The sequence below is a fragment of the Schistocerca cancellata genome, chromosome 4 (genome assembly GCF_023864275.1).
Source record: "Schistocerca cancellata isolate TAMUIC-IGC-003103 chromosome 4, iqSchCanc2.1, whole genome shotgun sequence".
NCBI classification, from domain to species: Eukaryota; Metazoa; Arthropoda; class Insecta; order Orthoptera; family Acrididae; genus Schistocerca; species Schistocerca cancellata.
In genome coordinates, this window is record NC_064629.1 from 153,978,653 (window position 1) to 154,050,741 (window position 72,089).

Sequence of the window (72,089 nt, forward strand, 5' to 3'; positions counted from 1 at the left end):
CGACCTTTGGTTAAACTTTAGATTCTTCTGTAATTCTGTCAGTTTCGTGTTCAGGAACTATGCTTTGATTTCTATTCTATTTAAAGTTTGCGAGTGGGATAATCTTGATTTGTCCGCGGTAAACGAGTCCTCTGGAGTGGTCACTGCCAACTACTGAAAAGGAGCGTCACAGTGATAATTAAAGCGATGTCAGGAATCGAGAAACACCTCATAAATACGTTCTCCGCAACCACAGAAGACGTGAATTCCAGAAACGAAACAGTGGCAGACTTTTCGCTGTCGTTCGGTCGAAATTTCACACCACGAACCACTGTCAGCTGAAATAGAATAACACAATTGGAGGAGACCTCATCCATTTTTTAATCGATAAATGGTTAATGTATGTGGGGAATCCTGTATTCCCGGAGATAATTATGCACCAAACTAACTTTTTCCTAGTTTTTAATATAGAAGTGGTTCTGTGATGTGCTGAATAAAAGTTGCGTGCCATGCCGTCAATTATACACTCCTGGAAATTGAAATAAGAACACCGTGAATTCATTGTCCCAGGAAGGGGAAACTTTATTGACACATTCCTGGGGTCAGATACATCACATGATCACACTGACAGAACCACAGGCACATAGACACAGGCAACAGAGCATGCACAATGTCGGCACTAGTACAGTGTATATCCACCTTTCGCAGCAATGCAGGCTGCTATTCTCCCATGGAGACGATCGTAGAGATGCTGGATGTAGTCCTGTGGAACGGCTTGCCATGCCATTTCCACCTGGCGCCTCAGTTGGACCAGCGTTCGTGCTGGACGTGCAGACCGCGTGAGACGACGCTTCATCCAGTCCCAAACATGCTCAATGGGGGACAGATCCGGAGATCTTGCTGGCCAGGGTAGTTGACTTACACCTTCTAGAGCACGTTGGGTGGCACGGGATACATGCGGACGTGCATTGTCCTGTTGGAACAACAAGTTCCCTTGCCGGTCTAGGAATGGTAGAACGATGGGTTCGATGACGGTTTGGATGTACCGTGCACTATTCAGTGTCCCTCGACGATCACCAGTGGTGTACGGCCAGTGTAGGAGATCGCTCCCCACACCATGATGCCGGGTGTTGGCCCTGTGTGCCTCGGTCGTATGCAGTCCTGATTGTGGCGCTCACCTGCACGGCGCCAAACACGCATACGACCATCATTGGCACCAAGGCAGAAGCGACTCTCATCGCTGAAGACGACACGTCTCCATTCGTCCCTCCATTCACGCCTGTCGCGACACCACTGGAGGCGGGCTGCACGATGTTGGGGCGTGAGCGGAAGACGGCCTAACGGTGTGCGGGACCGTAGCCCAGCTTCATGGAGACGGTTGCGAATGGTCCTCGCCGATACCCCAGGAGCAACAGTGTCCCTAATTTGCTGGGAAGTGGCGGTGCGGTCCCCTACGGCACTGCGTAGGATCCTACGGTCTTGGCGTGCATCCGTGCGTCGCTGCGGTCCGGTCCCAGGTCGACGGGCACGTGCACCTTCCGCCGACCACTGGCGACAACATCGATGTACTGTGGAGACCTCACGCCCCACGTGTTGAGCAATTCGGCGGTACGTCCACCCGGCCTCCCGCATGCCCACTATACGCCCTCGCTCAAAGTCCGTCAACTGCACATACGGTTCACGTCCACGCTGTCGCGGCATGCTACCAGTGTTAAAGACTGCGATGGAGCTCCGTATGCCACGGCAAACTGGCTGACACTGACGGCGGCGGCGCACAAATGCTGCGCAGCTAGCGCCATTCGACGGCCAACACCGCGGTTCCTGGTGTGTCCGCTGTGCCGTGCGTGTGATCATTGCTTGTACAGCCCTCTCGCAGTGTCCGGAGCAAGTATGGTGGGTCTGACACACCGGTGTCAATGTGTTCTTTTTTCCATTTCCAGGAGTGTATTATTACTGTCCATGGACGTATTATGGCCCGGGTTTACGTGAGTATTTCAGGTGCTAAAGTGCTTCATACCTTTTAAGCAATGTCCTGTGGCAACGGTGCCTGTCTGAAAATCACCTGTATCGCATTAACACGTGTGTTGTGACATGGTATGATGAACGTATGAATAAACCTCCAAACCTTACCCAGCCTTTCCCAGGATCCCGAATTCAATATTACTGAGAGTGTGTGGTAGATTTCACCCCACGAGATCTATTGTATATTTCTCTTACTTCGTCGCTGATGCAGCCAAGTAGAGAATCGCAAACGAATGCTAAAAATGGCATCACGTAGTATATCCATCCATCGCGCAATGGACTGTAGCTGTATGAGAGCTAAATGTGATCCAGAGCAGTTTAAAGTAAGATTATCAGGTAATTTCAATGTTTTATTGTGGCAATCTGTGTAACATAAAATATTTCGGTATCTCCATTCATACACGCAAGTCACCATGAGCTGTATGGCGGACTGTGCGTAGTGTGTGAGTGTTATTTTAGTCTCAGCTTTCTCCGTTAAAAGAGGCGATGGTTCCACCAGGACTGTCTTTCTTATTCGAATAACATGTTTCTTCCTTTCTTTTTTTTTTTTTTGTTCGTTTCGTTTTGTCTGGGTGGACGTCACAAGACATCCGTTCAAGTTGATCGTTGATTCCTTTTACTCAGTTTTTTGTTACAGAGGGCGAGGAGCCCCTCTGACCGAACATGCTGAGCTACCGTGCCGGCGATCCATCTGAGCCACCGAGAGTACAGAGTACAGTGCGACTGCAGGGACTATGTCGCGCACGCCTCCCGCGAGACCCACAGTCTCACCTTGTATGTCCACACACTACATTCCTAGTGTCAAACCCCAACACACTCATTACTCGTGGAAGACATTCTTACCAAGTCCCATAAGAGTTCGGGGAATATGTTTGCATCCGCACAGAAGAAGGTCATGGCTGGTATTGCCAAAACTATATACTTATGTGGATATGGTGTCTGTTCTTTCGGAAGCGGGAGGCGTGAGCAGATAGTCCCTGCAGTCGCATTGTTCTCTGGGCAAACGGTGGCTCACATGGATAGAGCGTATGTCATGTAAGGAGAAGATCCAGGGTTCGAGTCCCGGTAGGGGCACACATTTTCACCTGTCTTCGGTGATATATATCAACGCCCGTCAGCAGCTGAAGGTATTAAATTAAATATTATTTCGTTCTAGATGGCTGCAGGTCATCAATGGTGATCATATAAGTGTACTGGCCGATTTCGATCACATGGCCCTTATCAAGTGTAACGTACATGTAATCACACACAAAGTGCTCAGCAGCAGTCCGAATAGCTTGTAAAGAGGTTGCAGGAGAAGGTTGTGCTGAGAAATAATTGTTAAGAAAAAACTGGGTACGCTCCGCCTTTCAGAGTTATTTAACACTGAAGTTATCAAATCAGGAGTCGCGCGAGCTACTTCATGTTGTGTCTAGACAAGACAGATTAGACACAATGAGAGGAAGCCGAAAGGCACGCGCTTAAACTCACGCAGGCTGGCGTGAGGTCTGAAACAGGATACGTAATGAATGCTATAAAGAAAAGTACGTAGCTTCTGGAATACTTAACTTTAATCCACATTTGTAGAACATCGCTCTTGATGATACATTAATAGAATCTCAATATCAATTGAATACGGCGCCTTGCTAGGTCGTAGCAAATGTAGCTGAATGTTATGCTAACTATCGTCTCGGCAAATGAGAGCGTAATTCTCAGTGAACCATGGCTAGCAACGTCGGCTGTAAAACTGGGACGAGTGCTAGGATCTGTCTCTAGACCTGCCGTGTGGCAGCGCTCGGTCTGCCATCACTGACAGTGGCGACACGCGGGTCCGTCGTATACTAGCGGACCGTGGCCGATTTAAAAGCTACCACCTAGCAAGTGTGGTGTCTGGCGGTGACACCACACTTCAAGCACCTGTCAGAGGCAGTGTCGCCAAACTTGTTCTTAGTTTGGTTTCCTCAAACTGAACAAACGGAGCTTTTGGTGATCCACCTTAAATTTAACACGTCTGAACAGTCAAATTATAACTAGTAAAGAGCATTTCAACAAGTGATAACTCACGGACCCACAGACATCTGCGTATTACCGCATTATAGCGGGTGCCCGTGTCTGAATTTTAGCGTGCAACTCCTCATTGGCTAACTTCGGCGCTAAATAATTCAGAAACGGCGCAGCGCATCGAATTTTGATCTTAACAACTATTCCTCAATACAATCTCCCCTGCAACGCCCTTACAAGCTTTTCAGACTGTTTCTGACAATCCTGCCGGCCGGAGTGGCCGAGCGGTTCTAGGCGCTTCAAAATGGTTCAAATGGCTCTGAGCACTATGCGACTTAACTTCTGAGGTCATCAGTCGCCTAGAACTTAGAACTAATTAAACCTAACTAACCTAAGTACATCACAGACATCCATGCCCGAGGTAGGATTCGAACCTGCGACCGTAGCGGTCACGCGGTTCCAGACTGAAGCGCCTTTAACCGCACGGCCACACCGGCCGGCTAGGCGCTTCAGTCTGGAACCGCGCGACCGCGACGGTCGAAGGTTCGAATCCTGCCTCGGATGTCTGTGATATCCTTAGGTTAGTTAGGTTTAAGTAGTTCTAAGTTCTAGGGGACTGATGACCTCAGATGTTGAGACCCATAGTGCTCAGAGCCATTTGAACCATTTGAACCTGACAATCCTGTGTCCGAAATATTCATATAATTGATTCGCCTTGATGGATAATGGATCAACCTCCTTCAGGGTGGATGCACAAGTACGTCTGACCTCCTGCGGGAATCTCAGAGTAGCGAGCATGGAGGGAATGGACACGGACTGGGGATACGTGGCGCTCGGTGGGAACCTGGGTCGACCGTGAGGCATGCTGAGGTAGTCCGCCCAGTTGCGCTGAGCAGTGTGTCCTTGGAGGCGCAGTACTTAACGCACCTGCTTGGTAAGCAGGAGATTCTTTACACTGAATTCATCCTGGTGGTTGTAGAGTTTATCACGACCAACACTTGGATAGCAGGACTGTGCGTCAGGTACCGGGTTTCACTCTCAGACATCTCCTCATGCAATAAGGCCATGTGAAACTGTCGCTGGTGACTCAAAAATTGCATTGGGACCAGTAGTACGAGAGGTATAGGCTATTTATTAGGTTGGTATATAAGTTTTTGTTTTGCATGTAGGTATTGCGGTTGCTATAGGTTCATTCATCGATTATCGTCTTTTATTTATAGTTCGCTGTTGATATATGAGATTAAATATTGTCGTTTGGACACAGTGAGGGAAACTGTCGACGTCATAGAATGGTTGCCAAGAGGAAATACCGAGCGAGGTGGCGCAGTGGTTAGCACACTGGATTTGCATTCGGGAGGATGACGGTTCAAACTCGCGTTCGACCACCCTGATTTAGTTTTTCCGTGGTTTCCCGAAATCCCTTCAGGCAAATTCCGGGATGGTTCCTTTGAAAGAGCACGGCCGGCTTCCTTCCCCCTCCTTCCCTCATCCGATGGGACCGATGACCTGCGACCTGGCTGTTTGGTCCCCTCCCCAAATTCACCAACCAACCACGTGGAAATACCGGAACGCTTCCGACATATTCTTCTGTTTGCGTTCAGTAGAGTGCAGACAACCAGAAACATTAGCACTGTGTATGGGAACAATGCCACTGGTCAGAGAACATCAAGAAAACAATTTTCTCGTTTTAAGGAGAATCGTTTGGATTTAGGAACTCTCCACGCTCAGGAAGATTTTTGGCGATTGATTCAGATCGTTTAAACGCATTAATCCACAATAATGTACGTCAGTGTACTCGATAACCGACAAATGTAATGAAATGTGATCATTCCATCATAGTGCGACATGGTCAAAAATCGGGTGTATGGGTGCCGCATGCTCTAAGCCAAAATCAGCGGGTGGTGATTTGTGCATCTCTGTTTACTCTTCATCTATTGGCTCACCGACCATTTCTATCCTGTATCATTAATGGTGACGAGAAATCGTGTCTTTATGTTAATATAAGGAAAAGAAAGGAATAGTTGAGCCCAAACAAAGCAGCAACTCACCGTGAAAAGACCTGCGCGCTTCCACAATAAACAATCTTCTGCAACTGGAGGAACAGCGATGGTGTGATGTACTATGAGCTGCTTCCCCCGAGGTCGAACTATCACTGCTGACTGTTATTGTCAACGAATGAGGCGTCTACAGACGCAATCCGGGAGCAACAATGAGGAAGGATGAGTGGAGTGATGTTACTCCACGATTCTGCTCGTGTGACAAAAACACTATTCGGGATTTGGGTTAGGAAACCATTTCGTACCCACCTTATTCATCTGATCTTGCGCCGTGAGATTTTTACATTTTCCGTTCGATATCGAACAATCTTCAAGGAACTTCCTTCCCGAATAACAATGCGCTCCGAACGTGGCTCGACGAGTTCTTCGCCTCCAAATCACGTGATACCTACAGTCGTGGAATCGAAAAGTTACCCCAGTATTGGCAGACTGAGAATATATTATTGATGACTAAATTTTATGTTATATGTATCTGTTGTGTTCATTAAACTTATAGAAAAACGCTACGTACTTATGCACCAACTCAATAATTGTACTGGGCTTCTCCCTCACCAATAAAATAAACCAATAAAAAAATCATTAACGGGAGGAATACTGGAAAAGAAAAAAGGCTAGGATCTGAACAGCGCACGTCATGAATAGGAGTCCAATGTTTTATTACTACGTCATTACAGTCCGTCTCTCACCACAGACGTTTATAATGTAAAAATACGTACACACATACACGCGCATGCGCGAAAAAGAGAAAAGATGTCAATACACACGAAAGAAGAAATTCCGTTCAAGTAGGAGACTGAATAACCGTGTGAAATCTCTGAGCCGGCTGGAGTGGCCGTGCGGTTCTAGGCGCTACAGTTTGGAACCGCGAGACCGCTACGGTCGCAGGTTCGAATCCTGCCTTGGGCATGGATGTGTGTGATGTCCTTAGGTCGGTTAGGTTTAAGTAGTTCTAAGTTCTAGGGGACTGATGACCTCAGATGTTGAGTCCCATAGTGGTCAGAGCCATTTGAACCATTTTTTGAAATCTCTGAGCCAATTATTCCACACGACTTCCTGTTCATGGCCTGATGATGCAGTGCCAGAATGTGCTGTTGTATCATTGTGGTAGTGTAACTTTGAAACATTGCTGTTTACGAACTCTGGGTCCACACACATAGTAGTATGAACACTTTCTCAGTAGAAATTTAACGTTTCTGTTTCTCGCATGATACTGGTACCATAGAAGACATGAAACTCGTTGGTTGTTAACGTGCCGACGTACTTCATAAATTAATCTCTATTAAGGTCCCACACGCCATAAAAGCGTAATGCACTATGGGGTCATTTCTGGACATTAAAACCTTTCGCCTTTATGATGGCTTGCCAACGGCCTTGCCACAGTGGTAACACCGTTTCCCGACAGTTCACGGAAGTTAAGCTCTCTCTGGCTGGGCTAGCTCTTCGATGGGTGAATATCCGGTCTGCCGAGTGCTGATGGCAAGCGGGGTACACTCAGCCCTTGTGAGGCAAACTGAAGAGCTACTTGACTGAGAAGTAGCAGCTCCGGTCTCGTGAACTGACATACGATCGGGAGAGTGGTGTGCTGACCACATGCCTCTCCGTATCCGCATCCAGTGATGCCTGTGGGCTGCCAGCTGTCGGTACCGTTGGGCCTTCATGGCCTGTTCCGGCGGAGATTTTAATATGGCGGCTTTAATCCCTCTGGGAAAACTTTCAACGAGATGTCTGAATGTCTGTGCAAGAACGGCAGCCCATTCTTCCTCAATAGCCGAAACGAGAGTAGGTAGTGGTGTTGGACGCTGGTGTCTGGGCCAACCTCAATCGTTTTACTCATCCCAAAGGTGTTCCTTTGGGTTTATGCCTGGAATCTTGGCGAGGCATTCCATTTTCGCAACGTTATTGTCCAAAACGTATTGCCTCACAGTACTGCACTATGTCAGGGCGCATTGTCGTACTGATACAAACAATCATAGTCGCCGAACTGTTCCTCTATTATACGCAATGCTGTAAAATGTGTTCATATTCTCCCATACTTAACAGTTTCAGCACGATAAGGGGACCACACCACACCAACGAAGAATACCCCATATCGTAACACAGTCTCCTTCGTACTTCATTGTTGGCACTACACTGATGGCACGTAACATTGTCCAGGCATTCGCCGAACCCATACTCTTCCATTGGACTGCCACGGGATATAACATGAGTCAACACTACAAATCACTTGTTTTCGGTCATACACTGTCCTGTGGCGACGCCCTTACACCACACCAAGTGTCGCTTAGCACCGGCTACTGATATGTGAGGTTTATGAGAAGCTGCTATACCACTGTACCACATTGTTTTTAACCCCATAAACACAGTCATTACGCTAGATGGACTGCCGTTACAGCTTTGGAACTCACGAGTGATTCCTTCCGCTGATTCGTGCAAATTTTACAAACACCGTCTGCAAAGCCTGAAGGTCCCTGTCTGTCGGTGCACTATGTATGTCTGCTCTCGGTTTGGCTGTATTTGTTCTTTCACGTTTCCGCTTCAAAATCACTAATGGTCAACTCTGGAGGCCTGACGGATTTGCTGTTGGGGTGGCCCACGTTCGAAGTCACTGAGCTATACTGACCGATCTATTCTTCTTTACGAGTAGTCTGCAAAATTCCGAATAGATCGGTGAGGTAAAGATCGTTGACTAAATGCAAAGTGATTTTATTAACCCAATTTGCACGTTTTTGGGTGTGCCATCATCTTTTAAAATAAAATAAATCACACAACTACATATGAAATAAAAATACACTCCTGCAAATGGAAAAAAGAACACATTGACACCGGTGTGTCAGACCCACCATACTTGCTCCGGACACTGCGAGAGGGCTGTACAAGCAATGATCACACGCACGGCACAGCGGACACACCAGGAACCGCGGTGTTGGCCGTCGAATGGCGCTAGCTGCGCAGCATTTGTGCACCGCCGCCGTCAGTGTCAGCCAGTTTGCCGTGGCATACGGAGCTCCATCGCAGTCTTTAACACTGGTAGCATGCCGCGACAGCGTGGACGTGAACCGTATGTGCAGTTGACGGACTTTGAGCGAGGGCGTATAGTGGGCATGCGGGAGGCCGGGTGGACGTACCGCCGAATTGCTCAACACGTGGGGCGTGAGGTCTCCACAGTACATCGATGTTGTCGCCAGTGGTCGGCGGAAGGTGCACGTGCCCGTCGACCTGGGACCGGACCGCAGCGACGCACGGATGCACGCCAAGACCGTAGGATCCTACGCAGTGCCGTAGGGGACCGCACCGCCACTTCCCAGCAAATTAGGGACACTGTTGCTCCTGGGGTATCGGCGAGGACCATTCGCGACCGTCTCCATGAAGCTGGGCTACGGTACCGCACACCGTTAGGCCGTCTTCCGCTCACGCCCCAACATCGTGCAGCCCGCCTCCAGTGGTGTCGCGACAGGCGTGAATGGAGGGACGAATGGAGACGTGTCGTCTTCAGCGATGAGAGTCGCTTCTGCCTTGGTGCCAATGATGGTCGTATGCGTGTTTGGCGCCGTGCAGGTGAGCGCCACAATCAGGACTGCATACGACCGAGGCACACAGGGCCAACACCCGGCATCATGGTGTGGGGAGCGATCTCCTACACTGGCCGTACACCACTGGTGATCGTCGAGGGGACACTGAATAGTGCACGGTACATCCAAACCGTCATCGAACCCATCGTTCTACCATTCCTAGACCGGCAAGGGAACTTGCTGTTCCAACAGGACAATGCACGTCCGCATGTATCCCGTGCCACCCAACGTGCTCTAGAAGGTGTAAGTCAACTACCCTGGCCAGCAAGATCTCCGGATTTGTCCCCCATTGAGCATGTTTGGGACTGGATGAAGCGTCGTCTCACGCGGTCTGCACGTCCAGCACGAACGCTGGTCCAACTGAGGCGCCAGGTGGAAATGGCATGGCAAGCCGTTCCACAGGACTACATCCAGCATCTCTACGATCGTCTCCATGGGAGAATAGCAGCCTGCATTGCTGCGAAAGGTGGATATACACTGTACTAGTGCCGACATTGTGCATGCTCTGTTGCCTGTGTCTATGTGCCTGTGGTTCTGTCAGTGTGATCATGTGATGTATCTGACCCCAGGAATGTGTCAATAAAGTTTCCCCTTCCTGGGACAATGAATTCATGGTGTTCTTATTTCAATTTCCAGGAGTGTAGTTTACAAAACCAACATAGGCATACAATAAAAACGTTAAAATCATGAGACGTATCCTGGAGCTTCAAGTAACCAATGGACATAATAGTTACATGTTATACTGGTAACAAACACGAGTAAGATTATAAAAGTGGGTATGCCGCTCTACAGCAACATCGTATGAATTTCATACGACTTACAAACAACATTAAACCAAGAGAATTCAAAGCGATTCACAATAAAAGTGAGAAAAGTTTACAGAAGATAAGCGTAATTTAAAATAATTACACAACATAATTTACAGCATTCCCGGTGTGTCTATTGACGAGGATACACGTGTTGGACTCCCAGAGGGTGTTGCACGTAAAAGTACGACGCTACATAGTGGCACAGTTTTAATTGGTGGTATATACAAGTATACTACTTAAAAAGTAAGGGCATTCACTATGAGAAATAAGCATGGGTTGCAGATGACAAGCAAAAAATAAATAAAACAAATAACATGAACAGTACAGTTCTCTACCTGTTCTAAACAAAAAGTAGCGTACCTAAATGCTAATAAAGTCTCATGTGCTGCATGGCGTAAATAGTTACAAAGAATTAAACATTTACTGTTGACATATTATCACAACAAAACAAAATAAGAAACGTTTATAGAAACATGTACAACTGAAATTAACCATAATAATCAGAACAGACACTGTGTAACATTTTAGGTATAACAAACAAGACAATATTAAAACGACCAGAGGTTCCTGGTCAAGACTAAAAATGAAAGCCGTAGACATAACTACACTGGTGTCCAAAATTAAACCAACAAACAGAAATTTTGCAAGGTTGCTTCTATTTTTCCGCAAAACAGTATAATCAGATGATAGTAAAGTAGAAACAATATAAAGAAAACAGAACGTAAACTCAGAGCGAGTTGGCGCAGTGGTTAGCATACTGCACGTGCATTCGGAAGGAAGACGGTTCAAACCCGCATCTGGCCATCCTGATTTAGGCTTTCCGTGATTTGCCTTAATCAAATGCCAAGATGATTTCTTTGGAAGGGCACCGGTGGACAAAAAAAGTTTTTCAGTTTTTTGCCAACATTAGGAATTTACACACACATTTCGACAACTGGTTAATGTGCTCAATATGGGGTGTGACCGCCTTGGCAGAAATACAGACCTGACAAACGACGGGGCATGCTGGGAATGACGTCATCAATGTCATGGAGAGGCAATAACGCCCATTCTTCCTGCGGAGCTGCACGTAAGTCTTGGAGGTGGGTTGGTGGATGCTGACGTGATGCAACCCGTGTCTCTAGTGCATCTCATAGGATTCTAATCGAGTGAGCGAGTAGGCCATGCCATGCGTGCAATATCTTACGTTTCCAGGAAAACATCAACCACACGTGCTCTATGAGGTCGAGCATTATCGTCCAGCAATACTAAGACCTGATGAGATGGGGCATTGTCATTCATAATAAATCCAATGTCATTTAGGAACATGGAGTCCAACAATGACTGCAAATGGTCTCCAAGTAGCCGAACATAAACATTTCCAGTCAATGATCAGCTCAGTTGGACGAGAGGACCCAGTCCATTCCATGTAAACACAGCCCACACCATTATGGAGGCACCACCAGCCTGCACAGTGTCTTGTTGACAACGTGGGTCCACGGCTTCGTGTCATCTGCATCACACTGTAACCCTATCATCAGCTGCTACCAACTGAAATGGGGACTCATCTGACCAGGACATGGTTTTCCAGTCATCTAGGATCCAACCGATAAGGTCACGAGCCCAGGAGAGGCGCTGCAGGCGGTGTCGAGCTGTTAGCAAAGGCACTTGTATCGGGTGTCTTCTGTCGCAGCCTATTAACGCCAAATTTCGCAGCACTGTCTTAACGGACACGTTCGTCGTACGTTATGTGTCACATTGATTTCTGCGGTTATTTCACACAGTGTTGCTGGTCTGTTAGCACTGTCAACTCTACGTGAATGCCGCTGTTCTCGGTCGTTAAGAGAAGGCCCTCGGCCATTGTGTTGTCCGTGGCAAGAGGCTATGCCTGAAATTTTGTATCCTCGGCACACTCCTGACACTATGGATCTCATAATATCGAATTCCCTAACAATTTCCGAAATAGAATGTCCCATGCCTCTAGCTACAACTACCATTCCGCTTTCAAAGTCTGTTAGTTCCAGTCGTGTGCCTATAATCACGGTGGACACCTTTTCACATGAATCAGGTGAATCCCTTTTATAACTTGTGTAAACGATACAACCGCTATCTGTATATATGCATATCGCTGACACAAGTCATGGGACAGCGATCTGTATATATGCATATCGCTGTCCCATGACTTGTGTCACTTCAGTGTAATTGATATGATGGCGCTATACAGCGCCTCCCCCACTTTTGCTACGCCATCTGGTGTTCAACATTTGTGTAGTCGTTTAATTGTCAATAATCTCTTATCAGTCTGCTCATGTGTTTTACCAATATAACGTAACTGTTATGTCCACTGGTTACTTGAAGTTACAGGGTACGTGTCGTTTTATGATTGTGACTGTTTTATTAGACGTATATGACACTATTGTAGCCGATTTTTATTTCATATACTGTTCTGTGATTTATTATATTTTAACGGATGAAACGCGTAATTCCGGCCGCGGTGGTCATGCGGTTCTAGGCGCTGCAGTCCGGAACCGCGGGACTGCTACGGTCGCAGGTTCGAATCCTGCCTCGGGTATGGATGTATATGATGTCCTTAGGTTAGTTAGGTTTAAGTAGTTCTAAGTTCTAGGGGACTGATGACCTAAGTTGTTAAGTCCCATAGTGCTCAGAGCCATTTGAACCATTTTGAAACGCGTAATACTGGATTAATATAAAGTCATTTTGCATTCAGTCAGTGACGTTTCCATCAGCGACTTATTCAGTATTTTGCAGACTAGACATATATTTCGACATGGTCGCATACCTCCTTCGTGACTTTGTATCCTGGCTATGCCATTCTGTTATCACCGTGTCCTCATTTTTTTCCTTTACTGTCATTCATTCGCCTCGCCTAGTATTTGTGGGGGGTGGGTGGGTGGGGGGGGGCGGGGCGGGATGTAGGCGGAGTGGGCTATCAGCGGGTAGAAGTCGCCGCTCTTCGGCCACAGAGGGACAGTTGTAAAAGTTAAAAAGTAAAAAGTCGGTGTGTTCTCCGTTGAATATAGGCATACATGAGTGGAATGATTAGTGAGCCTAGACTGCCAAGAAGAAGGGTATCATGGGAATTTAGCAGCTGGGGTAGTGCGTAAGAGCGTGATTGTGTATGCGGATGTTTGGAAGAGGAATGCGAGAGAGTGAAGACGGATGCCGTTCCGCACCAATCCTTAAGCTGTGGGTGGAGAGGAGTGAAGAGGGAGGGGTTCCTGACCAGATGAGGCACGTTGGTCTCTGTTTAGATCAGGAAGGCTAGGTATATATTAGGGCGTATTTCATAGTCGTGTAAGGGAGGGCGATTAAAATTTCGTTATGAAACAATGTGGAGAGTGTGGATGTGTAGTGTTGGGGGAATGTGGTGTTAGAGGTGCAGTAGAGTACCAGGAGCAGTGAGCAGTGTGAAATTATGGGGTGAGGAGTGTCGAGTTTGTGGGTAATGTAGGGTATTCGGAAGTGTTCAAGATGGAAAAGGAGGGAGGGAAATTTTATACATTGGTAGAGGATGCGGGTCGGGGAGCGTAAGCAGATTCGAAAGGCTAGGCAGAGTGCATGGCGTTCTAGGATCTGTAGGGCGTGATACGAGAAAGGAGGAGCGGAAGTCCATGCCACATTTGCATAGCAGACAATGGGTCGGATCAGCGACATAGCTATGGAGGATTGTGGAAAGATGCAATCGCCATCTTCGGCTGGATAGTAGTTTTAGTAATTTTAGTCTGCTCTGGGCTTTCTGTAGAATGGTTAGTAGATGGGGCTTCCATGTTAGTCGGCGATCCAGTGTTGGTCCGAGGTATTTTAGTGTGTCAGTTAACTGGATAGGGCGGTTGTAAATCGTAAGATAAAAGTTGTCGGAATGGAATCTGCTGGTGGTACGCTCAATTATTATTGCCTGGGTTCCGGTGGGGTTCATTTCGAAGAGCCACTGGTTGCACCAGGAGGTGAACTAATTGAGAAGGAGCTGGAGGGATCTTTCTTCTAGGATATCCTAGAAGAAAGATTAAGGAAAGGCAAACTCACGTTTCTAGCATTTGTTAACTTAGAGAAAGCTTTTGACAATATTGATTGGAATACTCTCTTTGAAATTCTGAAGGTGGCAGGGGTAAAATACAGGGAGCGAAAGGCTATTTGCAATTTGTACAGAAACCAGATGGCAGTTATGGGAGTCAAGGGGCATGAAAGAGAAGCAGTGGTTGGGAAGGGAGTGAGACAGGGTTGTAGACTCCCTCCGATGTTATTCAAGCTGTATATTGAGCAAGCAGTAAAGGAAACAAAAGAAAAAATTGGAGTAGGAATTAAAAACCATGGAGAAGAAATAAAAACTTTGAGGTTCGCCGATAACATTGTAATTGTCAGAGAGAGTAAAGGACTTGGAAGAGCAGTTGAACGGAATGGACAGTGTCTTGAAAAGAGGGTATAAGATGAACATCAACAAAAGCAAAACGAGGATAATAGAATGTAGTCGAATTAAGTCGGTGATGCTGAGGGAATTAGATTAGGAAATGAGACACTTAAGGTAGTAAAGGAGTTTAGCTATTTGGGAAGCAAAATAACTGATGATGGTCGAAGTAGAGAGGATATAAAATGTAGACTGGCAATGGCAAGGAAAGCGTTTCTGAAGAAGACAAATTTGTTAACATCGAGTATAGATTTAAATGTCAGGAAGTCGTTTCTGAAAGTATTTGTATGGAGTGTAGCCATGTATGAAAGTGAAACGTGGACGATAAACAGTTTAGACAAGAAGAGAATAGAAGCTTTCGAAATGTGGTGCTACAGAAGAATGCTGAAGATTAGATGTGTAGATCACATAACTAATGAGGAGGTATTGAATAGAATTGGGGAGAAGAGGGGTTTGTGGCACAACTTGACTAGATGAAGGGATCGGTTGGTAGGACATGTTCTGAGACATCGAGGGATCACCAATTTAGTATTGGAGGTAGCGTGTAGGGTAAAAATCGTAGAGGGAGACCAAGAGATGAATACACTAAGCAGATTCAGAAGTATGTAGGTTGCAGTAGGTACTGGGAGATGAAGAAGCTTGCACAGGATAGAGTAGCATGGAGAGCTGCATCAAACGAGTCCCAGGACTGAAGACCACAACAACAACAACAGCAACTGGAGGGATCGTTGGGATTTCTGTAAAGTTGTATAGAGGAGGAGGAAGGCGGAGTCAACGGCATTCTGCTGGAGATGAGAGGGGGAAAGGGCAGAGGCATATCGGCGGTACAGATGTCATGCAGGACAGGAGAACCTTGGGGCACACCTGCAATTGGATGGAGTTGATTACTGCTCTGTTTATGCATGTCATTAGTACGGATGTCTTCCAAAGTCCTGTGTATTATGCTGGAATTGATGACGTGCTCTAACCATAAGACATGGCCATTATTTATGTAATGACAGATGTTATGTTATAGCTTAAACTGTTTTAACCCTAATCCGTGAAGATGGTCTGTAACTGAAACCGGTCGATATTTGGGTTTTACATAAAAAAGCATCTGATGGTCAAACATACCTTTTATATATTTTTTTTCCTCGTGAGTTCGACTGACCTTCTCTCACAAAACAGAGTAAGACGTTACTGTGTCGCTATAATTTTGTTCTAGCGGATCTGGAAGTGATATTTCATCACAAATTTGAAGCACAATATTTAACATCTCATCTTTATCACAAACGGACGTAATTTTCCATAATCTGAAGGGCAGCCACAAAGATGATACTATATTGTGTAACTTCCGAATTACGACTGTCTCCTCTATGAAACGGAGACAGCACATTGTCGGTGCTCGTACTATCTACAGTTAATAGACGATAATACAGTTCTGGTATATTGACAAAATACCAATTACAGTGAAATAGAGTTTAGCAGTTAAGTACAACTTTCATTTGCAGGACACACAGCGTGTGTTAGACTAGAAACCTGGCTCTACAGTAATTTAAACGTGCCTATGTATCTTCAGACACTGCGTTAGTATGAGTTTTCATTTTACGCACCCATAACGAGACAAACTGACTATAGGTTGCTTCTTGCCTTCGAGTACTTCTATTGCATCTTTGAATGGCTCTAAAAACGTCACGACTTCATTTACAGTGTTATTATCGTAACCAATAAGATTTTTAAAGACGTCCTTCTCCACAAGCAATTCCTTGCTTTTGTTGCACTGTCTGAATACCGGGTGATCAAAAAGTCAGTATAAATGTGAAAACTTAATAACCCACGGAATAATGTAGATAGAGAGGTAAAAATTGACACACATGCTTGGAATGACATGGGATTTTATTAGAACCACCCCATATTGCAAGACGCGTGAAAGATCTCTTGCGCGCGTCACTTGATGATGTTTGTGATGTCCTTAGGTTAGTGAGGTTTAAGTAGTTCTGAGTTCTAGGGCACTGATGACCTTAGAAGTTAAGTCCCACAGTTTTCAAAGCCATTTGAACCATTTGAACGTGGTGATGATCGTGTGCTCAGCCGCCACTTTCGTCATACTTGGCCTCCCAGGTCCCCATACCTCAGTCCGTGCGATTATTGGCTTTGGGGTTACCTGAGGTCGCAAGTGTATCGTGATCGACCGACATCTCTAGGGATGCTGAAAGACAACATCCGACGCCAATGCCTCACCATAACTCCGGACATGCTTTACAGTGCTGTTCACAACGTTATTCCTCGACTACAGCTATTGTTGAGGAATGATGGTGGACATATTGAGCATTTCCTGTAAAGAACATCATCTTTGCTTTGTCTTATGCTAATTATTGCTATTCTGATCAGATGAAGTGCCATCTGTCGGACATTTTTTGAACGTTTGTATTTTTTTGGTTCTAATAAAACCCCATGTCATTCCAAGCATGTGTGTCAATTTGCACCTCTCTATCTACATTATTCCGTGATTTATTCAGTTTTCAAATTTATACTGACTTTTTGATCACCCGGTATATAATGTAGCAATCTAAACAAGCTGTTCCACTGAGTCTAAACTTCAAGCTTGTCTGTATCGAATTCTTGTCACCAGTTTGTCTTTATCTACATCTACATAGATATTCCGCAATCCACCGTATGATGCATGGCGGAGGGTCCCTGTACCTCTACTAGTCACGTCTTATCCTGTTCCATTCGCAAACAGAGCAAGAGAAAACGACTAACTATATGGCTCCATGTGAGTCCTAATTTCTTGTAGCATATCTTCGTGGGCCATACGCACAATGTATGTTGGCGGCAGCAGAATCGTCCGGCAGTCAGCTTCAGATGCCGGTTCTCTCAATTTTATCAATAGTCTTTCGCGAAAAGAACGTCGCCTTCCCTCCAGCGATTCCCATTTGAGATCCCTAAGCTTCTCCGCAACGGTCACGTGTTGTTCCAACATACCTCTGAATTGCTTCGATGTCTTCCTTCAAACCGACATCGTACAGATTCCAAACACTCGACAGAACTCAAGAACAGGTCGCACCAGAGTCCTTTATGCGGTCTCCTTTACAAGTGAACCAGTCTTTCCTAAAATTCTCCCAGTAAACCGAAGTAGACCATTCGCCTTCCCTGCCACAGTCCTCACATGCTCGGTTGGGCCATTCGAGCATGGCTTGCTCGAACGAGCGTCGGGGAAGTAGAGTATAGTATGTTGTTCTGTAATGGGGTGTATAGTTGCTCCCCGAGCGCGAAGTGGCTTTATTGACATCTGCCGGACTTTCACTTTTGCCGAACTACATGCACCGAGCAAGTCGAGCGAGCACAATCTCTACATGCAGACATCTGATCGAACGGTCAGTTCCGCATTACATACGGATGTCCATATACTTTTGATCAGATAGTGTTGATCAGTTCGATCGGAGAAACGACCGATGTTTTGCAGATTTGAATGCATGCTTTTCCTGTTTTTCCTGTACCGAGATAGTAACTGTTACTAGGATACCCTTGCCCGCGTATTAGCCTAGTGAGTCTTTTCTCCAACTGACGTAGTATGACTGAGTGCCTCCTAAAATTCTTTAATTCGATTTTCCTTACGCATCGGATACCAGTACAATATTACTTGCATGATATGTTGCCCATTGCCTATGAGCTGTAAGGTGAAGTTGTTTTAATGAGTGTGATTTATGGGCTTAATCAATGTTCTTATTTCCTTTGTGTATACTAGCATTGGTACAGGATGTATTCCCGTGCAGTAAGTATCAACACAGTCCTGCAATGCTTCACTTGCTTCCCATTTGCTATCACCCATTCCAGAAGTAATACATAACCACTTTTTCAGTTGCGCCTAATGTCGGAGAAGTCTTGTTAGTTAAATCATTTGATCTGTTTGTCTATGTTAGAGGCAGATCAGGTTTCTTTACATGACTCCTTTTTGACACCAACCTCCATCACTCTATTCAGGTTAATCTGGTGGCATATTTGAGTTGATTTGTGCGAGAATAAAACTGAAAGGAACTGAGTGATTACATTTCTCGACTTACGTGGCCCAGAGCAACTGAGTCTGTGAGTTAATCGCAAAATTTAAACAGCAGTAAATATCCACAATAACTCCCCTTTTCTTGTGATCAAATTAACATTAAACTTCCAGGTGGGAACCACAACAATTAATATTTATTTTAGATTGTTAATAGCAGAGCATTATTTACATTTAACTATAGAGTGGAGCACGAATAAATATTTATCAGCGTTTTCATTTTTAGTCCGGTTTTTATAATATGTTACACAAATGGACATTTAGGTTCACAGTAACGGGACGGGCACGGGTAAGATTAATGTACAATCAAATTTCTGTGTTCAGAATCGATTTGTTAAAGAACACAGTATATAATGTAACAATTCAATTATGTATAGAGGTTTCTTTTAGTAACTGAATCCTCTAAAGCAGCTCCTACCTTTGCTGAAGAAAAGAAAATCCTTACAATTTTTTACACTTGACAAAAATATTATGTTTATTGCAGATTTTGCACCATCCTCTTGTCTTGTTCCGCTGAGGAAAGTGGTCAGTTTTGTCTTTTCGGCATCCTAACGCTGACGTTACTGTTGTAGCAAGTTTTTAATTTTTTGGACATGCCATCAGTGCTTAGATGTAACACATTCAAATTTCCTTATTTAGCAGATATGATTGGACTAGTAAGATTTGTCTCAAACTTTCTGAGAGAAACATGTTTTTCAGACAGGGTTTTCCTGCCTTCTGCACAGAGTGTTTAGAAATAGTCTGAAAAGCTTTTAACGGTGGTGCAGGGGAACTGTTCTGAGACGTAACTGTTAAGAAAAAAAAATCAGTACTTTGTGCCGTTTATGAGTCATATAGCATTGAAGTTAGACAATCAGGTCGTTGCACGCCAAAAAAAAAAAATGGTTGAAATGGCTCTGAGCGCTATGGGACTTAACATCTGTGGTCATCAGTCCCCTAGAACTTAGAACTACTTAAACCTAACTAACCTAAGGGCATCACACACATCCATGCCCGAGGCAGGATTCGAGCCTGCGACCGTAGCGGTCACGCGGTTCCAGACTGAAGCGCCTATAACCGCACGGCCACACCGGCCGGCGTTGCACGACCAAGTTTAAGCACTAAAGTACGTTAATACCCAGACATCTGGGGCTCTCTGAGTTACCACTTGTTCAAATGCTCATTATGAGTTAAAATGTGCCTTTTTCGAAAACGCTAAATTTAATTTCGATGAGGATAGAAACTGAATTAATGAATCAAAATTTGTGCCAAGGTCAGGACTTAAGCCCCAGGTCTCCTGCTTACCAGGCAGATATGCTAACCATTATACCATCATGGCAGTGTGGCTCACACAGCTTCTATCCTTATCGAAGATAAAGTTGAGACTCATATCTCTGCAGGAGAATGTAATTCCATCAGATCAATAGATCACCTATCTCTGTGGTACAGGTGGGATTCCCCATTACGTACAAAGCTGGGGTGCTATTCCAATATCAGAGAGCATCGGCAATACTGGCGTTTAAAGAAGTGGAAAATGTGCTGAAGGGTTTGTGTGGTGGCGCGGAGTGGCTTCGCGGTTAGAGGCTCCATGTCACTGACTGCGCGACCGCTCCCGCCGGAGGTTCGAGTCCTCCCACGGGGTCCGCAGCTCGAGGTCGTGCGGTAGCATTCTCGCTTCCCACGCCCGGGTTCCCGGGTTCGATTCCCGGCGGGATCAGGGATTTTCTCTGCCTCGTGATGACTGGGTGTTGTGTGCTGTCCTTAGGTTAGTTAGGTTTAAGTAGTTCTAAGTTCTAGGGGGCTGATGAGCATCGATGTTAAGTCCCATAGTGCTCAGAGCCATTTGAACCATTTTTGATACTCCCTCGGGCATGGGTTGTTGTTCAAATGTGTGTGAAATCTTATGGGACTTAACTGCTATGGTCATCAGTCCCTAAGCTTACACACTACTTAACCTAAATTAACCTAAGGACAAACACACACACCCAGGCCCGAGGGAGGACTCGAACCTCCGCCGGTCGGGCATGGGTGTGTGTGTGTTGTGTTCTTAGTATAAGTTAGTTTAAATAGTGTGTAAGTCTAGGTACCTATGACCTCAACAGTTTGGTCCCTTAGAAATTCACACACATTTGAACATTTTTTTTTTAGGTTTGTGTTAGGGAGGGGATTAGACTAGGATAATCTGTGCAACTGTCCGAGCCAGAGTGCCACAGAGATGTAGTGGTTAGCACATCTGCGTAGTAAGCAGGAGAGTCAGGGTCAAGTCTCAGCCGTAAGGCAAGTTTTAATTCATTACTTCACCTTCTATTCTTATGACAGATTACGTTGAGGCTCATATGTCTCCAACAAAATGTAGTTCCATCAAATCAGTTCATAAATTTAAACTACGGGAGCAAAAGCTACGGTTGCTCAGTTTGAGGAAACCAAACGAAGTAAAAGTTTGGCGACATTGTCTTTGGCAGACTGCTTGAATTTGTATACGTATATGTGGTGAATGTTCTTTCGGACATGCCTGAAAGAGCAGACACCAAACTTGATCCTGCAGCCTTATACGACAGTTAATCAAAGGAATAATGGTAGTAGCTGCTACTGCGAAATGAATTATGTCATTGTGGGAAAAAAAATGGCTCTGAGCGCTATGGGACTCAACATCTTAGGTCATAAGTCCCCTAGAACTTAGAACTACTTAAACCTAACTAACCTAAGGACATCACACACACCCATGCCCGAGGCAGGATTCGAACCTGCGACCGTAGCAGTCCCGCGGTTCCGGACTGCAGCATTGTGGGAAGTTAGAAAATTCGTACCGGACCGAGACCGAACACAGATTTCTTCGTTTCTCGTGGACGGTCACCATTACAGCCTAGGCCGTCCGGACACGGTCCCTGACCGACCGGGATGGCCGTGCGGTTCTACGCGCTACAGTCTGGAACCAAGCAACCGCTACGGTCGCATGTTCGAATCCTGCCTCGGGCATGGATGTGTGTGATGTCCTTAGGTTAGTTCGATTTTATTAGTTCTAAGTTCTAGGCGACTGATGACCTCAGAAGTTAAGTCGCATAGTGCTCAGAGCCGTTTGAACCAACCTGGCCGACCCTTATTTACGACTTTACGACACACTACAGCGAAACCTCACTTAAGGAGCACCTCCCATAACGCCCAATCCCCATAACGATCAAAACAAATTGTAAAAAAAATGACTTCATTAACAGCGATGTATCGCAAAACGAGTGACGACGATTTAGTGTGGCGTCTCCAACCGTTCGCGCGTGCTGGGGGAAACGTTCAACAATATGAACACCTTTCACTGTCGGCAGCGGCATATGACCAACGTCTTTTGTGCGTACGGCAATCTCGGTTTAGCGCTCTTCCTGCTACCATCATAGTGCAGCTTGTGATTTTTCTAAACTCGTGTTTACACAGTGGTTTTTGTGTGAAAATTTTAATAACCTTCGTAGAAATGTCCCCGAAGATAAAGCAGCAAGTAGACGACCATAAGAGAAAGAAAATTACCCTAGAAATGAAACGTTGAATCACTGCAAAACATGAACGTGGTGTGAGCGTTGCTGATTTAGCACGCACATACAATCGGTCTGCATCAACTATTTGCACTATTCTCAAGAACAAGGACAAGATTAAGGAGGCAGATGTTTCAAAGGGAGTGACGAGAGTATCTAAACAACTGTTTCGTATTTTTGACGATGCTCCTTATATGGATAAATGAAAAGCAATTGCACGGCGGCACTACTAACGAGAACATCATTTGTGAAAAGGCGAGAATGACTTTCGCCGACTTCGTTAAGAAGACCCCACGATCATCAGCGGTCGAAGAGGTGTTTAAGGGAAGCCGTGGGTGTTTCAACAAGTGTAAGAGAAAAAAAGAATGGTTCAAATGGCTCTGAGCACTATGGGACTTAACATTTGTGGTCATCAGTCCCCTAGAACTCAGAACTACTTAAACCTAACTAACCTAACGACATCACACACATCCATGCCCGAGGCAGGATTCGAACCTGCGACCGTAGCGGTCACGCGGTTCCAGACTGAAGTGCCTAGAATCGCACGGCCACACCGGCCGGCTAAAGAGAAAAACCGGCATCCACAGCGTTGTGAGGCACGGCGAAGTAGCCAGCTCTGACTCAGAGGCACCAGAGAACTTCGTCAGCCACTTCAAGATGATCGTAGATTCTGAGGGTTATCTGCCACAATAGGTTTTTAATTGTCACGAGACGGGTCTATTCTGGAAAAACACGCCAGAGTGTACATTTATAACAGCGGAGGAGAATGCATTGCTCGGTCACGGGACAATGAAAGCCCATCTCACTCTTCTATTCTGTGCCAATGCAAGCGTCAGTTTGAAAATTAAACTATTACTTCTTTACCATTCGGAAACTCCACGAGCCTTCAAGAAGTGTAAAATACAGAAGAACGTGTTAAATGTGATGTGGAAGTTCAACAACTAGGCTTGGGTGACAGGTGATTTTTCCTTTTTTTTTTTGGATTTGTGAAGTGTTTGATCCTTCGGTGAAAAAATATTTGCTTGAGATGAATCTGCCACCCCATGTCTTGCTTGTTGTGGACAACGCTCCTGCCCATTCTCCAGGCCTACAACGCCACCTCCTTGAAGAGTTTCAATTCATCAAGATCCAATTTCTGCCTCGCAACATCACTCCGTTACTCCACACTATGAGCCAGCAGATTATTTCTAACTTTAAGAAGCTCTACACTAAAGCACTCATCGAGCACTGCTTTCAGTTGACTGAAGCTACCAATCTTACCCTCGGAGAGTTTTGGAAATACTTCAACATCGTTGCCTCCGCCAAGAGAACTCTCATTTCTGTTTCGAAGAAGCTATGGCCGGAGTGCGTTGTCGAATGTGACTCTGTGGCAATTGCTTGAGATAAATCTGACACTCCATGTCTTTGTTGTTACCGAGCGAGGTGGCGCAGTGGCTAGCACACTGGACTCGCATTCGGAAGGACGACGGTTCAATCCCGCGTCTGGCCATCCTGATTTAGGTTTTCCGTGATTTCCCTAAATCGCTCCGTCGGCCGGTGTGGCCGTGCGGTTTAGGCGCTTCAGTCTGGAACCGCGTGACCGCTACGGTCGCAGGTTCGAATCCTGCCTCGGGCATGGATGTGTGTAATGTCCTTAGGTTAGTTAGGTTTAAGTAGTTCTAAGTTCTAGGCGACTGATGACCTCAGAAGTTAAGTCGCATAGTGCTCAGAGCCATTTGAACCATTTGAACCTAAATCGCTCCAGCAAAATGCCGGTATGGTTTCTTTGAAAGGGCACGGCCAGCTTCCTTCCCCGTCCTTCCCTAATCCGACGAGGACGGTGACCTCGCTGTCTGGTCTCCCCCGCCTCTCCCCCCCCCCCCCCAAACAACCCAACCCAACTTTTCTTGCTTGTTATGGACAACAGTCCTGCCCATTCTCCAGGCCTACAAGACCACCTGTAGTTCACGAGATTGTATCTTTGGCCAAGAGAATGGGACTAGAAGTGGATAACAGTGATATCGATGAGCTTGTGGAAGATCACAGCCAAGAAATGACAACCGAAGAGCTTATGGAGGTACAGTGTGTTTCACAGCAGGACGTTGTGGAGAGGAGTTGTTCAGAGGGAGAGGAGGAGGCGGTAACAGTTGCATCGTACATTGAAAATCATCATCCCACTAAAGCAGTGGCTATGCGCGCTAGAAATTTATTTGACGATAATACTCTGTCGCATTTTCTGCAAGTGTTAAAGCGTCGGCAGAACAAAAGGCTGTAGCTAGCTTTCTAGTGAAAAAGAATTAATTGGTATCGTGAATAATAAAGTACATAATACTGTATGTGTAATTTTCTTCGAATAAACGGCATGAATAAAATATAACTTTTAGCACTTTTTCTGCATGGGAAGCATTGTCGTATTTTACATTAATTTGTATGGGATAAATTGTTGCACTTAACAAGTGTTCCGCACTACGAGTCATTATCTCAGTACGCGAGGTTCCGCTGTACTAACGTAGTGCCCCTGCCCATTACGCTCATTACTCGTAGCCATCGCTGATTCCCTGAGGAGTTTAGGCGTACGTGTGTGTGTTGTGTGTTGTGTGTGTGTGTGTGTGTGTGTGTGTGTGTGTGTGTGTGTTTCCGCACAGAAAGGACCATTGGGCCGCCTCTCTCTCTCTCTCTTTCTCTCTCTCTCTCTCTCTCTCTCTGGCACTGATAGTTCAAAACAAAATTTTAACAAAATGGTAATTCCGGCAGAAGCCACTGGAGTTCCAACGGTTAACAGGAACCATCCCAGGATTTGTTTCATGTGATTTGGGAAAAGTTATGGAAATTCACATCAGGATAGCTGGATTCTGAGAAAGTCTAGAGGTGTTGAACTGTTTGTTGATGAAAAGAAATGTTCTTATTTATTTTATTACACATTACCCAGATTGTCTACTTCAGAAACAATCGGTTACGCAGTCAAGTAAGGAAAAGGAAATTGCATTGAACTGTTGTAATGTACGTTGCACGATCGAGCCGTCAATCATCTCTGCCAATCTTCGCAACTGTCCATGGGTTCTCGGGCTCCAGCTACATTTCTCATTGCATGACAGACTCTGATGGTGTGTAACAAGCCTAAGAGAATTTATCTTTAAACTTTTAATTCGTCATTTGCTCAAAAACAAAGGTGATTTTTGTATTTTATTTTTAAAAAATATTAATACGGTCAGGTATTCGAACACGAATGTTCGCTAGAACAGTGTTGAATACTCCATTTTCAATACAAAGTACAGTAGCGCTCATTTAACCTAATTTCAAGAGGCCAGAATGTAGTCAATTCTGTTTAACAAAGTTTAAATTAACGATTTTTTTGGTAAAAATATACGACTGTTCAGTTTACTTTCTGTCTTCCTATGGGCACCAACGAAAGAGGGTGTTCTGTTTCCATAACCTCTAAAAAATTAATGAAAATAACTACACTGTACATGTACAAAAAGTATTTCTGGCATTTGTGTAACTGATGAAGTATATGTACATATTGTCAAATGCTTGTTATCATTTTTGTAAACAGTGCAGTTAAGCGTACACATATATTGTGGAACAGTATTCTATCCATCGAACTAGTGCATCATGTAATAGAAAAAGCTATAATCTTAAGAGACACTGATTTTATGCCTCTTCTGAAAACACAGACCCAGAAATTCCCTGTCTCTGGATGGTCTGATGAGCCTTTTCTTGAAGCTTGGACAATAAAATTTGCTGTAAGTGCTGCGTCTTCAGCACACTAAGTTACAATCAGAACACATGCTTTAGTTTACAACAATTCTTATACATTACACATTTTACTTGTATACATTAATTTTGGGAAAGGAATCTTAATTATTATTTGTTGGATTGTTGGTCGTAATACTATGGCACTCTCTGAAGATACCAAATCCGGAGAAGCCTGAAATGCCATGGAGACATCAGAAATGGCACAGAGATATCAGAGGAGGCAACAAATCTCTGGAGAACAGCGGCTGCAGCTGCCACTTAAGCGCGACTTTCCGGTGTCATATCTTCATGTTCCTCCTCAGAAAATAGCAGTAAAACAAAACATTATCATTCTCTTCTCTATCATAGTCAGAGCTGATGACCGGTTCTTCGGCAGCAAAGATGTTGTCTGCCTGCGTCGATACTTCCATATTGACGATATAAGAGGGCACCAGCCCGGTATAAGCCAGCAGAAGAGCAGCATATGAATCCAAAATTGTATCCGCATTACGAATAATTTCAAAAGTTGGATCATAAGTTTCCTCTTCAGTTTCAACTACGTTATCAGTTGCTGTCCAGGTCTTCTTTAAACAGTTAGTTATGGTTTCATCCGAGGCAGGAGATACGTTACAGATAGCTTGCAGTACATTCCAATGTGAAATTGTTTGTTGTAGTTAGATTACACTGATGGACAGAGCAGCGGTCAAAAGTTAGCAAAGGATTTCTCTTCTTCGCAGCCATTTCTTGTTGAACTATCAAGAGAGAATTGGTCATCCAAGCATTATTACTATTCTCGGAGTGGCATGGTAGATTGAATAGCTTGAAATTTTTAAAACAACGTGGATTTTTGCATCTGACAATCAGTAATAGTTTGTGCTTCTCAGAACGATGTGAATTACAACACAAGACCACCGTCAGTCTCTCCCAGCTGCGTTTTCCTCCATGACGGTTTTCGCTCTCAACATACGTTTTTTAGGGGCATCAAGATGTAGAAATGGCCAGCTTCAGCCATATTAAACACATCTCTCGGGTGATACATTCTCGTTTACTCTATGTGCCTCCCCACTGACACCGACAGCACTGATTTTATGCCTCTTCTGAAAACGCCATAGCCCTCGGAACACACAGACACAGAAATTCCCTTTCTCTGGATGGTCTCCCGAGCCTTTTCTTGAAGCTTGGACAATAAAATTTGCTGTAAGTGTATGTCTTGGAACAATTCAAACAGAGAATCCTCCACTACCTCATGTTTGGCTGACCTCATGCGCTTCCTACTGCCGCTAAATGAACAGCTTGCAGGACTTGCCTATAATTTCCGTCTTGCAGTTATTCTCGATGACAGAGTAAACTTCGAAATATGAGAGTGTTCTGCAACCTGTATTTTAAATCTCCACTCCATTGTCGACGATATGTAATTTTCTGATTTTGTTTTACAGTCAGAGCTCGTTTCTGTTTCGACGGCATATTGTGAGTGGTGGAGCGAAAGGACGGAAAACACATTCACCGTTCACGTTGTTGAGTGTCACACATTGTGTGCAATCTTCTTACCAATTCCTCTCTTTCTCCGCCATTGCGTCTTATGCTGTGGTAGTGACACGTGACCAGCAACCAGGCAGTCGGGTCATTGTTGCGGAATTACACTGCAGTACATTAATAAGAAAAAGTATGTGAAATGCATAATGGGAACTACCGCAGCGCGCGGCACTACATATGTACAAGGGCCCTTCATTAAGTAGTGCAACACATTCTTGTCTTGACCAATTTCGGTTGAAAAAATGCGGAATTTATTCTGGAATATCTTGAAATATTCCCGCTTCAGACCTAATAGTTTCATGAAGTTCCGATAGGTGGTGACACGACATGTAACCTTCAAAATGGCGTCTGAACGGAAGTGAGTTCCGAGCAGAGAGTTGCCATTAAGTTCCTTTTGGAGAAAAACCAGAGCATCGTTCATATTCATAGACCTTTGCAGAATGTTTACGGAGACCTGGCAGTAAACAAAAGCACGGCGAGTCATTGAGCAAGGCGTCTGTCATCAACGCAACAAGGTCGCGCAAACCGGTCCGACCTCCCACGTACCGGCTGGCCGCACACTCCTGCAATGTTGGAACGTACCGACATTCTCATCCGAGATGATCGACAGACTGCAGTCAAACACCTAGCTGCACAAACTGGACGTCTCTGTTGGTAGTGCCGACACACTCGTCCACCAGTTGGGGTACTCAAAGGTGTGTACCCGCTGCGTTCCTCGGCGCCAAACAGAAGACCATAAATAGCAACGGAGGACCATCTGCACACATTTTCTTGCGCATTACGTGGCTGATCGTGACAGGGGATGAAACATGGGTCCATCACTTCGAACCGGAAAAAAAACGGCAGTCCATCGAGTGGTGCCACACTACCTCTACTCTGAAGAAGAAGTTCAAAGCCGCTGCCTCAGCCAGTAAATTCATGGGGATAGTCTTCTGGGATTCTGAAGGGATTATTCTGTTTGATGTCCTCCCTCATGGAGCAACGACCAAATATGAAGAGTATTATGCTACCCTCAAGAAATTGAAGAAATCACTTTAGCGTGCTCATCGCCACGAAAATACAAGCGATCTCCTCCTTCTCCATGACAACGCAAGGCATCACACAAGACTGTGTACGCGAGAGAAGCTCTCAAAATTTCATTGGACTATTCTTCCTCATCCACCCTACATCCCGGATCTCGCACCGTCCGACTTCCATATGTTTGGCCCAATGAAGCATGCACTCCGCGGGAAACAGTATCGGGTTTATGGGGAGGTTGCTGATGCAGCAAGACGTTGACTCCGATGTTGAGTGGTACCATGCGGGCATACAGGCTCTCCCAGTAAGATGGCGTAAGGCCGTCGCACTGACGGAGGTTATGTTGAAAAGTAGCGTTTTGTCGCCAAAGGGGCGAGGAATAATATGGTGTACTGGAATCCCGAATAAAACCAACCCGATTTCAGAAAAAAAGTGAGTCGCATTACTTTTTGAACGCCCCTCGTACATACTTATCCGGTTTAGACGAAGAATAAGATATGTAATACGTAATGTGGAGACCAAATTTTTGTTTTTAGTACGAAACATCTGAAATTCGGTTTAAGCGGTAGGTTTTTCGATGTAATTATGGGTTAATCAAATGTTCGGTTTACCCAATTTCGAAATAACGACTGTTTGCTTTAATACTTTGCTTTCTCACACTTTCATTCTTCAAGTTAACAGTGGCCATACTGTGTAGAGCATCTAGTTTGGAACGTGATACGTCACTGTTATCGAAATCTGTTAATATTACGTTCCAGTAACAACAGTTCGAAACGAATTCCGGCAAGGATTTGTCATATGCGTGAGGTTATCACACAGTGACTAGGTATGGCACGGAGTGGTAACAGACGATAACGAAGGAATTCCCATAGGCACCAAGAGCTTATAACTTACAAAAAATGTTCAAATGTGTGTGAAATCTTATGAGACTTAACCTCTAAGGTCATCAGTCCCTAAGCTTTCACACTACTTAACCTAAATTATCCGAAGGACAAACCATGCAGGAGGGAGGACTCGAACCTCCACCGGGACCAGCCGCGCAGTCCATGACTGTAGCGCCTAAGACCGCTCGGCTAGTCCCGCGCGGCGATAACTTACAGAAATGTTGATAATACAGTACGTAAATCATACCTGAAATTGCAATAATGACTAGTACGTGATATGGCAAGTCAAAACATTTTTATTTGCAGCCATAGAAACAGGAAACCAAACCTATCTTTCACATTCAACCAAAACTAGTTCAGGGAAATTTGGATTTTCCGTTTGGAAATCTCAGGCAAATTTTTGGACGAAACCATGTTGCCACCCATTCAGTTTACTTTTTTCTCGATAACAGCTTGATCTTCCGTCTCAAAGGAGAGAATGGGGAGAAGATATGGAGAGAAAATAAACCTATTCAGCAAACTATTTCCATTCTATAGTTGAAACTAAAGCAATTGCAACTTTCAGTATCAGAACGATCACTGTGCTTTTGTCTGCAGGAGACCCTTCAAACCCAGCGTCAGCACTGCTATGTTGCGACGCAACCACTACTGAAAGAAGGATGATCTAACACTTATGATGTTGCTATACAAGTGCACATTCTATTTAATATTACAGTTTATAACATTTTCCATTCTAAGAAGCTCTCCACAGCAAGACAATGATCCGGTTTTAAATCTCCTCATGCTATCCGCATTCATAGGTGCTTTTAGTGCGCCTTATACACAAAGTGCAGTGGCGTGTGTTGAAGTTCTCGTTGAGGTAAGCAGTTACAATAGAATACAATGTCATTTTTTAATATTAATTTACGTTTTTTGGCGCATTCGTCAATCATCGTGTCGTAAGATACTTCAACAGCAACAGGAGATCATTTTCAATTAATGTCAGAGCTATTATTGAGAGTATAAAGTGCATACATAAAGTGTTTTATCTTTTTTTATGTCTGAAAAGCTGGTCTCAGGTCAAGCACTAGATGCAGAAATAATCAGAATAACTTCAAAGAGTTTTACAATTTCACAGTATGCAATCTGGGTACATTTGACAATAAATTTCTATAAATCACCAACACTTCTATGATGCATTTCTCTGGAAATATATGCAACCACTAGCTGTGGTACAAAACAGGAAAAACCTGAAACCAATCCATAGCAGTCTTTTAGTGGGTTTAATCCAGGTTCAGGGTATTGTTTATACTGATGAAAATTACGTACACTTAAAAGTTGCAAAAATAACAAAGAGTCCAAGTTACTGTATCCATCTTGTAACTGTCACAGCACTGTGTACAAAATTTCACGGGCAATTCTTCCAAAGTTTGTTTCCAAACTGACTGCAGTAGGGTTATTATTCCTAGGATGTTTAATTGCTGGTTCAAACATATGCTAGTCATGAATGACTCTTTCCTACATTCTTTCAGATCCGTTACATTTTGTCTTTAACATTTATTCGGATTCATTAATTTTGTTAGTCAATATCCTATGTAATAAGCCCTGGTTTGAAATATATCAAATAAGATGTCAGTAAGAGGGCAATTATCTGCAAAAGTGTGTAGAATGAAATTTAAACTTACATTCTGCATCGTGATTTCAAATCCACAAGTAGCAATATATGCTACTTCGTCCCACATATTTTGATTTATCACAGCCTTTAAAAGTGGAACTAGTTCACTGTACCATTAGATTTTAACGAGAAGGGATGCACAACTCCACTGCTTAGCATATACTCCAGAGAACCATTTCTTTACTGTTGTTCTAGAGTCCAAGATCTTTTTGCTGACTTGAAAAAAAATAGTAGCATGACTATTCGAAGCGAAGAAAAATTTCTGCACTCTTCGATTTTTGACACGGCATACGATAGTATTGAATTTAGTCGATGAACTAAACAGTGAACGAACACAAAAAATGTTTATCGCTCTCGATTACAGTCCAATCAAATGACGAGCCAAACACCGTTCCATCGTAACTGTGAGCATGTTCGTGAATTTTGGAATCATTTAACGAACTTGACTAACAGCTATGACATAGTGGAGAATCGATGAAACCTGCGAGAAATTACACACATCAGCTGCTTCACCCAGAATAACTGAGGGAATATTTGGTTGACTTTTCTCCTTTCTTATTTTATTCACGACTGTGTCTGAAATAGAGACAGTCAAGTCATTTTGTAGTATGTCTGACAGTTCTGTAAATACAGAAGAATGTGATAAATGGTGTTTCAGCTTTTCATGTGTGTGTGTGAAATCCTATGGGACTTAAGTGCTAAGGTTATCAGTCCCTAAGCTTACACACAACTTAACCTAAATTATTCTAAGGTCAAACACAAACACCCATGCCAGAGGGAGGACTCGAACCTCCGCCAGGACCAGCAGCACAGTCCATGACTGCAGCGCCCAAGACCGCTCGGTTAATCCCGCGTGGCTCAGCTTTTCACTCAGACGCGACAGAAGTTCAACATAATTGTTTTTTAATCAGATTTTGCGTATTAGGGCGTCCTCACAGCGACTCGTTGCTGTTGTAAAGTTATGCAATGAAATACCATATACAAGATTTCTAGTTATTATGCACGATTCAGTTGTAAGTCTATCCATTTGTATTATATCATTCGCCTCTTGGAAATTGCGGACAGCAAAGTTGTTCAGCGGAGTCCCATAATCACACTGGACTGTCCCGCTTCGATTTTTATGATTCTGCTGTTCAGTGTACGATACGAAACGGGCCCGCTTGTTTATCCTATCGCAAACAACAGCACACCTGTGTGATGGCTATTATAAACTTTTAAGGCTGTTCATAGCGTTGACGTAACATGAACCTACAAACCACATGTGAAATTAGGGTATGTTTTCCGTAGCACCAGGAAAGTTATTACAACATTTAACTGTTACAACCCCACACTAAGATCCCCAGTCGGTCCACTGCGAGACATGGTAAGCTGGTGGTCAGCCACACATCTCGGAGCTCCAGTTGCCATTTGTACACCCTGTTCAGAAAACATTAGACCTTACCTAAATCTTAAATTATAGAAAGCGCGAACTTACGAATTTTGCTAACGGTTCTGAAAAATTAGCAGTACAAATCCAAAAAAAGGGAAAAAACATAACTTTTGTCAGTCCATGTGAGGAACGCATTTAAAATTTAATTTTTCCTTCAGTTTCGTTATTGTTTCCAATTTACGCAGAAAGCAGTGCTTACCTTATATCCCTTGAATAGACGTTACTGGCCTGGGGTTTTATGACTATCTGCTCCAAGGGTTGCACTGTCAGAAATCTGAAGCTGACAGAGGAGTTTATCTTTTCTATACACGTAGTCTCATATACTTCAGCATTTTGATTGAGCTTAGGCATGAGGCATTTAAACAGCTCAGTTGCTGGTAATCAGCAGAGAACATTACATATCTTCTGTCTATGAAAGAACAGAAAAAAAATCAGGGAAATTTACAAGAGGTCATAGCAAGTGCTTCTGGACTTGATGATTCTGATAGAGCTGTGAAAAGTCATCAGTAAGATGGCAGCACAACAATAACTGCTGCATTCAGGGACGTCTCCAAAAAATACCTCGGAGACATTGCCCAAAACAACTACAAAATATTTCATTTAAAACTGTAGCGTGCGCAGGGACGGGCCCGTACGTAGCCAGTCACTCCTGTTTCTGACACATCTGCACCATGCGGGCTGCTGGTCCTCCTTTGGAGACAGTTTACGCACCTCGCTAGTACATCGAGTATTTGGATTTGACTGATTACAGAAGCTCTGTTTACAGGCTTAACCATCAGCATCGTTCATAGGTAGCAACGCAGCAACTACGACGGCGCTGCTATCGGGTTCCACCCTCCCTCCGCGGGTCAAGTGGTCATCAAGATCCCAAGTCCACAGCTCGTGGTCTAGTGGATAGCTTTGCTACCCCCGGATCACGGGGTCCTGGGTTCGATTCCCGGCTGGGGATTTTCTCTGCCCAGGAACTGGGTGCTCGTGTTGTCCTCATCATTTCAGCATAATCATCATTCGTGACAGTGGCTAAATTGGACTGAGTAAAGAAATTGGACTGTGTGAAAAATTGGAACTTCGTATGGGCGCTAATGACCGCGCAGTTGAGCGACCAACAAAACCAAACATCATCATCAAGAGCCCAAGGATATTCCTCGGCTGAGGCCGCGGTGCAACCTCCAGCAGCTATCCCCAGTGGCTGACGTCGTCGATGACGACCACGTTCGGTGCGTCACCGAATGGCTGCTTACCTTCCCGGCCGCTGGGGCACTAATAACACCATCGCGCCAATAATAGACGAGGAAGTTGCAGTGCGACTCCAGTCTCTCGAAACCAGAAGGGCGGGAGGAAGCAATGGGATCACAAACATCTTCCTCGAGAATTTGCCTCAGGGGGTCCATCGGCTTCTGGCCGACATCTTCAACCAAGTTTTCCTTTGGAGGACCCAACCTTCCGGGTGGAAACACGCAGAAGTGGTCGGTATCCCGAAGACGAACGAGAAGCCTCGGCTGGCGTCGAACTACCGGCCTATCAGCTTGCTCCAGTCACTCTCGAAGATATTCAAGAGGCCATGCATGAAACACCTACTGGAGCACGTCAGGCAGTAACGCTTACTTCCAGTTGAGTAGTTTGGTTTCTGGAGTGTCATGTCGCCTCTCACCAACTGCTGCGCCTGGTGGATCTAGCCATGGGAGCACTGGAGACGAGAGAGTACATCGGGGCGGTACTCCTGGGTGTGTCTAGGGTCTCCGACTTGGTGTGACATGACGGCCTCGTGTACGAACTCTCTGTGCACGGGGTTTCGACGTCATTCGGAGTCTTCCTGTGGTCCTACCTCTCTGGCATGACCTTTTATGCTAGGGCGAAACAAGCAACGTCGACTGCGAAAACCATATGTGTAGGGGTGTAGCAGCAGTCGGTACTCGGCCCCTTACTATGCATCGCCGACGCGCCGTCGGTTGCATACGTGTGTTTGGCACTCTATGCTGTCGACACGGCCCCGTTCACCCACAGTATGAACGTCGCACTATGGCACGCAGCCTCCAGCTTGGATGTGCTGCGTTGGACGCCTGGGCCACCAAATGGCGGCTCAAAATCAGTGCTGGGAAGATTCAAGCCGTCGTCTTTAGCAGATGGAAGGTGCCGCCGTCTCTACCACCAGTCATCATGGGAGGCCCCATCATGTGTACCAAGACGGCTGCCTACCTCGGAGTAAAAATCAATTAGCGTCTTACCTGGCTGCCGTGTAGACGCGACATCATAGACAGGACTGTAAGGCGTTTACACGCGCTCTACCCGCTGCGCGACCCCGAATCGACGCTTTCCCCTCTACATGGCCTCACACTTTATGTGACACTGCTTCGTACAGTGTTGTAGAACGCGACAGTGGTGCGGGCGTAAGCTGTCGACTCCCACATCTCTATCCTACCGAAACCTTCCCCTGCTTTACCCCACGCACCAGCTCCATGAGGATGTGATTCACCCATTGTAGTTTGATGGGTTCCGACAAACAGCCCATACATTTTATGAAAAGGCAGGCCTCTCTCGCAACCGGCTCTTCAGCAGCGTGGGGCACCAACACAATCACCGGCTGACTACGCATTGGCTGCACCAGTTGCCAGAGTGACACTCTCCGCAGTTGCATGAGGATCAACCTCCTCGAATAACTTGCGACCGATCCAGCACGATAGGCCACGATCCCCTACCACGACAAGAAAGGCAGGAACAGCACCTCGGCGCTTACCCTGTGACAGGTCGAGTTTTGTTTGGTCGCCCATAACTGTGACTGCGACTCCAGCAGCCAGTTGCAGATGCAGCTCCGCTTGAGACAATTCGCACCGGTGCCTACGGCGACCCGTCTGTTACAGCATCAGCCGACCTCTGCACCAAGCCGAAACGCTACGTTACGTCGCCCAGCGGCTACCAGCAGCCTTCCTTGGCACTCAGTGCTACTGTTTAATTGTGCTACAGTGAATATTGGATTGACATTCTTTGAAGTTCCATATGTTATTTCTTGCGCTCACATTCTGTCATTTCTGTTATTACTGCCATAGGTGGAACATTAGTTTTCTGTGGCGAGGCTGCAATAAATGTATATTGTCAAACTAACTGTGGAATCATCAATCATTTGCGTGCAATTTCAGACTAGAGAACATAAACCAAATATCGCCACCAAAAATTCAGGATCCATCGTCCTATCTCCAGTAATTTTTATGGAGAGATGGCTACAGCATAGGTTCCACAAACACTTTAAAAACTAGATTCTGCGTTGTCTGAGAGTTGGAAACTGTTCCTGGAAATGACCATATCAAATACAGTATGTCGCAAAACATACAATTTAAGGAGAGAGAAATCACCCTTTTCGATTTGTGCGCTACACTAGCTGTGTAGAAAAGGTCCTGGTAGCACTTGATCAATTATAATATTATCTGTTTCCCAGCGTTCATTACGCTTCTCTTTGCTTAGAGAGTTAGTTTGATCGTTCTAAAGGTATAAATACAAAACCTTAAAGGTATATGTAAATTGGACATTAAGCGGAATCAGCGTCGACGAGCGAAAATGTGTAGGCGCGGTAACCACGGCGCATCCTGGACACAGCATTATCGCAACTGGGCGGACTACCTCTGCCCAGCTAGGCTTATCAGTTATAACTATGCGTGGTTTCTGTTGTTTCGGACATGGATCCACTTTCTTCAGTGCGAATGCACAAATACGTCCGATCTCCTGTTGGAATCTCTGAGTAGCGAAAGGGAGTAAAATGGACAGGTACTACGGAAGGTGGCGCTCGGTGGGAGTGTGAATCGGCCGTGAAGCGTGCTGAAATACACTACTGGCCATTACAATTGCTACACCATGAAGATGACGTGCTACAGACGAGAAATTTAACCGACAGGAAGAAGATGCTGTGATATGCAAATGATTCGCTTTTCAGAGCATTCACACAAGGTAGGTGCCGGTGGCGACACCTACAACGTGCTGACATGAGGAAGGTTTCCAACCGATTTCTCATACGGAAACAGCAGTTGACCGGCGTTTCCTGGTGAAACGTTGTTGTGATGCCTCATGTAAGGAGGAGAAATGCGTACCATCACGTTTCCGACTTTGATAAAGGTCGGATTGTAGCCTATCGCGATTGCGGTTTACCCTATCGCGACATTGCTGCTCGCGTTGGTCGAGATCCAATGACTGTTAGCAGAATATGGAATCGGTGGGTTCAGAAGGGTAATACGGAACGCCGTGCTGGATCCCAACGGCCTCGTATCACTAGCAGTCGAGATGACAGGCATCTTATCCGCATGGCTGTGACGATCGTGCAGCCACGTCTCGATCCCTGAGTCAACAGATGGGGACGTCTGCAAGACGACAACGATCTGCACGAACAGTTCGACGACGTATGCAGCAGCATGGACTATCAGCTCGGAGACAATGGCTGTGGTTACCCTTGACGCTGCATCACAGACAGGAGCGCCTGCGATGGTGTACTCAACGACGAACCTGGGTGCACGAATGGCAAAGCGTCATTTTTGCGGGTGAATCCAAGTTCTGTTTACTGCATCATGATGGTCGCATCCGTGTTTGGCGACATCGCGGTGAACGCACATTGGAAGCGTGTATTCGTCATCGCCATACTGGCGTATCACCCGGCGTGATGGTATGGGGTGCCATTGGTACACGTCTCGGTGACCTCTTGTTCGCATTGACCACACTTTCAACAGTGGACGCTACATTTCAGATGTGATACGACCCGTGGCTCTACCCTTCATTCGATCCCTGCGAAACCCTACATTTCAGCAGGATAATGCACGATCGCATGTTGCATGTCCTGTACGGGCCTCTCAGTATACAGAAAATGTTCGACTGCTGCCCTGGCCAGCACATTCTCCAGATCTCTCACCAATTGAAAACGTCTGGTCAATGGTGGCCGAGCAACTGGCTCGTCACAATACGCTCTTGATGAACTGTGGTATACAATACGCTCTTGATGAACTGTGGTATCGTGTTGAAGCTGCATGGGCAGCTGGACCTGTACACACCATCCAAGCTCTGTTTGATTCGATGTCCAGGTGCATCAAGGCCTTTTTTACGGCCAGAGGTGGTTATTCTGGGTACTGATTTCTCAGGATCTATGCACCCAAATTGCGTGAAAATGTAATCACATGTCAGTTCTAGTATAATATAGTTGTCCAATGAAAATCCGTTTATCATCTGCATTTCTTCTTGGTGTAGCTATTTTAATGGCCAGTAGTGTAGTTCGCGCAGTTGAAATAACGCTGTGTCCCGGATGGCGCCGTGGTTATCGCACATGCCTAGTAAGCAGGAGATGCCGGGTTTGAATCTCGGTCCGGTACACATTTTCCCTCGTCGCCACTGATTCCGCTTAATGACCCGCTGCAGCTGAGAGCAGTGGTCTCCCTCCAATTTACATATAATGATTCAAAGCTGTGTATTCTGAATGGTGTCTGTTCTTTCGGACATGTTTGAAAGAAAAACCTTAAAGGAAAATATCTGCATAGAACGGCGACCAGAGTGGACCAGCAGTCATTGGAAACCACCTGTAGATGGCAATGGCTCTGCTTGCTGAAATATTGTGGAGAACATACGACATGCCCAGGGTGGACACATGAGTTTCTACAAGTAATATATCCCATAGTAACGAGGCCTTCTTCTACTACTGCTTGACCATCAATTAAGCAAGCTTTCATAAATCATCTGTGAGCAGCTTTCCACACAACACACTGCATATTGGCACTTATTACAGATTAAATCACTGTTTTAGATCGTAGGTTCAGTTATTCTGCAATATGGTTTATAAGGGGACAAAAAATTATTTTCCATTCACTGGGTTACAGGAAGAAGCAAGTCGGAATGCATTTAAACAGCAAATGAAGTTCAACTGTACCACTAAATTTCTCATCTGCTACAAATTTCAGTGCCCTTCAGGCAACTAGCTCAGATTGTATGAAACTAACGTTTGTGCGAACAAAGTCAATAGGAGGAGGAGTCATTATGTTGGGTAATAGTCTATGTAGGAATTAACAGATAAGTGCATTTGCAGGCAGACTTTGCAGCATATTGTATTGCCACCTTTTATGCTACAATCTTGTTCAGGCATAGGTTGATATTTTGCTGGGAGAAATCGTGGCTGGACGTGAGGGAGGACAGGACAATGTAATTAGATGGAACACAATGGTTTGTCTTCATTCTTGCAGTGGCTAAGATAAGATGGGGTAATTTCTGTGTGCATCTTGGTTGAGCACACTTCTCTGGTTTCTTTTTCCAGTAAAACAGCCACACAAGTGTAGTGCTTCTAGCTTAAAATCGTTTGTATACTGTAGTTTAATAATATTTTGTTTTGTGATCAGAAGGCAAGAAATGGTATTTTGGTTGATATGTTCCCTGTTTATTATATGCAATCTATTTTTGGGGATAAGTTATCAAGTCTAGCTATAGTTTACAGACTCCAAAAGCATACAATAAAAATTATTTGTGATGTGAAATCAAGAACGTGCTACAATGCCTGTTCAAGGAACTGGGAATGCTACCAACTGCTCTGCAATATATATACTATATTACTTAATGAAATTCAACATAAATAATATATCTCTTTTTTCAGACTAACAGCTCAGCTCGCTAAAAATAAGAATAATTTACATAAAGATTTAAATTCTCTCACTTCGTCCCAAAAGCGTGTCTATTATTCATGAAAAATCTTTTTCAGTTACTATTCAATAGGCACAAGAAGTTTATCTATTAATGAAGGTCAGCCATTTATTAAGAGCTAACTACTGCTACTCCATTGATGAATTTCTTGGTAGAACCAATTTATATGTATATACACTGGAGCCCAAGAAACTGGTACACCTGCCTAATATCGTGTAGGGCCCCCGCGAGCACACAAAAGAGCCGCAACACGATGTGGCACGGACTCGACTAATGTCTGAAGTGCTGCTGGAGGGAAATTACACGATGAGTCCTGCAGGGCTGTCCATAAATGCTCAAGAGTACGAGGGAATGGAGATCTCTTCTGAACAGCACGTTGCGAGGTATCCTAGATATGCTCAATAATGGTCACGTCTGGGGTGTTTGGTGGGCAGCGGAAGTGTTTTAACTCAGAAGAGTGTTCCTGGAGCAACCCTGTAGGAATTCTGGACGTGTGGGGTTTCACATTGTCCTGCTGGAATTGCCCAGGTCCATCGGAATGCACAATGGACATGAATGTATGCAGGTGTTCAGACAGGATACTTACGTACGTGTCACCTGTCAGAGTCGTATCTATACGTATCAGGGGTCCTATGTCACTTCAACTGCACACACCCCACACCGCTTCAGAGCCCCCCACCAGCTTGAAAAGTCCCCTGCCGACATGCAGGGTCCAAGGATTCATGAGGTTGTCTACATACCCCTACACGTCCATCCGCTCGATACTCGTCTGACCAGGCAACGTGTTTCCAGTCATCAACAGTCCTATGTCAATGTGGAGGGGCCAAGGTGAGGCGTAAAGCTTTGTGTCGTGCAGTCATCAAGGGTGCACAATGGACCTTCGGCTCCGAAAGTTCATATCGATGTTTAGTTGAATGGTTCCCACGCTGACACTTGTAAGGGTTGCATTTCTGTCACATTGAGCGATTCTCTTCAGTAGTCTTTGCTCCCGTTCTTGCAGGATCTTTTTTCCGGCTGCAACGATGTCGGGGATTTGATGCTTTACCAGATTCCTGGTATTCACGGTGCACTCGTGAGATGGTCGTACGGGAAAAGCCACACTTCATCGCTACTTCTGAAATGCTGTGTCCCTGTTCCCATCGCTCGTGTGCCGACTATGACACTAAGTTCTTCTTCACCTAAATCTTGATAACCTACCATTCTAGCAGCGCCCGACCGGTTAACGCACTGCTTTCCGAGCGGGAAGGCGTGCCGGTCCGTGGTGTCGAGGTCCGGTGTGCCGGCCAGTCTGTGGGATGGTTTTTAAGGCGGTTTTCCATCTCCCTCGGCAAAAGCGGGCTGGTGCCCCTTATTGCGCCTCAGTTACACTATGTCGGCATTTTTGTGCAAACACTGTCTCCACGTACGCGTACACCATAATTACCCTACCACGTAAACAATTGAGGTTACATTCGTCTGGTGTGAGACGTTCCCTGAGGGGTCCGCTGGGGGCCGAACCGCGCAATAATCCTGAGTTCGGTATGTGGCGGCGGTGGGGTGAGTGGACTGCTGTAGCCTGTTGTGGTGTTGTGAACCACTGAGGGCTACGGCGGGGACGAAGCCTCTCCGTCGTTTCTAGGTCCCCAGTTCAACATCATACAATACAATAGAATTACAATACAATTCTAGCACCAGTAACCGATCTAACAACTGCACTTGATGACTTATATAGGCGTTGCCGACCGCAGCGCCGTACTCTACCTGTTTACATATATCTGTATTTGAATACTCACGCCTATACCAGTGTCTTTGGCGCTTCGGTTTATGATTAATAATACAGTGACGGGAAAAAGTTGAAACTCCAAAAAATAATTAACATAGAGTAATGAAATATCGGTAGAACATTTGTCTAGGCAACATATTTAACTGATTACTGTTGCAAGATTACAGGTTAATGTAAGCGCGACATATGTCATTGCAAATGTGAAAGACTTGTACATTAATACACAGTGTAACGGCCAGAATTTTGAAGGCCAACATGCAAACGTGCATGCATTGTGTTGTGCAGGTACTGGATTTCAGTTTGTGGGATGGAGTTCCATACCTGTTACACTTAGTCGGTCAATAGAGGTACGGTTAATGCAGTTTGTGGATGACACTGGAGTTGTACTCTCATTATGTCCCATACGTGCTCGATTGGAGACCGAGAAGGCCAAGGCAACATGTTGACACTCTGTACAGCATCCTGGGTTACAACAGCGGTATATGGGTAAGCGTTATCGTCTTGGCAAACAGCCTCTGGAATGTTGTTCATGATTAGTAGCACAACAGGTCGAATCACCAGATAGCCATGAGATTGCTCCTGCTGTCATATGATATCGCACTGAAGACCATAACTCCAGGTGTAGGTCCAGTGTGTCTAGCACACAGACAGGTTGCTTGAAGGCCCTCTACTGGCTTTTTTCTAGCCACCTCAGGGCCATCACTGGCACCGAGGCAGAACCAGCTTTCATCAGAAAACACAACAGACCCCCACCCTGCCCTCCAATGAGCTCTCGTTTGATACCACTGAAGTCGCAAATGGAGGTGCTTAGGGGTCTGTGGAATGCAGTCTACAGGGCGTCTGGCTCCGAGCTATCCCTTAAGTAACCGATTTGTAACAGTTCGTTGTGTCACTATGGTGCCACTGCTGCTCAGATTACTAGTGGAGATACAGTACGATGCGCCAGAGACATACGCCGAACACGATGGTCTTCTCTCTCGGTAGTGCCACATGGCCGTCCGGAGCCCGGTCTTCGTGCGACCGTACATTCTCGTGAACACCGCTGCCAGCAGTCGTGTACAATGACAACATTCTTCGCAAGTCTTTCTGCAGTATCGCAGAAGAAACATCCAGCTTCTCGGAGCCCTATTATGTGGCCTCTTCAAACACGGTGATGTGGGTTAACAGCGTCTTTGTAGCCTTAAAGGCATTCGTGACTGACAGCAACTCACCACGTCCAATCTTAAAGGTAACTAACGCTCATGACCGTTAGAGCGTGTATTTATAGCAAACCTGATTTTCATCCTAGTAATGACGCTACTAGCGCCACTCTTATATGACTGCTCCGAAATTTGAACAGACATCATCTTTCAGTTAGATTAAATCTCAAGAAACTGCAAAAAGGTGAGAATTTAAGGAGATGGAACCTGGATAAACTGACTAAACCAGAGGTTGTAGAGAGTTTCAGGGAGAGCATTAGGCAACGATTGACAAGAATGGGGGAAAGAAGTACAGTACATGAAGAATGAGCAGCTTTGAGAGACGAAATAGTGAAGGCAGCAGAGGATCAAGTAGGTAAAAAGACGAGGGCTAGTAGAAATCCTTGGGTAACAGAAGAAATATTGAATTTAATTGATGAAAGGAGAAAATATAAAAATGCAGTAAATGAAGCAGGCAAAAAGTAATACAAATGTCTCAAAAATGAGATCGACATGAAGTGAAAAATGGCTAAGCAGGGATGGCTAGAGAACAAATGTAAGGATGTAGAGGCACGTATCACGAGGGGTATGATAGATACTGCCTACAGGAAAATTAAAGAAACCTTTGGAGAAAAGAGAACCACCTGCATGAACATTAAGAGCCAGTTCTAGGCAAAGAATGGAAGACAGAAAGATGGAAGTGGTATACAGAGGGTCTATACAAGGGCGATATACTTTAGGACAATATTATGGAAATGGAAGAGTATGTAGACGAAGATGAAATGGGAGATATGATAATGCGTGAAGAGTTTGAAAGAGCACTGAAAGATCTAAGTCGAAACAAGGCCCCGGAAGTCGACAACATTCCATTAGAACTACTGATAGCCTTGGGAGAGCCAGCCCTGACATAACTCTACCATCTGGTAAGCAAGACGTATGAGACAGGTGAAATACCCTCAGACTTCAAGAAGAGTATAATAATTCCAATTCCAAAGAAAGCAGGTGTTGACAGATGTGAAAATTACCGAACTATCAGTTTAATAAGTCACAGCAGCAAGATACTAACGCAAATTCTTTAGAGACGAAAAGGAAAACCTGGTAGAAGCCGACCTCAGGGAAGATCAGTTTGGATTCCGTAGAAATTATGGAACACTTGAGGCAATACTGACCCTGCGAATGATCTTAGAAGATAGATTAAGGAAAGGCATTTGTAGACTTAGAGAAAGCTTTTGACAATCTTGTCTGAAATACTCTTCTTCAAATCTTGAAGGTGGCAGGGGTAAAATACGGGGAGCGAAAGGTTATTTACAATTTGTGCAGAAACCAGATGGCAGTAATAAGAGTTGATGGGCATGAAAGAGAAGCAGTGGTTGGGAAGGGAGTGAGACAGGGTTGTACCCTATCCCCGATATTATTCAATCTGTATATCGAGCAAGCAGTAAAGGAAACAGAAGAAATATTCGGAGTAGGAATTAAAATCCGACTTTGAGGTTCGCCGTTGACACTGTAATTCTGTCAGAGACAACAAAGGACCTGGAAGAGCAGTTGAACGGAATGGACAGTGTCTTGAAAGGAGGATATAAGATGAACATCAACGAAATCAAAACGAGGATAATGGAATGTAGTCACATTAAATCTGGTGATGCTGAGGGAATTAGATTAAGAAATGAGACACTGAAAGTAGTAGATGAGTTTTGCTATTTGGGGAGCAAAATAACTTATGATGGTCGAAGTAGAGAGGGTATAAAATGTAGACTGGCAATGGCAGGGAAAGCGTTCCTGAAGAAGAGAAATTTGTTAACATCGAGTATAGATTTAAATGTCAGGAAGTCGTTTCTGAAAGTATTTGTGTGGAGTGTAGTCATGTATGGAAGTGAAACATCGACGATAAATAGTTTGGACAAGAAGAGAATAGAAGCTTTCAAAAGGTGGTGCTACAGAATAATGCTGAAGATTAAATGGGTAGATCACATAACTAATGAGGAGGTACTGAACAGAATTGGGGAGAAAATAAATTTGTGTCACAATTTGAGTAGAAGAAGGGATCGGTTGGTAGGACATGTTCTGAGGCGTCAAGAGATCACCAATTTAGTATTGGGAGGCAGCGTGGAGGATAAAAATCGTAGAGGGAGACCAAGAGATGAATACACTAAGCAGATTCAGAAGGATGTAGATTGCAGTAGGTACTGGAAGATGAAGAAGCTTGTACAGGATAGAGTACCATGGAGAGCTGTATCAAACTAGTCTCTGGACTGAAGACCACAACAACAACAACATCATATTTCTGATGTAGAAACACGCCTACAGACTTTTATTTATGTCGCACAATTCCCTCTTGTAACTGCGTAAAATCTGACTTGCGGTAGTGCAGTAATAAGATCATTGTAAACAAGTGTTGTGAACTGATTTCTGTTTGATGGTGAGTGCGTACAACAGCCGCAGAATTATCGCATGGAACTCAATGTATTGTACATGTACATGTTTTTGTGACACATTTGTTATTACTTCCTAGAGAAAATATGTTTAAGATTTTTTGACTTATTCCAAATCCATAAGGATAACTACACTTAGGATCTGAGGAAGGGACACAAGCAAATCTATTGTTTTTTGTGGATATCTGTTGCGTATTCTCGTTTTATGAGAAGTTCTAAATCCTTTAGCATCTCCTCATCTTGAATCTATGAAACATGAAGTGTGTTTTACCAAATCTAATCTGATAATAAAATGAATGTGGTCTACACACATAGTTAACAATATCTTTTTTCTCTGGCTTTCAGTATTTTCTAAAACTAATTTATCGAGATTATGATGCAATCAAGACAAAGGAATGGTACTTAAGTCTTCTGGAAATAATACAACAAATATACCAAGTAAAGATAGTTTTCTTATGCGTACAATGACACGAAAGAGTGTGGGGATACATAGAAATGTTGCACTTGGCGCAGGAGGAGAGAACTATAAGAGTGTGATACCCTTCCGTGCCATTTAATCATGTTGTCGATTAGAATTGTGCACCAATTAGAAAATGAACAGCTGTGGGTGGTGAACAACAGAGTAAGGTCCATTAAGTCAACAATTACGTGATTTAAATAATTTATGAATACACCGAAAAGGAAATGGAAACAAACCAACAATGAAGTCTATCCAGCTGATGTTTTGTTATTTAGTAGAGTTCAAAATGGTTCAAATGGCTCTGAGCACTATCGGACTTAACTTCTAAGGTCATCAGTACCCTAGAACTTAGAACTACTTAAACCTTACTAACCTAAGGACGTCACACACATCCATGCCCGAGGCAGGATTCGAACCTGCGACCGTAGCGGTCGCGTGGCTCCAGACTGTAGCGGCTAGAACCGCTCAGCCAGTCCGGCCGGCTTAGTTGAGTTGAAGATTACTGGATGGAGAGGGAATGAAATAAACAGAAGAATAAAAATCGCCTGGTGTGCTTTCGGTAATACAAAACTGGTACATGTGCATTCAAAAACTCATCTACAAATGGTAACACATCTACAAAATACATTATAGTAACCTTAAATTATTTGGTCTTGAAAAACGTAAAACTGTTTATGATGATAATTTATTTGGTAAACTCATTTTCCCTCAATCAGTTGCAGTTTCAAGATCAGTCAAATAGAAACTACAATCATTTTGTTTTGAAAAGAAATCACTTGACTTGCTAGAAATTAAGCATTTACATCGTGTGGGAAGATTTTATAACATGTAGTGGTTTCCATTCTTGTATTTGGCATAATGCACGTAAACATTTCTATTGCTTTGGCAGAGAGCAATGTTCTGTGGAACAATGCACATAAGAAAGAAAAAGTATGAGGATGTAATGGTAAATATTCTCGGCTACCTTCCCAATGTCCTGTTGATGTGTAACACAAGTTCAGATAGGGCAAGGACAGATAAATTAGCCATGTCCTCTCTTGATGAATCATCTTGGCATTTGAGGTTAACGTTTACGGAAATCTTAATCTTGATGACTAGACAGGCATTTGAAATCTGCCTCTGAATTTGAAATCAGTGTGAAAGAGAAAAGTTAGACTTCAATTCATCATTGCAATTGAAGGGATTAGTCATGGAACATTAGCTCAGCTGCAATGCGGATGTTACAGATAATCTCAAAATCCACAAGAGACAATTTGAATGACAAATTCAGCAAACCTACACCACTTCACTTAACTGTTTTCTCTTCTTGAAAATCTCGTAAGTATAGATTAACTACTAATATGAAACTTGTTTGGTAACTAATTATATAAAAATACCATGCACAAGCTGCGACATAATATGACATACAGTCACAGTCCAGTTACTGATTTTCAACACAGACAGAAGTGGAAAATACTGAAGGGTGTCATCAGATAGATTAAAACTATCCCTTACACCAAGAAAATGGGAAGCTCATTCCCAAAAAATTTCAAAAATATATGTTCCCAGAATGAAATTTTAAGCCTGCAACGGAGTGTGCGCTGATATGACACTTTCATATCAGCGCACACTCCGCTGCAGGATGAAAATTTCAATCTGGAAACATCCCCCAGGCTGTGGGTAAGCCGTGTCTCCGCAGTATCCCTTCTTCCCGGAATGCTAGTCTCGCAGGTTTCGCAGGAGAGCTTCTGTGAAATTTGGAAAGTAGGAGACGAGGTACTGGCGGAAGTAAAGCTATGAGGACGACTCGTGGGTCGTACTTGGCTGGTTCAGTCGGTAGAGCACTTTCTCGTGAAAGGCAAAGGCCCCGATTTAGAGTCACATAGCTTTAACCTGCCAGGAAGTTACAAATATATATTATTCGGTGAAGTAGGTGTCAGAGAAAAGAGTGACAGGTGTATTACATGAATTTTGTGTCATGGATAAATGAAATTGCTAGTGATCTACCATGTTTGTGAAAGATGTTGACACTGAGTTAAATGTGATGGAGGAACTCCTTGGTTTGACCCCAGTGCATGGCATGACTGATGATATATTTTCTTGCTTAGAAATTAGAATGACAAACATGACCTTTGTTAGGAAAGACTTTCCTAGATCACAACAAAGCTCCAGCAATGACTGGTCACAAGCCCGGTGTCGTTGCTTTGGTGAGATAAAAGTTGGAAGAAGTTGATATTCCGCAGAAAATACTTGCAATGCAGTGTGTTCATCATCACATTTATCTTATAGCAAAATGTTTCAAAATAAATGGCGTCACGCATGTAGTTGTATAGAACTCTTGGTTAGATCACACTACGGATAATAGGTAAGGGCGCAGTAGCAAACCGCGCCAGTGACGTTAGAGTGAACCCGATCAGCGCTCAGTAGCCTGCAATTACCATAGAGTATTATGCTGTGATCGCGTTTGCGAGCGCGTTTACGGCATGTGTCCTCGGGGTCTTTTGCGGCGGCATGTCTGAATAAAATATTCTCGGTTTTCAAGCCGCGTCAATTTCGAACTGACGCTGCTTGGAAACGGAGAAGACTTTATTCGTTGCTTACGGTAGTTCGAATTTTTATTAGTGACTGGTGATTGAGTACAAAGTTATGCTGTAATTATCAGTGTACTGAGGGATTTTTAGAGTAAGAGTTTAAGTAAAAAATAATGGTCTCCTGCACGATCGCCAGTTGTACTAACCATAACAGACAAAAAAGTAAGTTAGGAATTAAAGAAGATAGGTTTCATATATTTCCTAAAAAAAAGAAAAGAAATGAAAAAATAAGACGAAACGTAAATGGATAAACGCTTTTAAACGTGCAGATTCCTTTTCAGTTGAAAATGCTTGTGTCCGCTACATTTTACTGATTCGCGTTATGAAAGGGATTTGAAAAGTGAACTGTTGAATATTCCTTCGAAAGGCAAAGCTGCCGTAAAGAAACTGAACATATTTCACGGGTATATATATATTACTAACTAATGAAGCACTGTCTACTAGAGAAAAAGTAAGCCTTGACAACAAACACTGCTGTGAATGCGACAATGTGTGCTTTCGCCACCAATCGAAATTATGGAAAGAGCAATAAAAGATTTAGGCAAAAGAATACAGCTTTATAGGATCGTCTGTATCGATGCAGAGCTGAGTTACTGAGATTGAAACATGTTCCAAAAGTGACGCTGGGCTCTTTTACTGACTGTCATAAACAAGTGGTTATGAAAGGATGATATACTAACCGGCCATCTGAAGATATTCTAAAGGCTGCGACTTTACGTTGCCTATCTTATGAAGCGTTATGTTTTGCCAGCGTCGTATTGAAATATTCTCTTCCTAATGAAGTCGCTATTAAGAGAAGTTTTTACTGATTTAAGCCTCAATGTTCTGAAAACTAAATCAAAATTGATAACAAAATTTGAAAAAGACTTAGTTCTTAGCTGTGATGAAATGAAAGTAAACGCTGATCTATGTTTTGACCAGGCTTAGGACATTATCAGAGGACCACACAACTTTGCTTAAGTTATGGCCATCAGAAGTTTGGTAGGAAATTGGATGCTATGCATTTACTATACCTTTGACAAAGCCGTTTCTAAAAACTTGTTGACTGAAACAATTCAAGTAATAGAAAATGTTCAATTTAAAGTGAGAGCAATTGTGTGTGATCTGGGACCATCAAACAGAAGAGCTATAGACAATCTAAAAGTTACATTTGATAACTTAGGGATAGAAAATCCATCAAGGCAAAAAGGAAAGTAAGGGTTTTTGTGGCCCGCCTTATGCCTTAAAATTCTTACGGAATCATATGCTTTACTATGGTTATCGATTAAACCTGGAAGTTTGCTCACAAAATAACCGTTCATTAAGATAGCTGAACTTCAAAACACTGGCGTAGATTTACATTATACCCATACAGTAACTACGAAGCATTTGTTTATTGCTGCTATGGAAAGGCAAAACGTAAGGAAACCAGATGAGTTGCTTTCTCTCACTGTAGCGCATGCCATTTATCACAACACTCCTGAGTTCGGTTGTAAAAGTCATAAAAAATGGATTTGATGTACTGAACTCCAGAACCCCTGTTGATGAATACAAATTAAAAAGCGCAAATGGAAATTTTTACCCTAACAGAATAACGTGTCAGACTGTACGATCTCATTGTCACAATGAGAGAAATAAGCTAACAGGAACCAAACCCACGTCTGACAGAGTATCTATCCGAAGCAGCTGATCTAACTCCATAATGACCCTTCTGACAGAACTGTTCACTTGGGGCCGATCATACTGCATGAAAACAGGAACCAAGCCAACATTTGTACTGTTCGTTGTAGAGGCTATTTTATCCAAGTCACATTCAATATTGTCGCCCTAATCCCTAACAATACTGTTTACCGCTCCACACACTATCACAACATGATCCTGCTTTGTGAAACCCTAACTCAATGATCCTACATCCTCTATCACTTGGCTGAGAGAGGCACTGAGCTTAAAAATACTTGTGACCTAGTACCTGTCACTTAATTTTTCCTGCAAGATTTGGTCCACATCTCTTTCATGGCTACTACCTAACAACAGATCTTTCCTCCTACTTTCTACTTTTTTTAAACAGTTGGTTTCCTGGTGAAAGTCTGTTGAGTATTAACTAAACTTGCATCTGCTTGAGCCTCCTCCTTAGCTGCGGCAGCAAGGCAAATCTATTGTTTATGCCAATGATGAAACTTTCAGATACTGTTTTCTTTCTGTGGCCCTGTTCTTTGCTACCAATTCCCACCTATTTCCACCTTTATCTCCCCTTAACCTCTTCAGTTCCTCCCTAGCACTATCCATTTCAGCCTTACGGGCTCTAATGTCCCCTTCCTCTTCAGCTATTTTCCTTTTCCATAAACATACTTTGTAGTACAATATAAGACACCCAATTACTTCGCCAGTTCCCATGCCACTGCATTCCTACCAATGTAACCATCTGTTACAACAGGTGCATAGAACCCTAGAACTAAATTTCCTGTGGCAGATCAAACACTTCTCTTTCATGGTGTTTACAAAAATTATCTAGTCATTAAAGATATGTGGAACACGAATATACTTGTATAGTATTAATATAGTAACGTAATTCACTTAAAACAACGTTAAAACTCAAAACCTGTATACCCAAAAAATTTGGCCAAACATCGCGTATGAGCAATATGGAATTTAAGCGTTTTGAAAAGAAATAAAAAGTAGAACTTAAAACCTTTAATTCCCCGAGTAGATACTGGACTACTAATTACATGTGTAACGAAAACAACCTAAATGCTTGGCTTAATACTTACGCAAATGACTTAAATTTCTATGAAAACTTTCGTCTAAAGTACGTGGAAACCTGCCGTTAGTATTTCTTTTCGATAAATAAGTTGAAACAAGCGAAAAATTCAATAGATAAAATGAAGCAGACTCTACTTAACTTCCTTACGGTGTAATAATAACTTAATTGACAGTTATTTCAGATTTAACTACTTATCTCCACGATTTCAATATTCTAGCATGTGCGGACTGCGCCAGGGCTTCCTACAGAATGTCGCAAACCTGTTGCTACTATTGGTACGTGGGAATTCACAAGACATGACCTGCATCTAAGTGAGAAAGGAAAGGGTAAATTGGCAGGGATGATATCAAAATATTTAAGGGGGGGGGGGACACTGAAACTAATGGGAGTACCTCTTTCTTTTAGGCTAAGATCAGTGTCCAGTGATTCAACACTGAATGAAATTAAGCTTAATGAGAACCTCAGACTGGCAGGTATCAGAAGTTTTAAATTATCACAGGATTCTCATAAAAGTACAGTGAAAAATAATGTTAGCGTATTGCATCAGAATATCAGGGGATTAAAAAACAAGGTAGATGAGCTTCTTGTTTGTTTAGAAGATTTAAAAACTGAAGGTGGAATAAATGCACTATGGCTGTCTGGACATCATATAATCACAGATATGGAAAAGGTAAATGTTGGTGGATGTAAGCGTTCAGCACATGTAAGTAGAGACACTGTGAAGAGAGCAGGGATTGCCATATCTGCTAAAATTTATCATAGTGTGAAAAATATAGAAACTAAAAATTCTGTGTAGATAAACATACAGAATCATGTGCCTGTGAGCTCAGCCTATATAATGGTACTTTTGTAACTGTAGCTGTGTATAGGTCCCCACTGAGAAATTTTCAGCTATTTCTGAAAAGAAACTTGGCTTATTTGTTGTGCCATATATCAGACAGAGGGAAGCAAATTATTGTTTGTGTGTATTTCAATGTAGGTTTTCTGGAAGAGTCCGATAGGAAGCTTGACCTTGAAGTATTACTTGGTTCTTTCAATTTGACATCAGTTATTGATTTTCTTATTCGGGAAATACAGGAAATCAGTACACTGATAGATAATGATTTTATAGACCAAGATAAATTTAACCAAATAAAAACTTTTCCTGTTAAGAATAGTCTTTCTGGTCATCATGTACAGCTAGTTACAGTAGTTGACATTGCTCCATTTAGTAATGCAAAACAGTCCTCCAAAATAGTACATTCAACTAACGATTTACAGTTGCAAATTTTAGGGGAAGTTTGCAACTGGGATGAGGTGTACAGGGAGGGAACCTGTTGCTGATTTAAAGTTTAACCTATTTCATGATACCGTTGTGAATATATTTGTAAACAATTTCCCTAAGAAAACAGCGAAGCATAATTGTAAGAAACCATTTAAAAAGTTATGGCTTACTAAAGGGATAAAAATATCTTGTAAACAGAAAAAGTAAATGTAATATACCTAGAAGGAGTAATGATAGAAAATACGATACAGCTGTTCAATAGAAAATGCAAGGCTGTGTATGGAAAAAGCAATATCTGTGCCGTTTGATAAAACTGAAGTTCAACCCACCTCTCCTACTGAAATTAGGATAATAATAAATTCACTCGAAAGTAAAAGCTCACCTGGATCTGATGGCCTTTCCAACAGAGTACTAAAATCTTGTTCCAAACAGTTAAGTAGGATTCTCAGCCAAATATGTAGTGACTCACTGGAACAGGGCATTTTTTTCCAGGTAGACTGAAATGTGCTACTGTTAAACCATTGCATAAAAAGGATGATTGGTCTGATACTAACAACTACTGCGCAATTCACTTCTGACAGCTTTATTCAAAATTCTTAAAAAAGTTATGTATTCAAGAGTACCTTCACATATCTATAAAAATGAAGTACTACAAAAATGGTAATTTAGTTTTCAGAAATGCTTTTCAACAGGAAACGTCATATATGCTTTCACTGATGAAATATTAAATGCTCTAAATAACTTAACAACACCCATTGGGATTTTTAGTGATCTCTCAAAGACTTTTGACTGTGTGGATCATGAAATTCTTCTAGATAAACTTAAGTAATGCGGTATGGATGGGACAGTCCACAAATGGTTTAATTCATATTTAACTGGGTGAATGCAGAATATTCACATTAACAGTACAGATAGTCTACAAAAATCAACAGAGTCCTCTAACTGAGGACATATCAAGAACTGTGTCCCATAAAATCCAGTCCTGAGTCCCTTATTGTTCTTAGTATGTATTAATGTCTTGCCACTCTATATTTATGAAAATGCAAAGCTAGTTCTATTTGTTGATGATACAAGATAATAATCACAGAATTAGCTGAAGAAATCGTAAATAATGTCTTTCAGAAAATTATTAAGTGATTCTCAGTAAATTTTGAGAAAACACAGTATATACAGTTCTGTACAGTAAATGGCTTAACACCAGTAATAAGTATAGACTTTAAAAAGAAGTCTGTTGCTAAGACAGAATATTCAAAATTTCTGGATGTGTGCATTGATGAGAAAGTGAATTGGAAGAAACAAATTGATGACCTGCTGAAATGTTTGAGTTCAGCTGCATATGTTATTAGGATTATTGCAAATTTTGGTAATGAGCATATCAGTAATTTAGCCTACTATGCCAATTGTCACTCACTGCATTCATATGGCATCATATTTTGGGGTAATTCATCATTAAGGAAAAAGGTATTCGTTGCACAGATGCGTGTAACCAGAATAATAGATGAGCTCACTCAAGATCGCCTTGCAGACATTTATTTAAGGAACTAGGGATGTTTACAGCACCTTCATAATACCTATATTCACTTACGAAGTTTTTAATTAATAGTCTATTCCAGTTCAAAAATAACAGCGAAGTGCATAGTTACAACACTGGAAGAAAGGATGACCTTCAGTAGGATTTTGGAATACATACTGTATTCGTACCTCGAAGAAAACGATTTCTTGACAAACAGTCAGCATGGATTCAGAAAATATCGTTCTCGTGAAACACAACTAGCTCTTTTACTCATGAAGTAATGAATGCTATCGATAAGGGATGTCAAATTGATTCCATATTTGATTCCCAGAAGGCTTTCGACACCGTTCCTCAAAAGCGTCTTCTAACCAAACAGCGTGACTATGCAATATCGCCTGTTGTGCGACTGGATTCGTGATTTCCTGTCAGAAAGGTCACAGTTCGTAGTAATAGACGGAAAGTCATCGAGTAATATTCGGCGTTCCTCAAGGAAGTGTTATAGGCCCTCTATTGTTCCTTATCCATATTAACAACATAGGATACAATCTGAGTATCCGTCTTAGGTTGTTTGCGCACGATGCTGTCATTTACCGTCATCTAAAGTCGTCAGATGTCTAGATACGACTCTGTCAGGTGACACGTACGTAAGCATCCTGTCTAATCACTTCCATCCATTCATATCCATTGTGCATTCCGACGGATTTGGGCAATTCCAACAGGACACTCCATACGTCCAGAATTGCTACAGAGTGGCTCCAGGAACACTCTTCTAAGTTTCGTCCGAATTAGTACTTACGAATGTACACTGCAATACTGTGAAAGTAGGCAGCTTGTAAATACAGCCGTATATTTTAATGATAATTCCCAGCCCCTAAACAAATTAAAAAAACCTTGACGCTCGATGGGTTCTTAGCCATAAACAGTTTGGCAGAAATTGCTGCAGCGTCGAGGGAACAAGCTCCATTCATCGTACACAGCGCAGTCAATCAATATACGTGCAAGATTTGTGGTTCTGAAGTACGAGGGCAGTCCATAAAGTAAGAACGTTTGCACTTAAAGTCCGATCACCTGTCTTGCGGTAGTCACTTATTGGTTTTTGGTGTTGCGAACAGTTGCTACATACCGCTATAAGTCAGATCTCGTCAGGTGATACGTGGAGAGATAAGGGTGACCGTGGCTGTACTGACTGCGAATCCTACCGACTGTGAGGTGGGATTCTGCAGGTGGAAAATAATAGACCATGTGACATTCACCGCAGACGTGTTACCGTTTATGGAGAAGGTGTAACGAATGCAGCCAGTGTCCGAAAGTGGTGCATAATGTTTAAGAATGGGAGAACAGATGTTCATGACGAAGAAAGATTAGGGCGATCCTCCGTCATCACAGATCCGCTGAAACAAAAGGTGTATCGCATCACCGGAGAGAATCGACGGGTCACGATTAGCGACATGCAACGAACGATGTTAGGAAGTGTCTCGTTCAACTGTACACGAAGTTGTCACTCAGCAATTTGAGTACCACAAAATCTGTGCACGGTGGGTGCCACGCGTGCTCACGGATGACCAAAAAGACGCGAGAATGGTTGCTGCATTAGCGTTATGGGAGGGTTACAAAAGGGATGGCAACACGTTCGTTCACCAGAGTGTTACAGGAGATGAAACATGGGTTTCCCATAACACCCGCGCGACACTCTATGGAGTGGTAGCCAACGTCAAAATAAGAATCGGATGGCAGCGTCCTAGAAAGGATTGGCAAAAATGCACATGTAAAACACGTATGTTAAAAAGAAATGTACAAAGATTGAACAGTAGAAGTAAAATGTGATTGTTAAATCAAATGTAAAGTAGTTAAGCTTGAGAGCCATGAGATACCTTTGTTACAAAATCAATAAAATAGAGTGACATTGCTAGAAATATGATATGAGCGATGAGCAGCAAACAATGAGCTGTCAAATCGCAAACCGTACACAGTATATGCTACGAAAGTCAGCCAACATACTGGAAGGGGTGGGAAATTATAAGAAGAAAACAGAATTTATATCTAAATATTACAAAATTTAGTATCAAAATCATTTTTTGATTCAGTTAGAAGTCTCAATTGACAAGAATATCTCTTATCCTTAACTCTCTCTCTCTGTCTGGCATGGTACTAATTCGTATTGAACTTTTCGCCCTCTTAAACAAATTATGCAACGCGATCTGACTAAATACTGACAAACGGGACGTCGTCGAGTTATAGCAAGGAAAGTAACCAACTCTCAAATTAATCTGACAGCTTTTGAATACAGCACAATGACAAGGAAATCAACGCATTTATTGAATTAAGGCCGTACATTCTGCCGAGCTGCGGTATCACCATATCCAAAACGACAGTGAAAGCGACTGTTGCTGACTGTCTGATTGCGGCTCCCGCACCGATAGTAGGCGCTCGCTGCATCTCTGAAACCTGACAACTCACTTGGACTAATATTGTCCGTAATACTCCCCTATGTGAACTGCTCTGGTATTGCCATTTTCCTTGACTTCCGGAAGGTGTTCGATACAGTTCCGCACTATCGCCTGCTAAACAAAGTAAGAGCCTACGGAATATCAGACCAGCTGTGTGGCTGCACTGAAGAGTTTTTAGAAAACAGAACACAGCATGTTGTTCTCAATGGAGAGACGTCTACAGACGTTAAAGTAACCTTTGGCGTGCCACAGGGAAGTGTTATGGGACCATTGCTTTTCACAATATATATAAATGACCTAGTAGATAGTGTCGGAAGTTCCATGCGGCTTTTCGCGGATGATGCTGTAGTATACAGAGAAGCTGCAGCATTAGAAAATTGCAGCGAAATGCAGGAAGATCTGCAGTGGATAGGCACTTGGTGCAGGGAGTGGCAACTGACCCTTAACATAGACAAATGTATAGTATTGCGAATACATAGAAAGAAGGATCCTTTATTGTATGATTATATGATAGCGGAACAAACACTGGTAGCAGTTACTTCTGTTAAATATCTGGGAGTATGCGTGCGGAACGATTTGAAGTGGAATGATGATATAAAATTAACTGTCGGTAAGGCGGGTGCCAGGTTGAGATTCATTGGGAGAGTCCTTAGAAAATGTAGTCCATCAACAAAGGAGGTGGCTTACAAAACACTGGTTCGACCTATTCTTGAGTATTGCTCATCAGTGTGGGACAGGTCGGGTTGACAGAGGAGATAGAGAAGATCCAAAGAAGAGCGGCGCGTTTCGTCACAGGGCTATTTGGTAATCGTGATAGCGTTACGGAGATGTTCAGCAAACTCAAGTGGCAGACTCTGCAAGACAGGCGCTCTGCATCGCGGTGTAGCTTGCTGTCCAGGTTTCGAGAGGGTGCGTTTCTGGATGAAGTATCGAATATATTGCTTCCCCCTACTTATACCTCCCGAGGAGATCACGAATGTAAAATTAGAGAGATTCGAGCGCGCACGGAGGCTTTCCGGCAGTCGTTCTTCCCGCGAACCATACGCGACTGGAACAGGAAAGGGAGGTAATGATAGTGGCACGTAAAGTGCCCTCCGCCACACACCGTTGGGTGGCTTGCGGAGTATAAATGTAGATGTAGATGTAGATGTACGGTGTGCGAGTGAGATCAGCAGATTACCCACTGGCCAGATAAAGACAGTCTCACTACAAGCACGAGAAAATAAAAAAAGCCCTTCTACTGTCCAACTGCTCTTACAGGCTCTTAATATCCCCCCACTGCTTGCAGAGTGACGAATATACAGTTCATAGAGACGCGCTGGTACATCTACTCGATAATCAGTCGCAGCTTAAGTGTCCCTCTGTTGAGCACAAGATGGCGCAAATCGAGACACGTCCTCTCCGCTCCTGGAGAAGGCTCACAACCCTGCTCTTTAGCTGCTCTTTACACAAAACTAACAGCTCTGCTATTGCGAAAGAACTCCTGCCTAGTTTTTCAGAAGAGCCAATGGCTGTTGGTTTTTGAAATTTAAGCTGTGGCCATTGGACTGCAGCTGTGCTGGTGCCATTTCGCCACAACAGACTTTACTTCCCACTCCACCGTGTGCAAACTCTCAATGGCCCGAGCCCATATAAACGAGTACTACTAAGAGGCCTGCGTCCCCCGCTGTGCCGTGGACTCCGGCACGCGTCCTCCTCCAACGACACTGCCCTGAGGCAGCCCATGTAAAAACGCTGTTCCGTCGCCGTTACGCACCGTGGGAGCAGCCCGCTAGTTCACAATTATCCCTTGGGCATTCAATATAGGAGATTAGCAACGTCATCCTCATTGTCCGCATATATCAGTGTTCTAAATAACTTTTACTCGATTTCTTTGCGTAATTAAAATACAAGTTCTGTTCTACACGGAAGAGCCAAAGAAATTGATACCCCTCCCCAACGTCGCGTAGGGCCCCTGCGAGCACGCAGAAGTACGGCAACACGACGTGGCATGGACTAGACTAATTTCTGAAGTAGTGCTGGAGGGAAATGACACCATGAATCCTGAAGGGCTGTCCACAAATCCTTAAGAGTACGAGGGGGTGGAGATCTCTTCTGAACAGCACATTGCAAGGTATCCCAGATATGCTCAATAATGTTTATGTCTGGGGAGTTAGATGTCCAGCTGAAGTGTTTAAACCCATAAGAGCAATTCTGGACGTTTTGATGATTCATTGTCCTGCTGGAATTGCCCAAGTTCGTCGTAATACACAATGGGCATGAATGGATGCAGGTGATCAGACAGGACGTTTACGTACGTATCACCTGTCAGAGTCGTATCTAGCCTAATAAGGGCTCCCGTATCACTCCAACTGCACTCGCCCCACACCATTACAGAACCTTTACCAGTTTGTACAGTCCCCTGTTGACATGCAGGGTCCATGGATTCATGAGGTTGTCTCCATACCCGTACACGTCCATCCATTCGACACAGTTTGAAACGAGACTCGTCCAACCATGCAACATGTTTCCGGACATGATCAGTCCAATGTCGGTGTTGTCGGGCCAAGGCGAGGCGTACGGCTTTGTGTCGTGCAGTTATCAGGGGTACACGAGTGGGCCTATGGTTCGCACGCTGACACTTTTTGATGGCCCAGCACTGAAATCTGCAGCAGTTTGCGAAAGGGTTGCACTTCTGTCACGTTGAACGATTCTCTTCAGTCGTCGTTGGTGCCGTTCTTGCAGGATCTTTTTCCTGCCAAAGCAATGTCGGAGATCTGATGTCGTACCGGATTCCTGATGTTCACGGTAGACTTGTGAAATGGTCGTACGGGGAAGTCCCCACTTCATCGCTACCTCGGAGATGTTGTGTCCCATCGCTCGTGCGCCGACTATAATACCAGGTTCAGACTCACTTAAGTCTTGATAACCTGCCATTGTAGCTGCAATAACCGATCTAACAACTGCAGCAGACACTTGTTGTCCTACATAGGCGTTGAAGACCGCAGCGCCGTATTCTGCCTGTTTAAATATCTCTGTATTTGAATACTCATGCCTGTACCATTTTCTTTGGAGCTTCAGTGTGATTTTTTTCATGTAAGACGTCCATAAAATCCGACGCCTTACAATACTGATGACATAGAGGGCATTGAACAAACCTACATACAACATGTAATTATAAACTGTAATAAAGTGTGCAACAATTGAAGGACAAGTGTGCATTAAATCTTATAAAACCATATAAGAATATTACAAAAGCGTTTAAACAGACTATAATACCATGTTTCAAGTGTTAAGTAAACAGACATATAAAATATAACATCATTACTGTGTTAAATGAGCTAAACAAAAGGAGGTACACTGTTCAGATTTTATCATCAGTTTATGATGGCGCCATCAGCCATTGGAAGAGCGGCGATTCTTTGAACTGTTCAGAAGCCTGGAGGCGAGGCCGGCCGCTGGACACGCGTTACCGGGAACCGCAAGAGAGCTGCACTCCGGTTTCAATAGAAAGGAGTGAACACCGCCGACCCAAAGGCGAACGAGGGGCCCAAGCGCGGTTTTACAAGTTGACTTGGTGTGTCGAAGCGTAGGTGTAGCGTATCTAAATGTTAAAGAGGAGAACATGGCAAGTGCCATCACCCGATTTCCCAGAAGCTTCGCTCGGTGAAAGATGAATCAAAATAAGGGAACACGTTTCCCGACTTATCCCTAAATACTCGATCGTTTCTGAGAAAACGGCGGTCAAAGTTTTCGAGGTAGTTTACACAGCTTTTAGCGCGTAATAAGTTGAACCAAAGCGGTTGTACAATGCCTAGCGTCGTGGCGTCACACATTTGTGCCCCGCGTTCGAAGCCCGGTTATTATTTTAAATTTGTTTTTGTTTTTCATTTATCTAGTCATGTCCGTAGAAGATTACTACATGAATTTTTTTCAATTGTATGTTGCAACAATGCTGTCCCTATACAACTAATAAATGTCTGTTGAATCAATTCAAAAAACAATAATTGGATGAGGAAATTGTTTGAAATATTTTCGATAAAATTTATGTAGTGTATCTACAGCACCAGTTTTCGGAAAAATGATCCTTATGCGTGGTTCGCCGTGAAATTATTGGCAACACATGAAATGTTCAGCAATGTTAAAGATGTTTTTCTTCCTAATGAGATTCAAACGAAGAAATTCCACTGTGGCGTACCTGCCTTCGCGCGGTGCTCGTGGTGTTCGGAATTTCTGTGTCCAATGCTCCTATGATCGGTGCAATCGGAGGGCATGCACCATAACTTCCTGAAGAAGAATAACATGTAAGAATCAACATAAAAATTGATATAAGGATGAAATATAAGAACAGGAGCAGTTAAAAAGATTGCAACACTCAAAATTCCATAGACAAATGATAGTAAATAATATAGTAAATTTATGACACTTATTGCGAAACACAGCTCCAATTTCACAATTACTATAACGCCCTCGTATCCCACAATTTGATACGAAACATTCGCATAGTAATCTTCTATAGAAATTGGTAGATAAAGAAAATAAAATAAAACCGACAACCGAGTTTCGAACATGGGGAGCAAAAATGAAATGTCGCGACGCTATCCACTATGTCCCCGGAGCGGTTAAGCTTATCTCCTTTAAAAGGTATACACTGACGAGCCAAAACATTATGACATCCTGCTTAATAACTTGTTGATCCATCTTTGAAAAGCATTACGTCACTGATTCTGCGTCTCATGGATTCGACAGTATGTTGGTAGGTTTGTGGAGGTACGTCGGACCAGATGTCCACGCATAAGTCACGTGATTTCCTTAAACAGCGGGCAGCTGATATGTGTACGCGGTGGTGGCGTCTGATAGCGACCCATATAGGTTTCATTGGATTCGCATCAAGCGAATTTCGTGGCCAAGACATCAACGTGGGTACACTATCATACTCCTCAAACTACTGTAGCACGGTTCTGGCTTTGAGACACAGACAAATATACTGCTGGAAGATGATATTCCCGACGGGAGACATCGAGCATTAAGCGGGACTAGTGGTAAACAGATGTCAGCGTGCCTTCGATTACTAGCACAGGTCCCATGCGAGCGCAGCAGAATGTCTTGCATAGCATAATACTGCTCCCAGCAGCCTGAGTCCTTCGCGAGGTGCACATTTCGAACCGTCATTCGCGGGGATGATGGCATTTGTGGACACGACCATCGGCCTGGTGCAGCAAACAAGTGAATCATCCGATGAGGCGACGCGTTTCAATTGAGCCACGATCCAGTCTCGATGATCGTATGGCCACTGCAATAGTAATTGACGATGTCGTTGGGGCAACATGTGAACACGTAGGGGCGTCTGCTAAGGAGCCCCATGTTCAACAATGTACGGTGAACGGTGTGCTCCGGAACACTTGTGCATGCACCAGCATTCTACCCTTTCGGCAGATATGCCACAAGTCACCACCTATCCTGATTTACAGAGCAGGCAAGCCTGCAAGTCCCACGTTCTGTACAGAGTCATGGACGTCCAACCGCTTATCGCCCACTGGTTGTTTCGTTGTCATTCTAGCACTTTTCATAGATGCTCACTACAGTAGCATGTGAACAGTCGACCAGCTACACCTTTTTCGTTCACAGGCTCTGGGTAATAATACACACATTGTAAAAAGTTTTGCATCACCTCGGTTCCGAGTGATCCGGAACGTGTACACAAAATTGGAATAGAGATCAACATAAACAGCATTTCCGCCCTTTTTATTGTTCATGAAAACCACATATTGCATGTTGTACCACCACACAGCGAGACCTTCAGATGTGGTCGTCCAGATTGCTGTACACACCGGTACCTCTAATACCCAGTAGTACGTCCTTTACATTTATGCATGCCTGTATTCGTCGAGGCATGTTCGATAGGGTTCATGTCTGTGGAACCTGCTGGTCACTCTAGTTCAGCGATGTCGTTATTCTGAAGGAAGTCATTCACAAGATGTGCACGATGGGGGTGCGAATTGTCGTCCATGAAGACGAATGCCTCGCCAATTCGCTGCCGATATGGTTGCACTATCGGTCGAGGATGGTATTCACGTATCGTACAGCCCTTATGGCGCCTTCCATAACCACCAGCGGAGTACGTCGGCCCCACATAATGCTTCCCCAAAACAGCAGGGAACTTCCACCTTGCTGCACTCGCTGGACAGTGTGCCTAAGGCGCTCAGCCTGACCGGATTGCCTCCAAACACGTCTCCGACGATTGTCTGGTTGAAGGCACATGCGACACACATCGGTGAAGAGAACGTGATGCCAATCCTGAGCGGTCCATTCTGTATGTTGTTGGGCTCATATGTACTGCGCTGCATGGTGTCGTGGTTGCAAAGATAGACCTCGCCATGGACGTCGGGAGTGAAGTTGCGCATCATGCAGCCTATTGCGCACAGTTTGAGTCGTAACGCGACGTCCTGTGGCTGCACGAAAAGCATAATTCAACATGGTGGCGTTGTTGTCAGGATTCCTCCGAGCCATAATCCATAGGTAGCGGCAATCCACTGCAGTAGTAGCCCTTGAGCGGCCTGAGCGAGGCATGTCATCGACAGTTCCTGTCTCTCTGTATCTCCTCCATCGTTTTGGCTCACTGCGAGATGCCTGGACACTTCCCTTGTTGAGAGGCACAAAGTTGTTCCTGGCACAAAGTAACAATGCGGACGCGGTAGAACCGCGGTATTGTTTGTCTAGGCATGGTTGAACTAAAGATAACAGAAGCCGTGTACCTCCTTCCTGGTGGAATGACTGGAACTGAACGGCTGTCGGTCCCCCTCCGTCTAATAGGCGCTGCTCATGCATGGTTGTTTACATCTTTGGGCGGGTTTAATTACATCTCTGAACAGTCAAAGTGACTGTGTCTGTGATACAATATCCAGAGTTAACGTCTATCTTCAGGAGTTCTGGAAACCAGCGTGATGCAAAACTTTTTCTGATGTGTGTAATATCCCCAGTTACGGCCCGTGTCGTCGCTAGAACCGTTCCCTATACGTATTTGATCCACTTTTATACTTTCCTTATCGATTCATGTTCCCGCAACGCCACGAGGCAACATCTAGCCTCGCGGAGGGCGGTGGTCATAATGTTTTGGCTTATCCGTGTATAAACTACGGCGGAAACTTTGAGAGTATTTTTCTCAGAAACGGTCGGAGTATCGACGGATAAGCCAAGACACCTGTTCGCTTATTTCGACACTTGCTCCATTGGGGATAGGTTCTGGTAAATCGGGTGATGACATTTGCCGTGTTCTCCTCGTAAGTAAAACCTAGTGTGTGAGAACCAAACAACGTTGGTAGGCGTTTTAGCAAGGTAGCGTGTGACAGTTACACTTTAAAAATAAGTAGTAGTTTGTGGCTATACCGTGAAGACATCGTGAGAAAGCAAAAAAAATCTGTTACCTAAATCCAATTGGTAAACAGGAATTGGTATGCTTATTCGTTTTAGCCTGATGCAGTTTTTTCATAAGCCTAGTCTTCTTCTTTACTTAATAAAGATGATGTCACCAGGAGAAAAACATTTTACAGTTCCCTTCCTAGGGGACATGTCATATCGGATTGCCGAATTGTTAAGAAAATATGACCTCAATGTGGCCTTTATCACGAATACTGTCACTAAGTTGACTTTTACACATAACAAAAAGCCTACAACCGGCAGATATCTCAAATCTGGGATATATAAAATTCAATTAAATGTGTGTGCAAACTCTTCTATAGGACAAAGAGCGAGGGATTTCAAAAATCCGTTTTCGCGGGCAATTACTCAACAAATTTGCTAATAAATCTTATAAGTCAAATTTTGCAAAACATCTTAAAGCTGGAAAACACACTTTCCCCCTCCACCTCACCCCCCTCGCCACTATACTTGATATGAAAATTTTGTATATAGTCGATAAAGAGCGCAAAATCAGTATTTTAGTAGAAGTCGAAATTTATAAACATTCTGACCTTAACTCTAAGGATTTGCTGAATGGTCAATTCGCAGTGAAAACAAAAACAGATTGTTTTTTGATTGTATAGCTTCTCTGTTGAATGAGTGACAGCAACCTACTTCATGTCCAACTCTTGTTTTATCTGATTACACATTCACAGTTGGCATATTTTAAAGGAATTTTGTTGTATCGTTTGTATCCAATATGTACCAATGGCTTTTACATAATATATATATTTTTACTTTCTTACGTTGTTTTCCTGGTATGGCCACGAACTACTACTATTTTTAATTTATAACTATTATACGCTGATTTGCTAAAATGCCTACCAAAATTTATTAGCTCTCCCACACTTGATTTTATTTAACATCGAAATAAGCCACAGGCATGGTTCTATGAACCATGTCAACTTTTAGACACGTAAAGGGGTCCCTCGCACGGCTTTGGGTCGGTGGCTTTCACTCCCTGCTATCGAAGCCCATCTGCAGCTCGCTTAGATGAGTTTTCTCCTAACGCGCAACCAGCTGCCGGCCTAGTCTCGAGGATACCGAACAGTTCAATGTATCGCCGTTGTTCCAGTGGCCCATAGCGCCAACATAAACTGATGATCAAATCTTAACAGGTTACCTTCCTTTGTTTAGCTCCTTTTACATAGTAATGATGATTAACACTTGATCCATGGCTTTATTGTCTGTTTAAATTCTTTTGTTAAACATTTCATACAGTTTTATAAGGTTTCATGCACACTTGCGCTTGGACTGTTGCAGACATTATTGCAATATACAGGGTGTCCGAAAAGTCCTTCCCTGATTAAATAAGCCGGCCAGAGTGGCCGAGCGGTTCTAGGCGCTACAGTCTGGAACCGCGCGACCGCTACGGTCGCAGATTCGAATCCTGCCTCGGGCATGGATGTGTGTGATGTCCTTAGGTTAGTTAGGTTTAAGTAGTTCTAAGTACTAGGGGACTGATGACCTCAGATGTTAAGTCCCATAGTGCTCAGAGCCATTTTAACATTTTTTGATTAAATAAATTGATAACTCAGGCTAGAAGTGAGATACAAATATGAAACTTGTGTCGAATTGTTTACAACTATGAAAGTTTTTTTTTCTGTTTTAGGTTCGCAGTACGTAAGTAGTGGATGAGGTGCAGTGCCCAAGAAGTCATGTTAACCAATCAGGAGAAGGCACAATGTGTCCTGTGGTACCATGAGACACAATCACCAACCACAGTGCAGACACACTTCCAGACAACATTTAGGTGCCCGCATCTCGTGGTCGTGCGGTAGCGTTCTCGCTTCCCACGCCCGGGTTCCCGGGTTCGATTCCCGGCGGGGTCAGGGATTTTCTCTGCCTCGTGATGGCTGGGTGTTGTGTGCTGTCCTTAGGTTAGTTAGGTTTAAGTAGTTCTAAGTTCTAGGGGACTGATGACCGTAGCAGTTAAGTCCCATAGTGCTCAGAGCCATTTGAACCATTTGAACAACATTTAGAAGGAATCCACATGATGTCAAGAGCATTAAAGCCTGGTATGAGAAGTTCAAGAACACAGGATCGGTTGCTGAGCTTCCGAGGTCTGGTCGACCAAGAACCTCAGCAGACAGGGTGGAAGCTGTAAGGCAGTCTTTTCTGCGAAGTCCGAAGAAATCGGTGCGCAGGGCCTCACGTGAATTACAGATGCCAAAAATCTCTCTCCACGACATTTTACACAAACGTTTATTGTTTCGTGCACGCAAAGTGTAAATCGTTCAGGCCTTGTTGCCCAATGATAGTACACGTCGATATGACTTTGCGGTCGAAATGCTATCACGTATTGAGGACGATGATGGTTATCTCAGACGAATTGCCTTTTCCGACGAAGCGACCTTTTTTGTCAGTGGAGTAGTTAATCGCCATAATGTGCGCATTTGTGGTTCACAATCCCCTGGCGAGGTCATGGAGTGCACCAGAGGCAGTCCAAAGGTTAATGTTTGGTGCGCGCTATAGCACGATCGAATTATCGGGCCATTCTTCTTCGCTGAAGCTACCATCACATCTGCAGTGTATCTGGGACATGTTGCAACTGTGTGCTGTTCCTCAGCTGCTTCAGTATCACCCCGATGTCTTGTTTCAGCAAGACGGTGCACCGCCTCGTTGGAGTTTGGACGTCCGTGCCTATCTCGTTATGACCTCTCCTGGGCGATGGATTAGTCGTGATGGGCCAACGGTTTGGCCTCCACGCTCTCCTGACATAACCCCATTAGACTTCTTTTTATGGGGTTATGTCAAGCACGAGGTCTACCGAACACGTGTACCATATCTTGAAACCCTGCGGCAACGGATAACCACAGTCGTTGAATCGATCCCTCCAGTGATGTTGGCTAATGTGTGGACGGAAATTGAATATCGCCTATATGTGCTACGTGCTAGCAAGGGTTCTCATGTGGAAGTTTGCTGATATGTGAAAAAAACTTTGACAGTTTGTAAACAATTAGACACCAGTTTCATATTTGTATCTTACTTCAAGCCTGAGTTATCAATTTATGTAATCAGGGAAAGACTTTTATGACACCCTGTATATATATGTTGTGTGTGTTTCCGGTATTGTGTGAAAACTGCCATTCTATAGAATGCCATGGTATCGTACAGAAAATCGAAGTCACAACGTTAAAAGATTGATATTTTGTACATTGCCGGATTGTCTGCTGGCAAAGCATATTGGATTGTCTGCTGGCAAAGCATATAATACGCCTAATCCCGCCATTTTTCCCGTCACGACTGTTTACGGTGGCGTTCGGGTCTTTGTTTAATCGTTACGAAGATAGCGTATTGTTGTACGACGTCGCGGATTCCGAGTTATTTGACATACTCCGTAAGGCCATTTGGCTACTGGTCATGAACGGCAGGACAAGATGCTGAAAGAACTTTCACCCAACTATAAGAACATTACCCATCATGATATTGAGCTGTGTATTCACCTTTGTGAGCCTTGCCAGAAGAAGCAAAAAAGTATTACAAATGTGCTGTGGTCAAGCCAATGCTTTTTCGGAATTCGGTTCCCGTTGATGGATCAATCACATTGATTTTCAGTCCCATTCTGATACATAGTACAAGTTAATAATGGTCTATCAATATCACCTCACTAAGTTTGTAGATCTCAGGGCACTGAAATCAAAGAGAGCGCAAGAAGTAGCCTACAGCCTCATCGACGTATTTACGTAGCTTGGTGCTCCAGTGATTCTACAGTCCGATAACGGCAGGGAATATGTAAACAATATGGTAAGCAGCCTAAAGGAGTATTGGCCCACCTTAAAGACCGTCCATGGTAAGCCGCGAAACTCACAAAGTCGGGGGTGTTCCAGCGTAACGAAAGCGCCGCATGAAGATGAAGAACGCAAGAGCAAGAAGGCTGTGAGATAGTAATATTATCTAGGAACTCTTCCATTTGGTCCGTGTTTGCGTAGAAAAACAGTAATATCACAAATTGAGTCCGCTTTTATGCAAAACACCTTTTATCCGTTTATTTCTTTATTATCCCAAACTAGTTTCGGCGACAAATATCACCATCATCAGTGGGGTTTTTTAATCTTATATATTGTATGCTGCAGCATGTTTTAAGCAATTATTGGCGCTGTTTGTGACATATTTTCTGTGCTTTTTTTCTGTTGCCGTCTTTTTACTTAGCGAACATCATGTCATGTTCGTTGGATGGTGTGTGGCTGCATTTTACACAGAAAAACAAAACTTTTGCACTTTGTTTCTGATCCAGAATATTACGCCATCTAGCAAGATGCAAGCACCACCTATTATAGCTGCTATGCCACCTTTTCGACAGTTTCATGAACAAGAAGAGGAATGGCTAGAGTGGTTGTCCCAACTTGAAGGTCACATACTCGCTCACAAAGTACCAAATACTATGAAAAACCGTTATTTCTTATCCACAGTAGGAAGTGCAGTGTTCTGCCTCATCAACAAACTCCTTCCTAACGCCACTCCGAGTGAACGCACTTATGAACAAGTTATCGAGTCGCTAACTAACTATTATAACCAACAAGTGAACGTCGTAGCAGCTAGGTATCAATTCTTTAATTGCAAAAAATGCAAATAACAAACTTATCGCGAGTGGGTGACAGATTTGCGGGGTATGACAAGGAAATGTAAATTCAAATGTGCTTGGTTCAAATGGCTCTGAGCACTATGGGACTTAACATCTGAGGTAATCAGTCCCCTAGAACTTAGAATTACTTCAACCTAACTAAGCTAAGGACAGCACACACATCCATGTCCGAGGCAGGATTCGAACCTGCGACTGTAGCGGTCGCGCGGTTCCAGACTGAAGCGCCTAGAACCGCTCGGCCACAACGGCCTCAAATGTGCTTGCGGTGCTTCATATTCAGGTGTTATCTTGTGTGATGCGATTGTATACAATGCACCTGACGTCAGACTCAGAGAACAGATTTTGAAATAGTCCGACCCATCATTCCAGCAGGTAGTGCAAATCTTAGATCCATATGATTTTGGTGCCCTGCCCGCTGATAAACTTGAGCAGCCAGCTATTTGTCGGCTTGAATCCCTCGTTTGCGATCGGCCCATTCAGAGGCAGCTTGCGCTAGTCACGCCGAGTAAACAGGGCCCTACGACACGTAAGCAGTTCGCCAAACAGGCGGCTACACAGGCGAACAGAATGAAGTCTTACCCTCGTTGTTATTCACGCACAAATGCCAAGACTGCCCCTCCCAATAAGCTCACTGCTATGCTTTTAGTAGGAAAGGACATATACAATCCGTATGTTTGCAACGGAACAAACATAAGAATTCGGTCCACTCACAATAATCTAGTCACAAGACCCATGTCATTAATGCAGTATATTCAGTCTGCAACAGGCATTCGCAAAACTATCAAGGGGTGTGGTTTCTTCAGTGATAAGCCAGTCAAACAAACTTTTTGATCATTTACGTCTTTGTGGGAAATGTGGGAAATTTCAGTTGGACACGGGTGCCTCTGTCACATTGCTAAATCGTCACACATATGAACTGTCAGGCTCCCCGCGCCTGTCTAAAATTAGCATGCAACTGACGGCTTATAATGGACAAAACATGCCCGTTCTCGGAAAGTGTAATTTGCCTGCCATGTTTCGCTAGCATATGCGAACAGTGACTTTTATTGTGTTACAATCACGCGAGTGTGAGAACATATTTGGTCTTGATTCATTTGATTTGTTTGGCTTTAACACTCAGGACAATGTGTTGTCAGCGACTGTATTCAATGCAAAAGACAGTGTAGCTAGCTCCCTAAAAGAATTCCCGGTACTCTTTTCTGATAGTGTAGGCAAAGCTAACAATTTTATCGCATATATTACGCTGAAAGACAATGCTCAGGTGAAATTTTTCCGGACCAGAACTGTTCCCATTGCATTAAGGGACAAAGTCGCGGCTGAACTTCAAGAACTGCAAGATAGCGGAGCTATTGAGCCTATACAAGCTAGTCAGTGGGCAAGTCTACTGGTTTTGCTCCTCAAACCTTCAGGTCGCATTCGCCTCTGTGTTGACCTTAAGTCTACAGTCAACCCACAAACTGTGATTGATATTTATCCACTGTCTCTCCCAGAAGATCTTATGGACAGACTAGGCGATGGACGCTACTTTTCGAAAATTGATTTGCGCGACGCGTATCTTCAAGTACCGCTAGATGAAGAATCTCAAAAAGTGTGTGTAGTGAATACTCAGTTGTGCTTGACTAAATATTTGCCTTTGCCTTTTGGCAGTGCTTCCGCACCCGCCATTTTCCAGCGGTATTTGGAACAGCTGACTGCGCAACTACCAAACTGTTCAAACTATTTGAACGATATTGTCGCCGCAGGTCGTACACCTGAAGAATATGTCGCAAATTTACGTGCTTTGTTTCGTGCGTCGTCTGATGCAGGACTGAAGTGTAGACTGGACAAGTGTGATTTTTTTAAACCTAAGTTGCAGTATCTTCGTCATGTCATAAACAGTCAAGGTGTACAACCTCTTCAGTCCCATTTGTTATCCATACGAGATTTGCTCTCAATATGACAGATTTGCAGCCAGTCTTAGGGAAAATGAACTATTATATTCTGTTCATACCGAATGCTGCACAAATAGCGGCTCCATTGCATTTCTTTCGTCGCAAGAATGTCCCCTTTGTTTGGACAGCTGAGGGCCCTGTAGCTTTTCAAAAACTTAAAGATGCATTGCTCAGTGATCGATGCTTAGTTCACTTTGATCCTGACAAACCAGTTGTATTGCAAGTTGACGCTTCCTCTTACGGAATCGGTGCAGTGCTTTCGCACAGAATTGGTGATAAAGGCAAGCCTATCGCTTTCGCACCAAAAGTGTTGTCCAAAGCTCAGTATGACTATTCACAAATTGAGAAAGAGGCTTTGGCTATTGTGTATGGTGTCACCAAATTCCACCACTATTTGTATGGCAAAAAATTCTGCTTAGTGACGGATCACAAGCCTTTGCAGTTCTTGTTTCATCCGACGAAACCGGTTCCTGTACGAACTGCCCAAAAATTGCAAAGATGGGCTTTGTTGTTGTCTCAATACCAGTACGAGATTGTGTATCGTCCGATGGCTCGACATGGTAATGTGGAGGCACTTTCACGTCTTCCGATTTGCCCTGATACAGACTTTGACGCTTCTGCTGCATCTTGTTGTCACATCAATGTTCAGGTTTCTAAATTGCTTCAGTCTTTTCCACCGAATTATAAGCAAATTGCACAGTCCACTGAAGCTGATTCAGAGTTTAACATTTTGCTAATATACATTCGCACATCTTGGCCTCACTCATTGAATAGCATAAAGAACTTTATAGTGCGCCGATACTTTGCACGTCGACATAGTCTCGCTGTACAGAAAGGTGTAATTCTTGTTTAAAATGACGGTGGACAGTGACGTGTGTTGATCCCTAAAGCTTTGTAAAAAGAAGTGTTGCGGTTACTTCAGCAAGGACACTGTGGGATTGCTCATACGAAACAGCGCGTCGACAGTGTACTTGGCAGGGTATGGGCACCCAAATAAAGCAGATGACGTCACAGTGTCACGCATGTGCGGAAAATCAGTCCGCTCCGCCACAAAAATTCTCTGCTTGGCCTAAATCTCAATCACGTGTGCACATATACTTTGCGGGACCTTATTGGAACACTCGCTGGTTGATCGTGATTGACTCGTATAGCACGTTTCTTTTGCTGTGCCAGTAAACTCGACAACGTCACGTAGCAAAAAAAATGGCTCTGAGCACTATGGGACTCAACTGCTGTGGTCATAAGTCCCCTAGAACTTAGAACTACTTAAACCTAACTAACCTAAGGACAGCACACAACACCCAGCCATCACGAGGCAGAGAAAATCCCTGACCCCGCCGGGAATCGAACACGGGAACCCGGGCGTGGGAAGCGAGAACGCTACCGCACGACCACGAGATGCGGGCGGTCACGTAGCAGAATTCAGGTGTTTTCCTTTATTTTTTGCCTCGAAGATTTACCTGAAGCAATAGTGTGAGACAACGGACCTCAGTTCAAGTTAAATGAATTTGAAACATTCTGTGAACACAGTGACATATAGTATCTCACTAGTGCACCGTTCCGTCCACAGTCAAGCGACGAAGCGGAACGTTTTGTCAGAACCTTAAAGCAGCAGATGGCCAATCTTCGCTCTGCACACACCAGGGATCAAGCACTGCAATTGCTTCCGCCTCCTATCGTTCGTACCCACGAGATGGACCTTCGCCGGCGGAATTGCTTCATGCTGTACCTGCTCCACCCTCCTCAGCATCCGACAGGGTTTTTAGTGGCAGCAGACGGAGGGCGCGAAGTGAGATAGTCCGCCGACTTGGCACTTGCATGTACCTTATTTCAAGTCCAGATGGCTTGCAGCGCCGACATCAAAATCAACCTCACCTCTGCCATGTGCACGATGATCTGTCAGTGTCTCTTGCCCCATATTCACGGATCCAGAGGGCACCGCGGCCACAGCAGCCGCCAGAGGGTGTCATCACGACACCCCATAGAGATGGAATCTTCGCCTCCTCCGCCTCCTCTCGTCCTAACGATGGAGCTGGACCCACCCACACCGCAGCAGTCGCCGCCTTCTTCATCTGGTTCACGGCAGCTGGAGGTGGACACGTATCCTTACGGTCGTTTTCTGGAGGACGTTTCCGCCAGAGCGTAGGCCGGATGGTGGGGTACGACCGGAAGCTTGACGTCCCTGCAGCCACAGACTCCCGTCCAGCTATGCGTCCACACTCCTGCCTCCCCCGCCATGGCCGCACTCCCTACACGACGACGGTCCGTCGATTTAGCGGCGGGGGGGGGGGGGGGAAATGTTCCGGAGTAACGACAAACGCCAGCACGAAGATGAAGAACGCAAGAACAGAGAAGGCTGTGAGACGACGTCAGCCAATAGTTCGCTGACCAGGACCGCACCAGGACAGGAGCACCCTCTAGCCGAAGAGAATATGAGCGCCGCTCCTGCGAGCCACGGCCGGACTGGAGAAGACGGACACTAACAGACCCGGACTAGAAGAGAGCACTACATAAGCCGTGACGTGTGATCCATATCC